General features: G+C 37.4%; 1 protein-coding gene across 1 annotated transcript; it reads right to left on the bottom strand.

Moving 5' to 3' along the window:
• Positions 1 to 24,913: 24,913 nt before the first annotated feature.
• Positions 24,914 to 28,096, bottom strand: LOC308611296 (E3 ubiquitin-protein ligase RLIM-like; the record flags this gene model as incomplete). Its single annotated transcript, XM_081260136.1, has 3 exons — positions 24,914 to 25,152; positions 25,759 to 26,520; positions 27,853 to 28,096. The coding sequence occupies 3 exons, from the start codon at positions 28,094 to 28,096 to the stop codon at positions 24,914 to 24,916; spliced, it is 1,245 nt and encodes a 414-aa protein (XP_081116262.1).
• Between the last annotated feature and the right edge of the window lie 43,993 nt (positions 28,097 to 72,089).

Genomic DNA, 72,089 nt, shown 5'->3' on the forward strand with positions numbered 1-72,089 from the left:
ATGAAAAAAAATCATAAAATGGGGCTTTCCTGGTGGCACAGTGTTTAAGAATCTGCCTGCCAGTGCAGGGGACATGGGTTCAAACCCTGGTCCAGGAAGATCCCACATGCCGCAGAGCAACTAAGCCCACGTGCCCCAACTACTGAGCCTGTATTCTAGAGCCCATGAGCCACAACTACTAAAGCCCACGAGCCACAACTACTGAAGCCCATGCACCTAGAGCCCATGCTCTACAATAAGAGAAGCCACTGCAATGAGAAGCCCACGCACCACAACGAAGAGTAGCTGCCATTCGCTGCAACTAGAGAAAGCCCACACACAGCAACAAAGACCCAATGCAGCCAAAAATAAATAAACTAAATAAATTTATTTTTAAAATCATAAAATATTATAACCATCTTCTTCAGTTTACTTAGTCCCATGGAATTAATTCTTGTTTTGTTTGATCTTTTGTTAGAAGTTTTATGAAACCGTCAATTTCTCCATTAGGGTTTTGTAAATTCTTACTCAGTTCAGTGTAATGATTTGAAATTCATCAGAAACTTGTGTTCTAGAATACTTGTTAGATCCTTTTCCATGAATTTCTCTGAACATGAAACACATTTTCAGGAAGCTTTTGTAAAAGCATCTGAGTAAAACGATTGTCTAAGTAATAAAAGACAAATAGCCATTACTAAAAATTGGATTCATTCTAATGGAATTGACAAGAAAATTTATCTCTGTGACACAAAACATTTAAGATAATAACTAGAATTATGACTGATAACATTATACTAGGACATATCCAATTTTAGGAATTTCATATACTTTCGAGAACATTTATATTAATAACATTCACCCTTATGATATAACCTAGAGTTGATGATCATTTATTTAGCAATGCTTCCCATATAGGTAACATACCAAATAAGCCTAATGAGTTTCATAGCTCTCTTTTCTAATAAGATGAAACAAGTCTTTGAGGGTGTTCCAAGGGGCCTCTGGAAAACCTGAACCTTATTTCCAGGTCCATAAGACTTCATTTAGAATTTGACTTGGGGGAAAATCTACTTTTTCAAAAATAAAAATGTTTTAAAACACTTTGTCAAATATGATCATATGTCACTGTGAATTAATATTTAGTTATCAATTTAATCAAAGTGACAAAGATTCACATGTAAATACAGATAGTTAAATAGTGTAAAAAGACTTAGCTCTTTTAATATTGAAAGCACTCAGTTTTTCTTCAAAATTATCAAAGACTCATCAAGACAAAATGTACAATATTTGTTTTGCTAGACAGATTACATTAAATGTAAAAAAATGTCTTTGTTTACAATTTCTCATTAAGAGCAGACCAATAATTAAGAAAATTTTGCAAAAAGAGAGAAAAAAAAATTTTAATTTTCTACCAGCTTACTTTGGATATTAAAACTCAATCACTTTATTAAATTCATTCCAATCTTAGACGTGACTACACATAAAATTCCTTTCTAAAGATTCCTTTTTAACAAACCTCTCACAACTTTCTCTGCCCATTTTGATTTGTCCCTTGTTCTCTTTCCCATTTAGAAGTTACCAGCTTTAGGACAAAAATCACTTAACAAAGTTTTTACATGAACAAAAACATCTCCATAGCTTACACTTTTTCTTACCCCCAAACATATTCTAATTTCCTTATAATTCCTAGTAGCTTTAACCACATATATTATTTACAATTCTTAATCCTTTGAAGCTTTAATTTTTTTGTAAAGATAAAGTTAAAAATTATTAACTGTGTAAGTATTTTGTGGCTTGGCAGACTTATAAATACATTTCATAATTTCTAGAAACATATTCTACTTCATAGTACAAGCTTTTAATGAAGCACAAGACATGTTTACTAATAGAACCAAACATATTTAGTGTGTAATAAGAGGTCAAAGGTAGGTAAACTTAGACTCGTGCAGCAATTAATATTTCAGTATTTTGTCTTAGTTGGAAATGATCTAGACATTCAATTCATTTAATTTAACTTAGCAAAACTCTAAGGGTACAATTTATCAAAGACATTTAGAAAACTATTTAAGTTGACATAGCAAAAACAATTATTGCTAAAAAAAGTTTACCTAAAAGAATTCTTATCTTAGGTCTATTTAATTAATTTGTTCTTAACAATCACTCAGATTACTCATGACATATTCATAAGATGTTAAAGTAGTGTTAGCCATCATCTTAAATTATTATTATTATTACTGTTTTCTGAGAAATTTTGTAAAAGAGATAACATGAGCTTATTTGACTTTTAGTAAAACTACATAGCATAAAGCTATTATACTTAATGCTGATAACTCTTAAGATATGTCTGTATTAATTAAACCATTAAACCTGAACTAGATTTTACTTACCAAAAATTATCCAAGATCATGTGAATTTGAAAAATATTTATATTCGTTTTTGTTATATTTTTGAGAATTTTTAGATTGCTTGTTGGAATAAATTAAGTTTACTCACTCAGATAGCTACAGTCTTTTATTAGTTATGGAGAAGACTTTTAAGTCTTCTTGCCCTTTAAGTGTACTTGCCCTTGATAAACAATTTTAAGGAGACTGTGATTTAGAGTTTGAGCAAGAGAGGGTTTTTTTTGGTGGTTTTTGTTTAAAAAAAACACCTCTTTCCTTTTTTTTCTTTAAATTTTAGTTTCAGGTTCTAACAATTGAGATAATCTGGGCTCAGTCTCAGGCAATGTGGCTGTGTTTACATTTCAAAAACATGGTAAGATTTATAACTTTAAGGGACAGAGAAAAAAATGTAAATTTTCTTCTGTGAGTTTTGGAGTGTATTTTTCTATTATCATAAGTCTCAGGGTAATTATTATTTTAAAAACTTTTTCTTCTTAAGTACAGGACAATTTTGCTCCAATTATCCTCAACTTTTATAATATCTACAAGAATTTGAGAGGAATAGGTTTCAGGATTGGTGAAGGTAAATGGGCCTTGACTTGTTCCTAAGTTGCATTTCTGGTTTTGTAGAGATTTGGAAGACAAAGATAATTGTTTCTATTAGCTCTTGAATATTGGCTTCCAACTGATCTTTTCCTAAGTATTTGTAGGAGGGCCTAAGGAATTGCTGAGGAGATGGGGCAATTTTTAAAATTTTTCTTAAAAAGGGGAATTCACGTTGGATCTTTATTTTAAGTCTAATTTCTCTTATTTCATCTTAATAACGATTCCCTGAGGCTAGCTGTTATACATTATTTTTCGTTTCAATTTGATCCTTCCATAAATACCAATATGACAGCTGTTTATGATGAGAGCTCTCAATCTTTTAATCTTTAATCTTTTAAATACAGCAAATTTAAAGGAGCCATCATCTGGCCATTGAGGAGTAAGACCTTTCATTAATTTCAAATAGTGACTCAAATCAGTAAGGCTTTTTATGGAACGACCCAGAGGTAACTTTTCAGGCTTAGAATAAATCGTTACCATGGATGAAATAAGCATACTTTCAGATGGAGAAGGCACGGATGGTATAGCCCCTATAATGTGAAAATTCATTTCCAAGGATAATCTAAGAAAGCAAAGGCCTTCATTGCACAGGCAGTAAGGGTGGTACAATGCAAACTGTGTCCCTGGTCTCTCCTGGGAATTTGAGGCACCTCTGATCCCAAACCTACTAATCTGTGACACCAGGCATATGCTGCTGGAATGGGACTTTTCCAACACTTACAAGGTAATGAAGGTTGAAACAACAAAGGCCCCTTATGGACTGGGTCCCCTTAGGACAAACTCCTCTGACAGCTGGCACAACAAGACTAGAGTGTGCTGCTTATGACTTTGCGTCTCAGAACCCCAGTCAATTCAACTGGTTACCAGATGCACCCCAGTAAATACACCATCCAGATGGTGGAGACCAGAGAGAATATTCTCACTGGACAAAAAGCCAAACTCTCAGGACATCGAAAAATGCAGAAGGAAAAATCTCATCCAGTTTTTATATAGAGGACTGACAGCAAAGTTTGTCTTAATAGGCACTGGACTGGAGAGAACTGTTAACTCACCAGTCTGTGAGGCTGTCTCCAACAGCAGGCTTATAGGGCCTATGCCTGTACTCTGCCCTATGGTTCTTTCTTCTTATGAAACATGACTCAGGAGACAGAGACAAAGAAAAACAGTGACTCTCTCTGGGAGGAAAGGATTAAGAAAAACTGAGACAAGATTACTCATTTCCAAAAACCAGATTTTCTATGTCACAAGGATCTTGCTCCATAAGTATTTTCTTCTGCTAATCTAAATTTAGAGAGAGAGAAAAGGAGACTCTTAAGCACTTTCCCGCCCACCAGACCTTACAGGCCTGGGAAGTTGAGGAGCTAAGAAATTTTACCTTCTGCTGGCCTTTGTCATGTGTCCTAGGATCTCTCAGCTGCAGCAGTCTTGTGGTGGGAAGCAGGGTTTAGCCAGCCTCCTGGTTGTCTTGTCAGCTGTTGAGGAGGAAGAAATGTCCCTGCCAACCTTCTTGAGTTAAAGAAGTAGCAAGGTTTATACAGCCATCTTGACCCTGCATTCCCTATCTCTGGTGCTAATGATGTCTTTCTACCTCCTGGTAGAGGGAGGGCACCAGTCACATGAGATATTAATTTCCTGCTTTCATGGAGACAGATAGGAAGGTCAGTGTGTCTCTCTTGCATCAGTCATTTCTTCAGTAACTTTAATTCAAAGTAATATTCCACTGAGGCATATTTTGGAGCATCCTGCCCTGGGCACCAACAAAGTCAAATGGTTTAGAGAGAAAGCAAGTCCCTTTGTCAGCAGTGACCTGTGCTCATGGTGATTGTTATTCCATCTCCACAATACCGTTGGGCTGGGTGCTCAAGAAACAGAGCTGTGAAAACATGGCTCCTGTCTCTTATAATTTATAGTACCAATGTTTCAAAGAAAAACTTTTATTTAGTGCCTCCTTTGTGTTAGACAATAATGCTGGTATATTTTCAAGATATACAAATAATAGAAAGAGACATGTATGGTACTTGAATTGTAGTGAGACATTAAAAATTTTCCCCCCAAAGAATCTTTTTCTTTATACTTATAAGGAAAAAAAATGTAGATTCATTTTGGATAAGATAAAGAAAATTTATGAAGGGATAAATCTAACCTGAGAAAGTAGAAAAGAACACAGTACACAGGCTCTGAGCATTCTACTCACAGAAAATATTGTCCTGTTCTTTTGCAATATGGACTTGTTCCCCTGTCCCTATGGCTGTCTCTTCCCCCTCTCTGTTTCTGCCACTCTTCTCTCTCTCCCTCACACATACACACATTCACTCCCCTACAAAAAAACCCATTGACTAAATGCTAATTGGCAGGCACTGTGCTCAAACTGAGGCTACAATGGTGAGTTAAAAACAGAGATCATTTTTCCATCCTCATCAAACGTATATTCCAAGATGGAGAAAGTGAATACTAACCAAAGAGTCACACAACCATAATATTGCAACCACAACTAACAAGCATAACCACGGAGTTAAGCTAGGCAAGCCACTATTGTCAGCTTTCTCTCAACCCTCAGTAGAGTGTGTTCCACTTAAAGGCCTTGAGTAAGTCAATATTCTGTTGAGAAAATCCAGGAAATTTCTCAGTCTTCCACATCTGAAATTATGCAGTTTCGAATGTTAGGAACAAGAGTGAGGGGAAAGGTCATTCAGAACTGCAACTAACCAGTTTCTCTCTTTCTGACTGCTGCAATAACCTCCTAGTCTATCCTGTGTTTACTCCCATTCCTCTGGCCTGTTCACAGAGCTGCCAAAGTGGTCCCTTAAAATTTAAGCCTGATTGTGCCACTCTAGACTCAAAATCATCCAGTGAATTCAATTTAATTACAATAAATCCAAAGTTCTCACCAAGGCCTCAAAGTCCTTTTTGATCTCTTCTCCCCTTCTCCCATGTCTCTCTTGGCCTCATTCCTACCACTCTCCCCCTTGTTTTCTGTAATCCAGCCAAACTGGCTTCTTCTCCAGCTTTTACTAAAACACTACTTAGTAGACAAACAATTTAATTTAAATTGGGCCAAAAATTTAATAAGACACTTAACCAAAGAAGACACATGAATGGTAAATAAGCAACATTTTAAAATGTTCAGCATTATTAGTCATCAAAGAAAAATTAAAACCACAATGCAAATAACTTCACATCTGCTAGAATGACTAAAATTAAAAAGATTGGTAGCATCAAATGTTAGTAAGGATGGAGAACAACCAGAAGTCTCATACATTCCTGAAGAAAATGTGAAATGATGTACTACTTTGGAAAACAGTTAGGCATTAATACAACCCCCTAATTTCACCCCCTAGGAATTTAAATGAGAAAAATATGTCCACACAAAATTTGTACATGAACGTTCATAGAAACAACTTTATTCATGATTGTGAAACTGAGTAGGATCCTGTGGGGCCTTCCCAGTGACAGACTCCCAGTGTTCCCTGCTTCTTGTTTGTAGAACAAAGCTTTAGTCTCCTAGGCCTCCCTTGATTTCCAAAGAGCAGTTAATGATTATAGAACTGACCAAATTCAGAAACAAAGGAAAAGCAGTCAAGCAAGAAAAGTAACAAGAGATTGAAAAACAGTGTTGTCTCTATCCCTTTCTCCTCAAGGGATATAGATAACAGTCTGACACATATCCTTGATGTGGTGCTCCAAGGACAATGGTGCTTCAAGGACAAAGGACAACCCTCTCTGAAAAAGTGTCAGCGTTACACCCCTTATCAGACCCTTAATTGCCCTCCCCACCATGTTGTGATGGTTATGAAATTCCTGAGCCCAGCTGGGCGATGAGACCTGTCCCAAATAAGAAAAGGCACCTTCCCTGTCCCACTGCCACCCTATAAAAGGAAAGTATATGTGCCTCGACCAATCAGTAAATGAAATTTTCAACTTGGAGCATTCCTTTGTTTTCTGGGTATAAAAACTGATCAATAGCACATGTTTGGGGTCGACTCCCCCAGACTACTAGGAAGTCAGCCTGCTGTTCTGGCAGAGACACTTTCCTCTAATAAATTTTATCTTCTTTACGTTCTGCCTTGTGTCTGGAAATTCTTTTCCAACCCACGTATGGACCACGACACTTGAGCGTTTTCTGTAGACGCTAAGGCTCTCCACCTGATGGAGGATTTGACTACATGCTGATCACAAGCATGTAGGTCCCAGACTGGCTGGAACAAGAAGGCTGATGAATAAGGTTCCCAAAACATCACCCTGTCACCTCTCCACCAACTAATCAAAAGAATGTCCATGAACTGATAATTCACCCTGAGACCCTCACTCCTAATGTTGTCTTTAGAAACACTTGCCCAAAAGTCTTCAGGGAGTTTGGGTCTTTTGAGCATTAGCTGCTTGTTATCCTTGCTTCGCATCCTGCAAATAAACACTGTACTTTCCTTCACCACAACTGGTATCAGTAGATTGGCTTTGCTCTGCATTGAGTGAGTGAATCTGTGTTTGGTTTGGCAATAATTTGGGCAACCATGAAAGGGCCACCATCCCTAGTGGGCATCTCAACCATAGCACACTGGCCCCTGACCAGTGGCAGCTCATGGATACGACTCAGCAGCTGCTTGAACACCTTTGTCTCAGAGATGGCCCTGAACACTTGCCACTGAGCAGGCATCATTGGCCCATGGCACTTTTGATTTCTGTGGTAAAGGGAAAAAGACACATGCTTTGCTGGTTGAGATTTCTCTAGTAAGTAGTGGAACTTGTGTGTGATAATACCAGGGTATTCATTCTCTTAGCCATTTGGGTCTGTCAGTGGCTAAACATTTGTTGGGATTTTCCCTTTTGGGCTTAGGAGTTTGAAACCCTGAGAGACTACATTTGTTTGTTTGTTTGAGATTTTAAGATTACCAGCCATAAACAACTGAGAAGGGGTAATCAGAGCTCTGTTTCATCTTATATTCCCTATGGTGTATTTTGCAGAATTGGGAAATTCTTGGCTCTTAGTTTCACGGGCTCATACCCATGAAAAGGAGAAGGTGATATTTTTCTAAAATCATGTGGTCACAGTATTCTTTAGGCTCTGGAGAATAATGCCCCAGATGGGGCACTTTTTGACATTCTAAAACTTGTTTTTGCATATGAAAAAGCTGGCTTGTTAAAAGTATCTCTTCACTATTCTGACCAGAAGGAAACAAATCTTACTAGGAGGAACTTACATTTTTCTCCCTGTGACTTTGAAATGTAAATGTTCTACCCTGGGCTCTAATGTACTCTCACTCACTCTTGTCTATACCATCGCCAATTCCTGAGACTGAGGGGGGAAAAAAAGGGAGAAGAGTCCTTTTTAAACTCAGGCAGGAAAACTGTGAGATCTCGTTTGTCTGGAATGTATGTATGTCCATGTGTACATTATAAATATATCTCTTTTCCCTTGGATGGTATTATCAAAGTTAGTTTGTAAATGAGCTCTATTTAATTGACTTAAAGGAAATTAAGCACTTACAGAAATGCTCAGAAATATAAAAGAAACTAAGTTGAATGAATTTCAGATTCATGTGATCTGAAAAATATTCAATATTAAATTTGGGATAATGGCTGACTTGGTCTAATGTCTCATAAAGTTTTCTTGGGTAATCTAAACATAATTTTTGAGAACAAGTGAATAAAATAGAGGTAAATGAGACAAGAGTTTTTAGGTGAACTCTGGGAATAATTATGTTTTAGGAATGTCTACTTAAAAATAGCTTTTCTGGAAGTTTTAGTAACTTGAAATTTTAGAGTTTAACTAAATTAAGCTAACTGATGAGAATTCATTGAATATCGAGGTCTTTTCCAAATAAAATAATATACTGAAATATTAATTACTAAACATTGGCTTCCTTTTACAGAGAAAGTAAAGATATTTAAGACTATTAATAAATATGTTTGGTGTCACACTGAGACATTTTCCATAAGAAAGTACATATTTTTAGAAATTATAAATAGCATTTATTTATAAATTTGCCAATCTACAGAATGCTAATGTAAAGAACAGCTCATAATTGCTTACTTCTTAATTTTCACTAGGAATTTAGGTTTTTAAGACTTGAGAATTCTAATTAAATATGTAATTAAAGCCACTAGAAATAATGAGAACATTTTCGTATACAGGGTAATAGGAGGTGTGTTTTCATTAAAAGAAGGTATGAAGAATAGGAATTTATTTTGTTAAAGAAAAAGGAAGTAATTTTGTCTGAAAGCTGGTTATTTCTAAAGAGGAAATAAAATAAAGGGCAAGTTAATATGAATATAGAAAGTTGTAGATTTCTGGGGAAAAAGTAATCTTTAGAAAGAAATTCTATGTGTTGTCAGGACTCACTAAGATTAGAATGAATTTAATTGAGTAAATGAATTTTAAGATTAAAAGTAAAGTGGTACAAAAACTTAAAATTTTTTTCTCTCTCTGTTAAGAGAAAAAAGTTTTCTTGGAATATTGATTTGCTTTTGATTAAGATTGTAAATTTTCTTTACCTTTTAAATAATCTGTTATAACTTTCTGTACTTGCTTTTAAAATCTTTCATTGTAACTTTGCTTAAATGCATAAGCATTGTTTCACAGTGATCTGTAATCCTATTTGACCAAGTGTCTTGAAACTTTTTAACATTTTGGATAAACTTCTCAAGGATAGAATCCTAATGAAAGATATTTTGACCTCTAGATACCTTTGGGATGTTTCAGAGGACCCCTAAGTCATCTCAAAGAGAGATATTAAACTAATTAGGATGATTTGGTATGTTATGGGAGGCACTGTCAATTGATTAGAGATAAATGTATCTACAACCTTCTTAGGTTATCCATTTAGATTATACTAAATATCATTAATATAGATATTCTTATGTTATATGAAATTAAATAAAATTTCTAAAATTTGAATATGTCAAATTTGTATGTTACAGAAGTAAACAAATTTTTTTTGTCAATTGCATTTTAACCAGCTCTTTAACTGTGTCTTTTTAAGTCTTTTTATCATTCATAGATGCTTTTGCAAAAATGCTTCATCTTCAGGAAGATTCATACTAAAGACTTTCTGACAAGTGCAGGTTTCTGATAACTTTCAAATCATACTGTTGAATTGGGTAAGAAATTAAAGAATTCTAATGGAAATCCCGATGGTTTCATAAAGGTTAAGGCTGCAAACTGTAAACAGCTCAAATGTTCATCATCAAGTGAATGAGTAATTCACATCAGCAATAAAGGGGAATGAAATCTTAATATACACAACATGGATGAATCTCAAAACATGCTGAGTGAAAGAAAACAGGAACCAAAGACACACTGTTAGATTCTATTTATGGAAATTTGAGAATGGGAAAACTATAGTCACTGAAAGCAAATCATCATATCACTTTTTTAGGAAGGTGAGGATTGACCACAAAGGAGCCTAAGGAAACTTTCTGGGTAATGGAAATTTTCTGTATCATGATTGTGGTAGTGATTACACAACTGTACATATTTGTCAAAATTTATCTAACTGTGCTATACACTTAACATGAGTGCTATTAGTTGTATGTAAATTGTACCCCAATAGGGGTGATTAAAAGGAAATATATATTATGTATGACATATAAATATATCTTTACATATATTACCCATATATCATGACAATAGAATAAAATATGTTCTTAGTGATGAAATTGCCATTTAGCCAACATCCAGAATGCCAAACATCCTTATTTTTTTCTTGTTTTTCCTTTCTCTAACCTTTCAAAAAGCATCATTTTTAAGAGTCACATCAACATTGCTGATTAGATTTGCAGTAATTTGAAAACACAGAAGACATTCCTTTTAAAAATATAAACAAAAGCTTCTTTCATCTGCTCTCTAGATCTTTTTATTCTTATGCCACATTCTTTACACCAGTTGACCAATTGAGTTAGGCACTCATTTCCTTTTTCACAAATCTTTGTTGTGTTTCTGCTAGCTCTGCATTAGGGACTATTAAGGAGGAAAACCACTGACACAAAATGGTTTCATTTGTGCTGAAGCCCACGATACCACGCATATATTTAATACCTAACCTACTTGCAATTTCGACCTTCACCAGAAATGTTATCTTAATTCTGAAATCTGGAATTTTCTGGTTGGCACCAATATGGTAATCTATCACAGGGGCCCTCTCCATCTCCCCCAAACCAAGAAGAAGAGGCAATCTGCATGATAAACTCAAGGCTTCCCTTCCCTACAAAGAGAAGATAGTACTGGTCCCAAATAACCTTTTTTTTTCTTTTGCTAATGACTTTCTTGCCCACCCTCCTTTCTATAAAAACCTTCCACTCTGTAAAACTTCTCAAAGTGCCCTTCTATTTACTAGATGAGATGCTGCCCAATTCATAAAGCATCAAATAAGGCCAATCAGATTTTCAAATTTACTCAGTTGAACTTTGTTTTTTAACAAGACATGATCTTAAACAAGATAAACATTGCCCCTGTTTTCATCTCAGGTGGCCTCAGCCTGCAGCTGCTTGAAGCAGGAGTTTGGTTCCTGGCCAGAGATTGAAGTCAGGCCGGGGCAGTGAAAGCACTAAATCCTAGCCACTAGACCACCAGGGACTAGTGGCCAGTGACAAGTTCCTGGCCTGTGTGCTGTGTAGAAATGAATTTCCACAGAGATGGAAAGTAGTGAAACAAGTAAAGTGTTTATTAGGAGGACAAAGAATACATGGGGCTAGACACATGGGCGGGCTCAGAGAGAGTTGCGCTCACTTGGTAGTTTGAATCACTTTTATGGGGAATTTCTTCCAGGTTTCCTTTGACCAATCATCTTGCTTTGCCTGGTTCTGAGTCCATATTTGGTATACCTCAGGGTCCTCCCGTGTTCATGTACATCTCTTAGCCAAGATGGATGTGTGGTAGTGGTGATATGGGTTTGTATCCTCATTACAGGCATAATGAAGTATTTAGAGGTGAAGTATAATATCCTCAGGCTAATATCAGATTGTTTGATAAAAGAGACATAGGTGTGTGTGAGTGTGTGTGTGTGTGTGTGTCTGTGTTTGGAGAGTGAGAGAGAGAGAGAAAACTGGCATTGTGGTACATTAATAGTTGATATATTTATTCATTATACTGGTCTTTCAACTTTTCTTTGAGTTTGATACTTTTCTCACAAAAATGCAAAAAATAAAATATGAATTAAAAGTTTGGTTTAACTGCTTATAGACATTATCAACTGTATGTGTATTTATGCGATTTTATAGATTTTAATATTTCATCTTTTTTCCATAAATAATTGCATACCAAAAATCTATGGAACGTCAATTTGAAGGAAACACTCTAAGTATGAATACCAAAAGTGTTGCGTGTAGTGAGTATCAGCTCATGTTTTTTTGTTATGTATATAGATGATTGTCAATGAATCTATCTGTGGACTCAAGGGACATTCTGATATCAGCATTCAGTTCTCTCCTTGAGTCCATAGAATAAATGTACAAAAATCATAGTTGACTATGAAAGAGAGTTTGACTTAGAATAGATTTTCAAGAAAGGTTCACAGTATTTTTAAAGAACAGTAGTAAAATTAATGCTAGAGTAGATTAACGTCTGTGAATTTGGATTTTTTTTCAAGTCTTGAGATATTTCTCTCCAATTAATTTCACGGAATTATTGTATAATGTGTCACCCAAGTAGAACTAACTGTAACATATGGATGTTCATACATTATTTCAATTCTGTTTTGTTCTTTTTATACTATGCAATCTCATTATGAGGACACTGCATAATGATAGGTTTTACTCAATCTCACGGTAAGCTTAATATTCTCTTTTCATATTGTGTGAAATATTGCGGTTTGGGGGGGAATACATATTACTTTTAGAAATCATAACCAAATCGGGTGTATAGAATGGATTGAAATGGGAATTAAATGATCGGGTTAAAAGTATTCTAGCAAGACCTAGTAACTGGAAAGAAAATATTTTTAATAAAAACGATTATTTTGTAGTTTCATTTTCATTGCTAAAGCATATATTTCACATTTTTATGTTCAAAAAGCTAAAATTTCCATTGTTCTTTCTTTCACCTTCCACACTTGAGAAACCTATTTTTCTGTACCTGCGAGTGTCCTACTTTATAATAGTAACGCAAGTGCAATTCTGATAGCATTTATGCTCTCATAAAAATTGGCCTTCTGGGCTTCCCTGGTGGCGCAGTGGTCGAGAATCTGCCTGCCAATGCAGGGGACACGGGTTCGAGCCCTGGTCTGGGAGGATCCCACATGCCGCGGAGCGGCTAAGCCCGCGAGCCACAACTACTGAGCCTGTGCGTCTGGAGCCTGTGCTCCACAACAGGAGAGGTCGCAGCAGTGAGAGGCCCACGCACCGCGATGAAGAGTGGCCCCCGCTTGCCACAACTAGAGAAAGCCCTCGCACAGAAACGAAGACCCAACACAGCCAAAAATAAATAAATAAATAAATTTATAAAAAAAAATTGGCCTTCTACTCTCACCTCTCTTAAAAATTATACTCTTAGATTAATAGATTACCTTCGCATGCTAGATATTTAATAGTCTCCCACCAAAGTTATATATAATTGTGCACCAGTAATTGTGCTCTTTAGTCATAAAAGCTTTGGTTCCACCAGTGTTATATGATGTCACTTTCTCTACAGAAACTTTTATTTGCAAAAATAGGTCTACAGGATTCACGTCAGAATCATATTTAGAAAATTCCTCAGTCTACAATTTTCTGTAGTCTAGCAGTTTTCTGGAAAGACATCTAACAAAGCAATTTTTACCTAATATACTGATGCTGGTTAATTGTTTCTTTGGTTTTTAATGCTCTTTAAGATAGCTTTCTAATTATGGTACATATTTTCACATTTACTAATGTTGAGGCACTCTGTAGCACATAACAGAGTTTATTATAGTGGTTCACTTCTTGGAAGACAATTGTGCTATTTTGTGAGGAGTTTATGTTTATGATAATGGCTTTAGTTTGCAAAGCTCATTCATGTGAATTATTCATGTCAACACATGTTTAATGTGTACTTACTATGTTCCATTTACAAGGTTATGTACTAGAGATAAAAGGAAAAGGAGGAAGAGAGAAGGACTGGTCCAAGGAGGAGGAGAAAGCATGATCTAAGACTCAGGACTTAGTAAAGGACATTGATCCATTACAGTTTTTTTTTAACTTTTACTGTTTATAACTATTTAAACTTAATAAAACAGCACAGAATCACTAGTATATCCAAAACTCAGAGTCAAGATGTGATTTTTCCCTATTTGATTGGTACCTAGTTTTAGAATAAAATATTAGTGATACACATGAGAGCTCTCAAAGTCCATGGCATTTTCCTTGCTGCTTAGTTACACACTGTCTAAAGTTTGACTATACTCTAGCATCCATATTTTTGTAAATCAAGAATTTGTTTATAGTTAGAAATCCTATTCTACTCTTTTATAATTTGAACTTGCATAAATAATATATTTCCTTTTGTAACTTGCATTTTTCATTCAATGTTATGTTTTTCCCCTCAACAGATTTGGAGTTTATCTATTCTAATTCTAGATTTTTTAATAATTAAAGGTCTAACATTCCTACTTGAGTGATCACAGTCTTATATTTAATAGCTCTAACCCTTACAGAAAGCAAAATTGATGAGTTTCAAAGCATTGGTTCTGATTGTATTTTATATCATCTCCATGTAATGATCATCTCTATTTTAATTGTACTTATTTATTATTATTATTATTTTAGTTTCTAATTTCTTTTTTTTTAACATTTATATTGGAGTATAATTGCTTTACAATGGTGAGTTAATTTCTGCTTTATAACAAAGTGAATCAGTTATACATATACATATGTTCCCATATCTCTTCCCTCTTGCGTCTCCCTCCCTCCCACCCTCCCTATCCCACCCCTCTAGGTGGTCACAAACCACCTAGCTGATCTCCCTGTGCTATGCGGCTACTTCCCACTAGCTATCTATGTTACGTTTGGTAGTGTATATATGTCCATGCCACTCTCTCACTTTGTCACAGCTTACCCTTCCCCCTCCCCATATCCTCAAGTCCATGCTCTAGTAGGTCTGTGTCTTTATTCCCATCTTACCACTAGGTTCTTCATGACCTTTCTTTTTTTCTTAGATTCCATATATATGTGTTAGCATATGGTATTTGTTTTTCTCTTTCTGACTTACTTCACTCTGTATGACAGACTCTAGGTCCATCCACCTCACTACAAATAACTCAATTTCGTTTCTTTTTAAGGCTGAGTAATATTCCATTGAATTGCACTTTATTTTTGACTTGGCCCCCAAATTAGTCACACAATTACACAGTGTTTAACAGTTAAACTTCTTGGATTTATCTACATGTATATCACTTTCTTTGCTCAGTTTGTTCTTTAATCCCACTTCTTCACGGTGAGTTTAATTCCCTTCAGTAAGAAACCTATTCCTTGGAAGTTTTAGTATTGAAGATCTATAGGTAGAAATTTCTCTCTTTGTCTGAAAATGTCATCTCTTTCATTTTTTAATATGGTTAGTTAAATGTTCTATTCTAGGTTAAGAGTGATTTTTCCATTAGTACTTTAAGGATAGTGCTTTCAGTTATCTTCTGGCATCTATTGTTACTGATGAGAAGATTGCTACTAGTCTCATTGCTCTTTTTATTTGATATTCTTTCTTTCTTCCAAGTTGCTTTGTAGACTTTCCTCTTTGCCATTATGTGATGTGGTTTACCAGCTGTTTTTTAGCCTTGGTTCCCCAGAAAGCAGAGCCTCAGGCCAAGAGTTTATGTGCTATTATTTAATTAGAGAATACAATGCAAGTGAACCGGATTGCAGGGCAAAAGCAGTGAAGCAGGGAAGGCTGGCGATTCAATATGAGAATGCACGATCAAGCTGGGATTTGACCTCTGGAAGTTCTGTAAACTGGATCTCAAAATTATGGGGAGGGAATGTGAAGAAAGGAGAAAGAATTCATCCATGGGTTTAGCCTGTGGGAGAACTGAAAGGGTTGCTTTAGGAATATTCTCACCTGCTGGAGTAAGGAGAGAGGTGGAGGATAGATTTGTTGGAATCATGAACACAGTGAGACACTGTCAGATTGTATATATAAGTAGTCTGCCAGTGTTGCACATTCTTTTAATGTGGAACAAAGGAAGGATCAGGCTGAGGTGAGGTATACGATACAGGATATAGTCATATATTTGTTTTCATTTCTTTTACTGGTGACTCCATGCACTTCTTTTATCGGAGGATTTATTTCTAACTTAATCTCTGAGAAGTACTATTTCTTCAAATACTTGTTAAATTCACTCTAATCTCACCTTCTAAAAATATTATTAGATGAATGTGGGTCTTCCATTTTATCCTTTATTCCTTTATCATTCACATTTTCATTTAATCTCATCATTTTTTCGGGCTTATTTTCAACTTATAAAATTCAAATTCAGTTTTATCAAATATGTTATTTAAACTTTCTATGGAGTTTTGAACTCCAATGAACATATTTTTTCTGCCTTTTCTGCATCAGTTGAGATGATCATCTGGTTTTTCTGTCCTCCATTCTGTTAATGTGGTGTATCACATTGATTGATTATCGTATGTTGAACCATCCTTGCATTTTACAAATAAATCCCACTTGGCCATGATGTATAATCCTTTTAATATGGTGTTCAGTTCATTTTTCTAGTTGGATTATAGCTTATCTTTGAAGGTTCCAGCTTATCCTTGATCTTCTAACTTCAGATCATCTCTCATTCCTGACATCCAGCCCTACTGACTTCAGGACTGGCACCAAGAGGCAGGGACAGTGGATTTACATAGACTGCTTAACAAAGCCCCACTATCATGTAAGGTTTAATCTCTATAATAAAGTCCTTCTAGTGGTTCTACTTGTCCCACCAAACCTTAATATAGAGTTTATCGAATGTCATTTGATATTCTGATCAAGGAAAAAGGGAGAAAGCCAAGGTATAAAGTATAGGAACAGAAAGAAAAATAACACAAAGGGAAATATATTAAATTTAGGATGATGCACGGAACATAAATATGCTGTAAAAATCTAAAAACTGGATGAAATTGATTATTTCCTAGTAAAATATATACCACCAGAATTGATTCCAGAAGAGTGTGAAAAACAAAAGAGAACCCTTACAAGACCTTCATTGCTACTTTTGGTGAATTTGTCCACATTTCCATCTGGTTTGGCTTGGAGATCCCACCTCCATATTCTCGTGCTGGGCATGTGACCAAGACCTGGCCAGTTAGAATTCCCTGAACTTGAGGTTTTAACAGAAATCCCAAGCTGAGTCAGTCTTTTGTATAAAGGCTGTCTCTTTGCCTGGGTTCAGTAAATTGGTAATATACAAAAATAGAGTTGCGTTTGGTCATTTTTCTTGCCACGCCTTGGAGAAAGGTTTCCCCAAAATAATACAAAACAAAACAAAACAAAACAAACAAAACAAACTGCAGAGGGAAGAATATCCAAGTCAGAGAAACATTTTCTATTTATATCCTTTGGGCCCCCACACTTACCTGTGTCTGAAAGTATCGGCACTTTCAAACTTTGGTGTATTGTGAGTCAATAAATTCCTTTCTAGCCTTTAAACTAATTTGTAAGTGTTCTCTAAAATTACAACTTAAAATTAATACAATGACCATGGCAGCAATTGCATAAGGTTTCAAGAAGCTAATTTTCTTGCAAAAATGAAGTTATGGGTATATACTCTTTCAAGTCCAAATACTCTGAAACCCTTTCCCTCTTGCTGAATTTTTAAATTCCTTTATATTGGATTTCAAAATACAAAAGAAAATGGGCTCTGCTTCAAGATGTTTGTGAATGTAAGCATACGTAGCCATTACCTTTGCCTCTCAAAAACCTATCATAATAACGGTGAAATCTGAAAGAAAGGGAAGCCCACTACTATAATATGCAAGGAGAGGGCTTCAGCTTCTGAGATATATATGTGCCCAGCAGAACTCCTGAGTAACTCAGGATGGCAAGAGGGAGACGTAGACTGAAAGTCTATGTGGGGCAGTTACTTCACCTACACCTTTTTCTCCAAACAAAAAGCCTGACAGAAAGGCATTTAACCACCCTCTTACCAATTCTTTCTTTTAAAAAGGAGCCTTTTAAAAAAGATATGTAAAGACTGTTTCCAGGTGATCTATAATGGCCAGTGTGTTTGTTACAGTTCCTGCCAAAGACTTATTCTTTCAACATTTGTATGTGTTTAGAATAGTGGCAGGTCTCCATCTGCTCATGGTAAAACTAAGCCTTTCAGGTTCTTTCCTAGTCCATGAATTATTCCTATTTCTCCCAGGACTTATTTTGCTATTTTTAATATTTATCTTATTCTCTCTTATGTCATGCCTATCTCAAATATCTCAACAAATATTTATGGAACATCGACTTTGGGCAAGGCCGTGTTTTGGGTGCTATGACTATTGTAGTGAAAATTACAAAACCCTTGCTTTCCTAGGAGTTTGCATTCTTCTTAACATCTAGAGATATTTTGTTTTCTCTTCATATTTAAGAATGAAGACCATGAGCTCTGTGTTTATGATTATCTTTACACCTCTCATTTTTCTGCCTTGATTATCTTTGCTAGCTTCTTTATGTCTGTCTACTTTATAATTGCTCCTGTTCCAAAGGATTCCATCCATCTCCCTCCACTACTACCATGGAACACACTTCCACAGGCAATACCTCATACTTCTTTGACTTCAGTCTGGCATCTTTATCCTAATTTTAGAAGCATACTTGATATTCCGTGATAGCTAGATGAACATTGCCACTAAAATATCACTCTGACATCTCAAATCTCAGAGATTCCAGCTGAATTGTCATCTATTCCTCTACTATGACAAACAAGTTATATTACATTTCTTATATCAGTGGAACTTCTCACCATCTACTCAGTCACCTAAACCAGAAACTTAAGGTCATCTTTAAATTATCCAAGCAGCCACCAAATTTTATTGTGTTTCTTTAATACTACTTGAATCTATATGCATCCATATCTCAACTGTCTCACCATTATATCAGGACTTTATACTTTTTTCTTCCAGTTAATGCCGTAACTCCGTAAGTGGGACAATCTAAATTTTGACAATCTGTTCATATCCCTGCTAGTATGACCATTCTAAAAATTGAAAAATTTTATTCCTATTAGAAAAATTGTCTTGATTGTGCATTGCTTAGAAGATCTAGTTCAACTCTTCAGCCTGATACACAATACCACTTGTTGCCTCTTTGGCCTCATCTCTTCATTTCTTGCTAATGTACTTACATCTCTTCCTATTCTACCCCAGAGCATGATGACTCATACTTACTGTTTACTGAGCCCTAAATTTTCAATGCATCTTTACTGTTGCATGAAGTGTTTATTTTGCTTAGAATAAAATTAATGACTTCATTTCATTGGCTAATTGCTACTAGTCCTGTAAGATACAACTCAGATATAACCCAACTTTAAGGACGTTTGAATTATTAGTGTAGATTTCTCCTCCTAGATCATTCCATTTTATCCTGTATCTGAATCTGTGTCAGGGCATCCCTGACATAGAGTGTTCCTGTATGTTTATTCAGCTGCCTTCTTTAAAATGTAATACATTTCTTCATGATAAGTGCTGTACTTTGTAACTATAACCCTAGCACCCAGCATTGGGCATGGCACATTCTTGGTCAGCATTGAATGCCTGGAATAGTGATTTAGAAAAGGGTTGGCAGATATTATAACTTAATAGGCAAGAAACCCTATACAAATATGTTAAGTAAGTGAGAGAGATCTAGGTTGAAATACATCAAATCCAGGATGGTAGGTAACAGTATTAAAATAGGTTTTCTTTGGAGAATAAAGGGTGAAAAATAAGTCTGGGATGCTCACAGTGGCCAAAAATTCTGAAGCAGTGTGTGTGTGTGAGTGTGTGTGTGTGTATATGCCAGTAACTGTTCTAGTTTTTAGAAATGTAGTAGTAATTTAAAAAAAAAAGAAAGATCTTTTGGAGCTTCTATTTTGGGATAGGAATGGGGAAGAAAACAAGCACAAGATAAATAAAAAATGTTTTAGATAGTCACAAGTCATACTAAAGAAAAAAAAAATACACTTCCAGAATAGAAGATGACAAGGCCAGGGGTGGTAGATAACTGTGTTGTGACTAGTGATGTGAGAATGGAGAACCCAGAGCCCAGAGTTGGCTTATAATTAGTGTCTGTCCTCTACGAATGGTGGATGAGAGAAAAAGGATTTTCCCCAACATGCTTTTCCAAATCTCCACATTTTTGCAGTGATGTTAAAGATGCTGGCTTGATGCTTAAAAATGGAGAATTTTGAATATCACACAAAGGAGAGCCTCTTATTTCATAGGGAGAAAGCCTGAGTTAGGATGGTAAAGAATTTTCAAATCTTAAATGAAGTCACAGAAAAGAAATGCAGTTCAGTTTCCATTCGAAATTCTCATACCAGGAACTTCTCATTGAAGGGAGTATACATTCACCTCTCAAATAATGAAAAGACATGAAATGTTTGGTTAATTGTAGTAAAGAAGATACTGAAGATCTCAAAGTATTGCATATGGATAACAAGTAATATGACTTAACAGAAACGTCACATTTCTTTGTGAACTTTCCAGTACATGCAGTGTTTTGATGTTCATGTTGTTCGATGCTCAGGCTTGTTTGCATTTACAAAAGAATCTTTATACTTAATTCTTCATGGAATATTGAGAGCACAACTTATTTTCAGGGTTAGCCAAAAAAGATAGACTTTATATTGCTATCAAAAACTTATCCACAGGCTATAACTACTTTCAAAAAGAATTTGTTATTCAGATAAGGGGTTTTTTTTGGAATTAGGCCAAAATAAACAAATGATTTAAAAACTACCAAGAAAATACAGAGAAAATTCTTAAGATGGAAATATTTATGCTCACAACCACAGTGATGCTGTGTATTTAAACTGATATACTGTAATGTAAAAAACGTATCAGGTTGAGCTCAGAAGATTCAGGTACAAATCTTCTCCATTTCTGATTTGTCAGGGCAGACAGAGAGGAATATGATTTGGAAGAGCAATATAATACTCAGCAATCGCTTTGAGAGAAAAATAAGTGGCTCTATAGTTTCAAAGTCAGAGTGTTAAATTGGGTTTATGATATAAGCAGCATACACTGGTAGAATGAGATAGGGTGATGTGAAGTAAAGTTAGAGCGATACGATATTGGTGGTTGTTCAAACAGGAAGGATACTGTCTTCTAGCAGCTTCAGTAGCAGGAATTAGGGATTCCATTTTTGGGAAAAATGGTAGAATATAATGTTATAGTGGGCCTAGAACCAAGACATTAAGCCATTTACTTGTCTAGGACTCATTCTAATCATTTTCTAGGTACAGGATGGATCCTAGATGAGAAGTTGTATTAGTTGTCTGTTGCTGCATAAGAAATTAGTACAAATGTAATGGCTTAAAACAGCATCCCTTTATTAGCTCACAGTCCTATAGGTGGGGATACTGGCATGGAGTGACTAGGTTCTGTGTTCGAGGTCTTAAAGGTCTGAAATCAGCATTTTTAAACCCTTGTCAGATAATTCTAACATCTAATTCATCTCTGTTGGCATCATCTGTCCCATCTTATTCAAGCTGTCATGTATCTGGTTATTGGTATAAGTTGTGATATTTTATTGTCTTTTGGACATTTTGGCTATTATGTTAGGATACTTTGGTCCCTATTTAAAGTGTTTTGTTTTTTTTAATTTTTAGCAGGCATTCACTCTTTATAGGTTTGGCACACATTTCCTGTACTTTTATGGACGGTGGTTCCATGATAACCTAATTTTCTGACCCTTTGTGGTACTCTTTTGGTCTGTTTCTCTTGTGCAGGTGGGGTTACCTCTGGTCCCTTCTCATGCTGCTTATGGGGTCTGAAGTAGCTTCCCCAGGATACGGCACTTGGTGCTTCTGGTGAGGGAAGGGAATCTCTGGAACACGTGGTGATGAGTCCTTCCTGGGCCAGGCACTTGTGACAGGGTCTCCCTGGACTGTAAGGAGTGGAGGGTGCTTACCAGGTTGAGAGCTTTCTGTGGAGGGATCTCCGTTGCCGGTACCAGCAAGTTGCCTGATGTTTCTGGGGAGGGGAGAGGAGTCTCAGGCCCATCTGAGGAGAGCATTGTCCAGGCGGGAGCTTTTTGTGGTAGGAGCACTTTTGCTGGGACCCTTAGCCACTGACGTGTCTGGGTGGTGAAGGGGGATCTCAGGCCCAGTGGTGAAGGAAAGCACTTTCCCTGGTCACTTAGTGTCATCAGGGCTTCCAATTGTTCGTCCTTGCAGGTTCTGCAAGGCTCGCCTGGTGTTTGGGGGATTTCCATTTGATGTGATGGAGGAAGAGCCTCTTTGAGCCACTTCCTGTTACTAAGTTGGGAGTTAGGAAATGCTGGGCCTGGATCACATTTTTTTGTTGGTAGAGGGTCATAAGGTGCCCTGCCATGAGGCTGTTCATCCATTCTGAGGGTCCCTAGACAATTCACCTTCTCTAGACCTTTCAGAGATCTCCTTTGGTTGTCTCATATTATTTCTAGGATATATAGTTGTGCGTATAAAGGGGGAGTAGGGAGAGGGGAGTATAAACCATCTTATCTGGATTAGAAGTCCTCTCTGTGCCTTCTAAGTGCTCCCCTGATTAGGTCAGGCTCACTCTGGATAATCTCCCAATCAACTGTGCTATATATCATAATCTAATAATGGGAATGATATTCCATCACATTCACAGGTCTCATACTCAAGGGGAGGGGCTCCTACAAAGATCATTAGGCATCATCTTAGAATTCTGTCGACCACAGAATGTGCATGTGAATGTACTGAAGCATTAATTAAGCAATTATCATCCTTTGGAAGGTTTTAATCTGTTAGGATAGTATGAAAGCCAAGTACTGTTATAATTATTCTACTCACTTTAAGTGAAGTATATCTGATATCAAAAATACTTCCTAAAAATCAGACTATTCAAACAACTTTCAGAAGTTAATGTAAATTTCAGAGGTTTGAGCCAAGCCTTCATTTCTGGCCATGCAGATATCTTCTGTGTGAAAAATATGCTACCTCAAAGATGTTTTCAAAAACTTCACCACCACTCCCCATTTATACGTTGTAGTTATGTGCAAATACTGTGGCTGCCAGCAATTCACAGAGAAAAGAAAGGTCAGTGATGTTGCTGACTTTAACTTTTTAGAGAAGGTGTATACTTAACACTGCCTACATTTGTATAGGTTGCACATTGCACAAAATTTCTGATTACTGCTTTAGGTTATAATACAATGTACTCTCACCTATACCAGGATTGAAAAATTTAAGCAAAATTTTCTGGACTGGCCAATACAACCCCCCAAAAACAGCCTTCAGGCTGAATTAGGAGAAAAATCCTTCACTATGTTTAGGTTGGAAGGAAGCATGACCTAAATTTTGATTTCAAATACTCGGGGTTTTGGGTGATGGGTTTTACTGGGGACAATTAGAATTGAACTATGTAGACATGTTTCTTGAAGCCAAGTTTTACCTTTAAGGCTTTCATATTGCAGCTTGTGAGGCTCCAAGCAGCAATTGGCTACTTTGGGTCATTCACACAAGGATTCAGAGTCATATATAAACCATAAAACCCTTTATAAGAAATCAGAATCTGTTTTAAAAACTAATTATATGAACTAAACATATATAGAAAGAAATTGAAGCTTGAATATATTGAAGCAGCAAAAATTAAAGACATACCTATAACTGCCCTTTATCCTTAGTTGTTTACAATCACAGCAAATCAAAGTGTGACATGTTTAAGAGAAAGGTAATTAAGTTCTAAGGCTTTGTCATCTTATCACTTTTAAAAATACAAGATCTGAGTAAATGAAAGGAAAATAGAGAGGGTTGTTAAAGAGCTGAGTCATAGAGTGGAATAGAGAACAAGTGGAAGCGGAAGAGGCAAGAAAGCGTACACAGGCTGGGTTTGAAGAGAGTTGGGAATGCTGGTTGTGGTAGATGGTCTCTGATTTGCTTACCGGATCTACTCGCCATCCTTCTTAACCCTGCTTCGTGATTCCAGGAGGCTGATCTTTATCAGCTTCATGGACCAGTCTCTCTGTGTCTTCAGGTTGGGTTGGGTTAATATGACCTACTGATAAGTGATTAGAAGTCAGGAGGAAAGAAGGCAAGGGTATTTATTTCCATGATCTGCCCCCTTCCAAACTTTAGGTTGGCAGTGGATGCCATTTTCTAAGGTTACATCTCTTGTTGGGTGGGCTTCTCCTATAACTCGAAGACATTCTGGGTTGCAGGAACTGCTATCTCTCTATGCCCCTTCAAACCTAGTGGTTATAATACTGGTTTCTCACAGCTGCTAGCCTCAGGGCACTTCATCATCTCTTGGTTTCCCTTCATTCCTTACACACTTTAGTCTCTTCATTAAATGCTATTCCATCACTCTTTTAAAGTGTGCCATCAGTTTTTAGCTAGAACTGACTGATACATTGGTAGTGGGGAATAGGCGAAACGTTAAGGTAGTGTTAGGGAGGTGGGATAAACTGCTGTGGAGAGAGATAGGAAGAGAAGGGTTTCAAAGCTTTTTATGGCATTCTAGGAATGTAACATGACTTCTTTATGTGAATGACTCTAATGTAGTCTTAAATGGCTTCTTAATTATTGATATTTGGTTGGGTTTCTGTTTCTCTGCATGCACAACCAGGATTGAACAGGGCTAAGAGATGTCTGGGATTTACATGACGAGATAATACTACTAGGATCTATCTAGATTCATTATATCATATTAAGACATTTCTCCCATGGAATCAGGAACATCCCAACCCAGTGCACATGCTAAGTTTTTATTGAAATTCAGTGAACTGCTATGGTGTGAAATTAATTTTTATTGTCAGTCCCCTGCGTCGGCAGGCCGACTCTCAAGCCCTGCGCCACCAGGGAAGCCCTATAACACTTTATATAGCTGAGAACTCATCGATCAGGATTTTCACTCTCATTGGAATCCACTACTTGCCTACGACAAATCGGACACGTAGAGTTCTCAGACAGCCAGCGATCAATGCAGTGAATGTGATATTCATGGGAGCAAGGTAGTATGCGAAGCTTGCTGTTTTCTGTGTACTCTGTAAGGCAAATGCTACAGGCTTTTAGTGCATCATTTTCACCAAAAGATCTTACAGCCAAGCTGTCAATCTGTGCTTTGGTGAGTCCTGTAGTTTGCAGATCATGGGAGGACCCAGAGTCACTTTCATCATATATTATTAGGCTAATTTGTCTACCCACTTGCCTGGTCTCTGATGATAAGTCTGCTGCTAAGTTTGTTTCTTCACTGCCTTCAAACATCAGTGATCTAATTCCTGAATTTTCATCACTTGAGCTGGAACCAGAAATAGGACTAGAACTGGAACTAGACGTACAATTGGGGCTTGAATGACAACTCAGTGTGGAACTTGAATGGGTATCATAGCTAGCATTTGAATCAGAACCAAATGTACCACTACTACTACCATTAGGTGACTCTAGCCATTCCATGTTTGGACTTGGAGGTGAGACACTATGCTCTAAATTACTGTCACTGTCCATAAGGTTATTTGAGTTACTAAATTCTGTCACTGTCTGCCTTAACGTGCTCTGAATTGGAACAGATGTTGTATCATTTAAGCTAGTATTGAACATTCTGCAAACGGGATTTCTAATGGTATTGACATAAGCTCTCACACCTGCCCGCTCAGAATGTGAATACATATGCCTCAGTCCTCGTTCACTTTCAGAAGTGACAGTGTTGTTTGGTGTCTCAGATGTTAACTGAGTTCTACTAGCTCTGCTGTCTCTCTGAGAATATGCTCCAGAATGAACTAGTCCTACTTCAAGATTGAAGGGTATGGTTGGATATATTTCCCTCATTCCCCAAGATTCACCACTGCTGGTTGTATCTGGAGAATTTTCTCCATGAACGGCATTCCTTGTTCTAGAAGTTTCAATAAGACCGCTCTTTTGCAACTCAAATCCAGTCATTTGCTGTGTCAATATTTCTCGGTGCTCAGTTCTAGAAAATCTCGCATTCTCACTTAGCAGAGGCTGCTCAAAATTCTGAGAGGGTATACTATGACTCAGTCTTCTTACAATTTCCCTAAGTGAACGTGGAGGCGACCAACTTTCAATTCTTGCTCTGGTTCTCTGATACTCTGGGCTCCTACTTCTTGCTCTTCTCTGACTTGTGGTAGGTGGGAATTCCATTAATGTTTCAGTTGTATCTTGTTCAGACATAGATGGTCTTGTAAATATTGATTCAGATTGTGGACTTTCCACTTGCCTTTGGCTGTCTTCCATATTTTCTCTTCTGGGAAGTCTTGCAGACGCTACATATTCATTCTCTGGATTTGGACTCCCATGATCAAGGTTAGCATTTATTTCTAAACTGAATATGAACTGATCACTTTTAGGATTAATTTGGCTCTCTTCTCTCCAAGATTGGTTTTCTCTTTGTCCACTTGTCATATTTTCAGTTTGTCCAGAACAGTTAAGCCAGTCTATTAGAGAGTCACCACTAGACACGTCATCTGAAGAGTCTCCTCTGTCTGTTAACAAAAAGAAATGGGGAGGGTGCATAAAAGAACTACCAAAATTAGAACCATCATAAAATAGCACTCTGAAACTTTGTTTCAAAAACAAACAAAAAATGAGAACTTAAATACTCAGGTGTTTTCAACTGATTTCACATTTATAGAGTTAATATTTTATAAACTGCACTGTGTAGATTTATAAGTAAAGGTAGAAAAGTTTCGATTCCATCCAAAAAGAGTGAGCTAATCCTAGATAAACTTAGAGAATTTTTTAAAAAGGGAATCCGGAGGAAGCCTATGTTTCAGTATTTCATCATATACACAGCCCTGTGTACCACTGTCAGAGGAATGTCAAGAGACTTTTTTTTCAGTCCACTGTCAAAACACTAATGCAATTAAACAAGGTAAACACCAGTTAAGGTACAATGCTAGTAGTTTAGTTCAATTTACATTATTGTCTAATTTTCATTAGTCTCCAACATGACTACTTCTAGGCTTTTCACTTATGTGCTTTTGATAATAGATAAGCTGTTTTAAAATATAAGGTTATTGCCCAAACATAAACAAGTTTTATAGGTTTAAAAGTGTTTGCATTTTGAATACTTCTTAATGTTACCAAGATTTTTAATTGACATTAAATTGAAGGTCAGATCAAATGAATAGACTGAACCTAGCATGGTACCTATAAGACCATGTTCAAGAGCCAAAGTATTATAGTATCCTCTTCATTAGACAGCAAAATCCTCTGCTTCACACTGGAAGGGAAGGCACCAGACCTGAGGTCCGAGCAGGGTTTCTCAGCCTTAGCACTATTGACATTTTGGTGCTGGACAATTCTTTGTTTTGGGGAGCTATCCTGTGCATTGTGGGATATTTGGCAGCATCCCTGGCCTCTGCCCACTAGATGCTAGTAACACCCATGCCTCCCCTGTGACAACCAAAAATATCTCTAGCCATTGTCAAATGTCCCCAGGTGTTGAAGAGAGCACAATTGTCCCCAGTGGAGACTATTTCTGTTTGCTTTTTTTACATGTCTATGTAGAAAAAATAATTCAGGAAGTAGGAGGGACTTTCAGTTGAGGTAGAAAACCAAGAAAAATACAAATAGGCTACTTTGCACTGTTTCCCAATTAAAACAACCCAAATGTGAATCAGGAAAACAAACAAACAGACCTTGACATGCTCACCAAAAATCAAGTAAATGCCAGTTCTTTTTATGAGAAGTTACTTACCAAATGAATGTAAGTCACTTCTGTATAATTTACTATTTCCTATTATGAAGTTACTATTTCCTATTATGAAGTTCCTTATTCATCCCATGCTATTCCCTCCAAAAGCAGAATATACCTGTATTTTCATCTGAGTCTTGTGGTGCGTTTTCTTTAATTAGCTGAAGTCTTCTCAGCAACTCTTCTTCCGTACTTTCACCTGGAATGCCTAGAAGATTGTTGTCTCTCATAAGTTCGTAATCTTCTTCACTCAGATTATTTACGAACCTGGAGAAATCTTCTTCCCGAACCAATCGGTCCGTTTGACTTATGTGTTGGGCCGGAACTCCATCTCCTTCATCGTTGGAATCCGAGTTTTCCATCTTAATAAACAAGTGGAAAATTATCTGAAATTCACGACGTGCTGTTGAAATTCACCAATGGTCGTTTCGTTTTCTTCGCTTTCTACTTCCTGCCAGAGTGTCCGGTTCCGACTCAGTCGGATGACCCTCCGCACAGATTCCTCCCTTCTCCCTTCCCGACTCAGTTCTGTGGCCCCTGGTGACGCAACAGTTGGGAGCCGCCTCGAGCCCAGAACTTGCTAGACGTTGCCTAGGCACCCATTATCTTCCCCGCTGTTACCGAGTAGGGACTGGATTCAGGTTAGGTTTCATTTCATTCAAAACCAGCCAATGTTACTGAGGCTTTATAGTGTACCAAGCACCGTGCTTCACCTCGTTTCACCCACATGAGCCTATTCTCAGGTTTTCAGGCTCTGATATGCTCTATTTATTCGTTACATTCCATAGGACTGCCTTCTTCAAAATGCCATGCCAAAGTCAGCCTAGTTCAATGCAGCAATTCTCATTTTCAGGTGCCCAGGGACCTCCGCCTTTTCTCCTCATGAATTTCTCAAATCCTAGACTCTCACTAAGAAAGCCCACAATTTTGGATAATTTACCAGGGCCCTGGCTGAGTCTCTTTAGTGTGTCCTCTCCCTTTTAACTGTTAATGGCTTCATCTTGCATTATATGGTCCTTCAGTCTTGTTTCAAACAAACAAGAAACACCAAAACTTTGGCAGGCTTTTCTGCTCAGCCAGGGAATTCCTTCTCCACAAAAGCATCACGTTCATTTTTGTCCTCCTTTCTCATAAATATTATAAATAGTCCTTAAGCAAAACTAGCCAGAACATCACAGGAACTTTTAGGACAGATACATAATAGTTACTTTGTCTGCCACAGTGAGTACTGACCCTGCTGATTTTGTCGCATGTATCACCTGAAAGGCTTGGTGAAAATAAAATAACGCTCATTTGCAATGCTATCTGGAGGAGACCTCTAATTCACTCTCAGTACACAGCTTAGAAGTTTAAGGAGCTGTGTAAATTCACGGTTGTTGTTTTGTTCACGGTCCACAGCAGGCTTTCTTGTTTGTTCTCAAGGAGATGGAAGGATGGTAACTTTACTGGTGTGACAGTGAAGAATCTAAGTCTATGTCCTGCTTTTGACATTTGTTCGATGCCTCGTTTAACTTAAGCTAGAAAAATCAATCTTTCCCCTCTGAATCAAATCTCAGCAAGTCTTTGGATGAGAACAGAATCCCCTAGACCACCCTGCCTCCTTTATGGACTTCTGAGTGTATTTGTTATCTTTTACTGAAGTTATTCTTTTCACAGGGGAAATCCGTTGTAAACTTGTTTGCTGTGCCTCAATCAAAACTAGCAGTATTATGAAAATTCAGCGTGATTTGTACTCTTGATGCAGGAAACCCTAACAATCGTTAGTGTTCTTGAGAGTGATTGATTCAGTTTAATTCAATTCAATCAATTCAAGTGTCAAGTATGTTCAGCGTTTGTTAAATGTCAGTCATATTATCGGATATTAAGATACAAAGAAGAGTATATTTAAGAATCTGTTGTCATTAGAGTATAACAAACAATTGAGCTACACAGAGGTAAAATTACAGTTTTGAGGAGAAAGTGGTTTGAGTGAGAGAGAAAATCGGTTTCACTGCATTTGGGTTTGAAAGGATGAATAGGAGTTTTCTAAGTGAATGAAAGCGGGAAATATTTTCAAAAGTGAGAACAGCCACTGCTGACACTCGTAAAACAACAAGGATAGTAGATTTTAATTACTAAAAAAAGACATTAGTTAAATTGGCAGAGCAAGGCCAAAAAATGGAGACCTTTATGACATGTTTAGAAGTTGGACTTTATCATTAGTGCAATGGAAAGATGTTGAAGTCTTTAGACAGTTGATGGTCAAATTTGCAATGTAGAAATAATATTGATAGTAGTGTTGAGGATGAATATGAAGGGCAACAGTTCAGGTGGGAGGGTCAGAAATAGATAGAGGGCAGCCTAGGCTAGTGATGACAAGGATCTGAATCAGGGCAAAGGAATATGATTAAAATGAAGGACTTTAACACATCTCTAGGCAGCAGAACTGTTTAAACCTAGTAATATATGGGAAAGATGGAAAACTGGGGAGGGGGAATATATGAGGGAAAGGCAGGGGTCAGGATTACTTCTGTATTTCTGTCTTTGCTTAGTGGACAGTGGTACCAATAAGAAGTAACACCTGATTCTGAAGTTGTATGGTTTAGCTTAAGAGGGAGCATGATTGCTTATGATTAGAATAGTATGCAAGTTACCTGAAGATTCAGAAAGTCTTACAGTCTTTCCAAATTTAGGTACAGAAGCACATGAACTAATAGCCCCGGATGTTTGGTGTTCCCTGTAGTTGGCTCTCAGTGTCAATGACTCTAGCTTCCTGAACTATTTGTTCCTGGTTATGTCCCAATTCTGGTGCAAGTAACAGGGTATAGGGATCATCATCCCAGAGACCTACTTATTGACCTTGATTATTTAAATAGAAGCCACCAATATAGCTGTGCTTTACACTTAGTTCTCTCATGTCTTGACTTTCCTTCTGAGTATTGCAGTGTAGGTTCAGTAGTTTTTCCTCTGGATGGCAATATTGCTGCTTTGGCCTTTGTTCTATCCCTTGTCTTGATATCAGAAGTCTTCTGAAGATGTTTTTTCTTCACTTCTCATTTCAGAGATGGGAGGTGCATCAGGAAGTCCGGAGGTTGACTAGAGCATCACTCTAAGTTGAGTTGGAGGGGAAGAGGTTGAAGATGGAAAGCTGCTTACTTTCAATCAGAGTCAAAGCACTTAAAAATTTGGCCAATCCATTGTTTATAATGTGGTGAAAAAACGGGGTGTGTGTGAGCAGATTTGGCTGTTCTTTTATCCTGGTTGTAATAATGGAGTTTTGTAATCAAGAGTTTTCTTTTACTGACTTTGTCCAAGGAAGCTTCTGAACAGATTCTATGACTCAAAGGGAGACTGAAAATAAGCAAGAGATAGCATTCTCCCTGAATATGGGTAAAAGGAGTTCTGTGGCTTTAGAACTGTAAGAAATGATCAAGACATATATTCCACATACCTATTGCAGTATAACAAACCGGTCCAAAACGCAGTGGTAGATACAATAGAAACCATGTTGTTATAGTCAGGACTTTGTGAGCTAAGAATAAAGATAAAGAATACTGGGGATGGCTCATCTCTGCTCCATCATGACTGGGCCTCAGCTGTGGTGGTTTGAATGATTGGAGATAGATTAGACAACTTGACTGGTGTCATATGTCTGGGGCCTTGGTTCTGGCTAAGTTTTCTTTGAGTCACATCTTTTGGTGCTGAAATGTCCAACCAAGATGGCATCTTCATTCACAAATCTGGGACTTGAGTTGGGCTGCACAGGCTGAAAAATCTGGGGCTGGTTTTCTCTCTGTCTCTGTCTTTCTCCATGAAATTTCTCGGTGTAGTTTTGGAGTCTTAGCAACCTGGATATCTCAAAGTAGTTGAACTCTTACATAGTGAGTGGCTTCACCCAAAATAAACATCTCATGAGACTTGGCTGGAATCTGTAAGGCTTCCTATGACTTAACCTCACAAGTGCAAGCACACCTTTTCTCTTGCATTCTGTTGATTGAATAAGCCACTGGATCAGCCCATATTCAAGAAGAGGGACACCCCATTCTACCTTTCAATAGAGAGGTAAAAAAGATTTTATGGTTATATTTAATGTACTATAGCACAAGATGAAAAAACTCTTTTTTTAAAAAAAAATTTTTTTATTTTTTTAATTAGTTTCTGCTTTATAACAAAGTGAATCAGTCATACATATACATCTGTTCCCACATCCCTTCCCTCATGCATCTCCCTCCCTCCCACCCTCCCCATCCCACCCCTCCAGGCGGTCACAAAGCACCGAGCTGATCTCCCTGTGCTCTGCGGCTGCTTCCCACTATCTATCTACCTTACATTTGGTAGTGTATATATGTCCATGCCTCTCTTTCGCTTTGTCACAGCTTACCCTTCCCCCTCCCCATATCCTCAAGTCCATTCTCAAGTAGGTCTGTGTCTTTATTCCCGTTTTGCCCCTAGGTCCTTCATGACATTTTTTTTTTTTAAATTCCGTATATATGTGTTAGCATACGGTATTTGTCTTTCTCTTTCTGACTTACTTCACTCTGTGTGACAGACTCTAGGTCTATCCACCTCATTACAAATAGCTCAGTTTCGTTTCTTTTTATGGCTGAGTAATATTCCATTGTATATATGTGCCACATCTTCTTTATCCATTCATCCGATGATGGACACTTAGGTTGTTTCCAGCTCCGGGCTATTGTGAATAGAGCTGCAATGAACATTTTGGTACATGTCTCTTTTGGAACTATGGTTTTCTCAGGGTATATGCCTAGTAGTGGGATTGCTGGGTCATATGGTAGTTCTATTTGTAGTTTTTTAAGGAACCTCCATACTGTTCTCCATAGTGGCTGTACCAATTCATATTCCCACCAGCAGTGCAAGAGTGTTCCCTTTTCTCCACACCCTCTCCAGCATTTATTGTTTCTAGATCTCTTGATGATGGCCATTCTGACTGGTGTGAGATGACATCTCATTGTCCTTTTGATTTGCATTTCTCTAATGATTAATGATGTTGAGCATTCTTTCATGTGTTTGTTGGCAGTCTGTATATCTTCTTTGGAGCAATGCCTATTTAAGTCTTCTGCCCATTTTTGGATTGGGTTGTTTGTTTTTTTGCTATTGAGCTGCATGAGCTGCTTATAAATTTTGGAGATTAATCCTTTGTCAGTTGCTTCATTTGCAAATATTTTCTCCCATTCTGAGGGTTGTCTTTTGGTCTTGTTTATGGTTTCCTTTGCTGTGCAAAAGCTTTGAAGTTTCATTAGGTCCCATTTGTTTATCTTTGTTTTTATTTCCATTTCTCTAGGAGGTGGGTCCAAAAGGATCTTGCTGTGATTTATGTCATAGAGTGTTCTACCTGTGTTTTCCTCTAAGAGTTTGATAGTTTCTGGCCTTACCTTTAAGTCTTTAATCCATTTTGAGCTTATTTTTGTGTATGGTGTTAGGGAATGATCTAATCTCAAACTTTTACATGTCCCTGTCCAGTTTTCCCAGCACCACTTATTGAAGAGGCTGTCCTTTCTCCACTGTACATTCCTGCCTCCTTTATCAAAGATAAGTTGGCCATATGTGCGTGGGTTTATCTCTGGGCTTTCTATCCTGATCCACTGATCTATCTTTCTGTTTTTATGCCAGTACCACACTGTCTTGATTACTGTAGCTTTGTAGTATAGTCTGAAGTCAGGGAGCCTGATTCCTCCAGCTCCGTTTTTCATTCTCAAAATTGCTTTGGCTATTCGGGGTCTTTTGTTTTTCCAAACAAATTTTGAAATTTTTTGTTCTAGTTCTGTGAAAAATGCCAGTGGTAGTTTGATAGGGATTGCATTGAATCTGTAGATTGCTTTGGGTAGTAGAGTCATTTTCACAATATTGATTCTTCCAATCAAGGAGCATGGTATATCTCTCCATCTATTTGTATCATCTTTAATTTCTTTCATCAGTGTCTTATAATTTTCTGCATACAGGTCTTTTGTCTCCTTAGGTAGGTTTATTCCTAGATATTTTATTCTTTTTGTTGCAATGGTAACTGGGAGTGTTTTCTTGATTTCATTTTCAGATCTTTCATCATTAGTGTACAGGAATGCCAGAGATTTCTGTACATTAATTTTGTATCCTGCTACTTTACCAAATTCATTGATTAGTTCTAGTAGTTTTTCGGTAGCATCTTTAGGATTCTCTATGTATAGTATCATGTCATCTGCAAACAGTGACAGCTTTACTTCTTCTTTTCCAATTTGGATTCCTTTTATTTCCTTTTCTTCTCTGATTGCTGTGGCTAAAACTTCCAAAACTAGGTTGAATAAGAGTGGTGAGAGTGGACAGCCTTGTCTTGTTCCTGATCTTAGTGGAAATGGTTTCAGTTTTTCACCATTGAGGACAATGTTGGCTGTGGGTTTGTCCTATATGGCCTTTATTATGTTGAGGAAAGTTCCCTCTATGCCTACTTTCTGCAGGGTTTTTATCATAAATGGGTGTTGAATTTTGTCTAAAGCTTTCTCTGCATCTATTGAGATGATCATATGGTTTTTCTCCTTCAACTTGTTAATATGGTGTATCACATTGATTGATTTGCGTATATTGAAGAATCCTTGCATTCCTGGAATAAACCCCACTTGATCATGGTGTATGATCCTTTGAATGTGCTGTTGGATTCTGTTTGCTAGTATTTTGTTGAGGATTTTTGCATCTATGTTCATCAGTGATATTGGCCTGTAGTTTTCTTTCTTTGTGACATCCTTGCCTGGTTTTGGTATCAAGGTGATGGTGGCCTCGTAGAATGAGTTTGGGAGTGTTCCTTCCTCTGAAATTGTTTGGAAGAGTTTGAGAAGGATGGGTGTTAGCTCTTCTCTAAATGCTTGATAGAATTCGCCTGTGAAGCCATCTGGTCCTGGGCTTTTGTTTGTTGGAAGATTTTTTATCACTGTTTCAATTTCAGTGCTTGTGATTGGTCTGTTCATATTTTCTATTTCTTCCTGATTCACTCTTGGCAGGTTGTGCATTTCTAAGAATTTGTCCATCTCTTCCAGGTTGTCCATTTTATGGGCATAGAGTTGCTTATAGTCATCTCTCATGATCTTTTGTATTTCTGCAGTGTCAGTTGTTACTTCTCCTTTTTCATTTCTAATTCTATTGATTTGAGTCTTCTCCCTTCTTTTCTTGATGAGTCTGGCTAATGGTTTATTAATTTTGTTTATCTTCTCAAAGAACCAGCTTTTAGTTTTATTGATCTTTGCTATCATTTCCTTCATTTCTTTTTCATTTATTTCTGATCTGATTTTTATGATTTCTTTCCTTCTGCTAACTTTGGGGTGTTTTTGTTCTTCTTTCTCTAATTGCTTTAGGTGCAAGGTTACGTTGTTTATTCGAGATGTTTCCTGTTTCTTAAGGTGGGATTGTATTGCTATAAAGTTCCCTCTTAGAACTGCTTTTGCTGCATCCCATAGGTTTTGGGTCGTTGTGTCTCCATTGTCATTTGTTTCTAGGTATTTTTTAATTTCCTCTTTGATTTCTTCAGTGATCACTTCGTTATTAAGTAGTGTATTGTTTAGCCTCCATGTGTTTGTATTTTTTACAGCTCTTTTCCTGTAATTGATATCTAGTCTCATAGCATTGTGGTCAGAAAAGATACTTGATACAATTTCAATTTTCTTAAATTTACCAAGGCTTGATTTGTGACCCAAGATATGATCTATCCTGGAGAATGTTCCATGAGCACTTGAGAAAAATGTGTATTCTGTTGTTTTTGGATGGAATGTCCTATAAATATCAATTAAGTCCATCTTGTTTAATGTATCATTTAAAGCTTGTGTTTCCTTATTTATTTTCATTTTGGAAGATCTGTCCATTGGTGAAAGTGGGGTGTTAAAGTCCCCTACTATGATTGTGTTACTGTCGATTTCTCCTTTTATGGCTGTTAGTATTTGCCTTATGTATTGAGGTGCTCCTATGTTTGGTGCATAAATATTTACAATTGTTACATCTTCTTCTTGGATCGATCCCTTGATCATTATGTAGTGTCCTTCTTTGTCTCTTCTAGTAGTCTTTATTTTAAAGTCTATTTTGTCTGATATGAGAATTGCTACTCCAGCTTTCTTTTGGTTTCCATTTGCATGGAATATCTTTTTCCATCCCCTTACTTTCAGTCTGTATGTGTCTCTAGGTCTGAAGTGGGTCTCTTGTAGACAGCATATATATGGGACTTGTTTTTGTATCCATTCAGCCAATCTGTATCTTTTGGTGGGAGCATTTAGTCCATTTACATTTAAGGTAATTATCGATATGTATGTTCCTGTTCCCATTTTCTTAATTGTTTTGGGTTCGTTATTGTAGGTCTTTTCCTTCTGTTGTGTTTCTTGCCTAGAGAAGTTCCTTTAGCATTTGTTGTAAAGCTGGTTTGGTGGTGCTGAACTCTCTCAGCTTTTGCTTGTCTGTAAACGTTTTAATTTCTCCATCAAATCTGAATGAGATCCTTGCTGGGTAGAGTAATCTTGGTTGCAGGTTTTTCTCCTTCATCACTTTAATTATGTCCTGCCACTCCCTTCTGGCTTGTAGAGTTTCTGCAGAGAGATCAGCTGTTATCCTGATGGGGATTCCCTTGTGTGTTACTTGTTGTTTTTGCCTTGCTGCTTTTAATATGATTTCTTTGTGTTTAATTTTTGACAGCTTGATTAATATGTGTCTTGGCGTATTTCTCCTTGGATTTATTCTGTATGGGACTCTCTGTGCCTCCTGGACTTGATTAACTATTTCCTTTCCCATATTAGGGAAGTTTTCAACTATAATCTCTTCAAATATTTTCTCAGTCCCTTTCTTTTTCTCTTCTTCTTCTGGAACCCCTATAATTCGAATATTGGTGCGTTTAATGTTGTCCCAGAGGTCTCTGAGACTCTCCTCTGTTCTTTTCAGTCTTTTTTCTTTATTTTGCTCTGCAGCAGTTATTTCCACTATTTTATCTTCCACCTCACTTATCCGTTCTTCTGCCTCAGTTATTCTGCTATTGATCCCATCTAGAGTATTTTTTATTTCATGTATTGTGTTTTTAATCGATGCTTGATTCATCTTTAGTTCTTCTAGGTCCTTGTTAACTGTTTCTTGCATTTTGTCTATTCTATTTCCAAGATTTTGGATCTGGGAAATAGAATCTTGGATCATCTTTACCATCATTATTCTGAATTCTTTTTCAGGTAGACTGCCTATTACCTCTTCATTTGTTAGATCTGGTGGGTTTTTATCTTGCTCCTTCTCCTGCTGTGTGTTTTTCTGTCTTCTCATTTTGCTTATGTTACTGTGTTTGGGGTCTCCTTTTTGCAGGCTGCAGGTTCGTAGTTCCCGTTGTTTTTGGTGTCTGTCCCCAGTGGCTAAGGTTGGTTTAGTGGGTTGTGTAGGCTTCCTGGTGGAGGGGACTAGTGCCTGTGTTCTGGTGGATGAGGCTGGATCTTGTCTTTCTGGTGGGCAGGTCCACGTCTGGTGGTGTGTTTTGGGGTGTCTGCGGACTTTTTATGATTTTAGGCCACCTCTCTGCTAATGGGTGGCGTTGTGTTCCTGTCTTGCTAGTTGTTTGGCTTAGGGTGTCCAGCACTGTAGCTTGCTGGTCGTTGAGTGAAGCTGGGTGCTGGTGCTGAGATGGAGATCTCTGGAAGATTTTTGCCGTTTGATATTATGTGGAGCTGGGAGGTCTCTTGTGGACCAGTGTCCTGAAGTTGGCTCTCCCACCTCAGAGGCACAGCACTGACTCCGGGATCCTCAATTTGGGATGATGTGTTGTCTATTCATGTATTCCACAGATGCAGGGTACATCAAGTTGATTGTGGAGCTTTAATCCGCTGCTTCTGAGGCTGCTGGGAGAGGTTTCCCTTTCTCTTCTTTGTTCTCACAGCTCCTGGGTCTCAGCTTTGGATTTGGCCCCGCCTCTGCGTGTAGGTCGCCGGAGGGCGTCTGTTCTTCGCTCAGACAGGACAGGGTTAAAGGAGCAGCCTCTTCGGGGACTCTGGCTCACTCAGCCCGGGCGTGAGGGAGGGGCACGGAGTGCGGGGCGAGCCTGCAGCGGCAGAAGTCGGCGTGACGTTGCACCAGCCCGAGGCGCGCCGTGCGTTCTCCCAGGGAAGCTGCCCCTGGATCCCGGGACCCCGGCAGTGGCGGGCTGCACAGGCTCCCGGAAGGGCGGTGTGGGCAGTGACCTGCGCTCGCACACAGGCTTCTTGGCGGCGGCAGCAGCAGCCCCAGCGTCCCACGCCCGTCACTGGGCTCCGCGCTTTCAGTCGCGACTCGCGCCCTTCTGTGGAGCCCCTTCAAGCAGCGCTCTTAATCCCCTCTCCTCGCGCACCAGGAAACCAAGAGGGAAGAAAAAGTCTCTTGCCTCTTCGGCAGCTCCAGAGTTCTCCCGGACTCCCTCCCGGCTAGCTGTGGCACATTAGCCCCCTTCAGGCTGAGTTCTCGCCGCCAGCCCCAGTCCTCTCCCCGCGCTCTGACTGAAGCCCGAGCCTCAGCTTCCAGCGCTGCGCGCCCCGGCGGGCGAGCAGACAAGCCTCTCGGGCCTGCGAGCGCCGCTCGGCACCGATCCTCTGTGTGGGGATCTCTCCACTTTGCCCTACCCAGGTATGTGGGGAGTTTCTTGCCTTTTGGGAGGTCTGGGGTCTTCTGCCAGCGTTCAGTAGGTGTTCTGTAGGAGTTCGGTGAGTTTGGTTTTGCTTTTCTTTTTTGCTTTACTCTTCTTTATTATTTTTCCCAATTTGGAAGATTTTAGAATGTTTCAAAAAGATAGTGGAAAAGATCCAGATTAGAGAAGGTATTGAACAAAATAAGGATCCTTAGAGAGTGCAAGGTGATGCAATCCAAATCAGGAGTAAGGGAATTGGGTTTAGTAGGAATAGAGCTTCTGTTCTGTTAAATTACCAAAGGAGATAAAGATGGCCGCAGATGTAGTAACTCTATTATGTTAATGAACAGGAAAGTTCTCCTAATGTTTTTTCTTTTCTTTTCTGTGAATTAAAAGAGATTATCTCCTGATATTATAGCAAATGGTGGGGACATGCCATTTAAGAAGAGTGCACTAGCTGAATCACTTTGTTATACAGCAGAAACTAACACAACATTGTAAAGCAATTATACTCCAATAAAGATTTTTTTAAAAAAACAAAGAATAGTGCAGAAAGAGAGAACAAACTGTAAAGAGTGGGAAATGATGGGTCCAGATTAATGTAGCAGAATTAAAGGGCAATATTAAAGGACCTTTGAGGTTAGTGATCATGAATTTATAAAGGAAACCATCTAAACTATTATACACTTTACTTGGGAAGACTTTGAAAGCTGGAGATCAAGAAAAGAGAAAGCAATGGTTTGGGTTGATCCAGCATAACTAAAAGACACTGGAACAGGGCTAGGGACAAACACACTATTAGATAATGGACACTGGAATGTAAGAGAGTAAGGAGAGATACAAAGGCAGTATCAGGAGAAAGCAAGGGAGTAAACAGACTTGCGTCAAAGTACTATCATAGTGGTGGGGTATTTGAACAAGTGAACTGGAATGTGAGAAGTTATTGTAAAGGGATGGCATATTTGTGTTAATAATTTTTAAAGACTATTTCTCTTTTTCCAGCTCTGATTTTTATTTTAGAGGACTGACTCCTGAAAACTCGGTTTCCCAGGATTCACTGGCAACTAGCTTCCAATTAATTTTGAGTAAAGGAAGGACTGGTGAGAGTTTGGAAGAAGGGGATAGGGGAGAACCCAGAATGCCCTCTTTCTTTGAGTTGTACATACAACTGAGGCTTCGTCTCCCTCATGCGTCGAATTCCTGCTCAAGGGCTTCTCCCTCCATGTCCCCAGCACCCACCAGCAGTCTCTACATTCATTACCGTTCTGCTTAGGGGATTCAGTCTTTCCAAACTCTAGGTTGCCTTCCTATTTCATTTGACTCCAGCTTTTATAACTTTTGAAACAAGCTCCTTTTATTAAAATCTACTGTCTAAACTTCCTGAAGCAGATTTCCTGTCCTGCATGAGTAATCCCAGGAAAAAGATGCTCAAGATGGGACTCTGGAATAAGGTTTTGCACTTGAATGTAGTAGTGACTCCATTGCCAATGCAAAGACAAGTGCTTCTTCTGAGTAGTGGAAGCAATAAATAAATTACCAGCAATATTTGCTTTGAACATATTGCCAGTTGAAGACAATACTTTTACATCTCAAGCGGCAGCTGATTTTGTCTATTACAGCAGTAATAACTACAAGCACCACGGGGACCATTAGCTGCTTCTTATAGCACCAGAGAGCTTACAAAATGAAAATGTTTACACTTAATGTTAAAAGGTGTTAGGTGTTTAAACTCTCAGATCGAGGCATGGGAAGACACAGAGAGCCACACTGAGGGCCTTAAAATTTTCTCATGCCTTATAGCCACACAGCAGACATGGCTGAGGATCAAGTTTCAAATCTAAAAGTGTGGGTTGCAGAATTAAAATGCAAGTTCAAGGTCCATCTGTGCTAAGTCTCACAGATGAATATCAGGACATTGATCAGGAAGAGCTGGGTATTAAGATAAGGATATATTGAGTATTTAGGATAAGTGCAGGTAGGCAGACTCAGATTAATATGAAAACTTTTAACCCAAATCTTCTTTTGGTTTCCTCGCCAAAGGAAGCCATCCTTCTTCCTCCCCATTTGAGGAAACTAACCTTCCCTTACTTAACATATCTCTAAAGACCTCATCTAAATAGGTTAGTTTTCAAGGAAATTTCTACTTTTCTCAAGACCCACCCACATCAGCACTTACTGCATCCTAATAACTACAGTCAGATTCCACCAGGCCCCAGGAGGCAAGTATAATGTCCACCCTGGTAGGAGTTAGCATATACATCAAAAGAAATGCTATATCCTGCCAATGTGTATCAGCAGAAACCTGTAGAATGTGTGTGTGGCATATGTTTTTTTTGGGTTTTTTTGTTTGTTTTTTGGCGGTACGCGGGCCTCTCACTGTTGTGGCCTCTCCCGTTGCGGAGCACAGGCTCCGGACACGCAGGCTCAGCGGCCATGGCTCACGGGCCCAGCCGCTCCGTGGCATGTGGGATCCTCCTGGACCGGGGCACAAACCCGTGTCCCCTGTATCAGCAGGTGGACTCTCAACCACTGCACCACCAGGGAAGCCCTGGCATATGTTTTATAAGTGCTAGACTGAGAAAGATGGAATATAAAGTTGGAAGGGGTTGAATTTATTATAAAGAACATACCTGAGATTCAAAGTATTAGCTCTAGCTGATGGAATTGGCTTTAATCGTTGGCTTGATTGGCTGACCGAAACATAGATTTAATAGTCAGAAACATTCAAAGAGGGCAAGATGCCATAATTTATCTGACAGAATGTAGACAAAGGAATCCATGTACTTAAAATGAGAATGTTGGAGTGGATTAATTAGGTAAAACCCACTCAACTATCCCACAGTTATGCCCCCACAGAGGTCATCGATAACATTCTTCTTCAAGACATTAAGACATTCTTTGATGAGAGAAATACAAGCATCCTTGAAAACCTCTGTGGCATCTGTCTTCTGGGGGCTAAAGATGACAATGCGGGATAGCACCAATGAAATGGCCCCCGTGCTTTTAACAGGAATATGGGGTTACAGAGTAGCAGAGGTTAAGTGGTAGCATTTAATATGAGAAACAAGGTGAGTGCAATTATCACAAAGGTCAGCAGGGCAGAGTGGCACTATTTTCACCCAAAATGACTTCCAGCAGTAACAGATTAATCACATTTACACTGGGAATTACATTGATGAGCAGGCTTGACTGTATAAATGAAAATAAAATTCAAGCACAATGAGCAGAAACCTGCATTGATTTTCCAGGAATGAAAATTACAGCCTCGCCCAGACCTAAACCAGAGATCAGGTGGCTACAACAGCTTCAGAAACTTTGCTGCAACACTGTCAAAAGTATAGAGTGTGATTTTTTTTTCTCCAGGTCTACCTCAAAGGGGTTTACAATTTTCCGGGGGGAATGTTTAGAAAGAAAAGTGGAAAACTCAGAATTTTTCAGAGATTATTAAGATAAATTTACACACCTGAGGTTCCAAAACATCACTGTTGTCTTCAGGTCATAATAGGGCTTATGGAAGCCATGTGATAATTGAAATTTTGACACAAGTTCACCTCCCTAGAAATCCTGTGCAGTGACCTACACTATATTTCCCCATATCTGAATGTATTTTTGGAGTACACATACTTGGAAAATGACAGAACTCTCAAACAACGTAAGTGCTATTAAGAACGGCTACTGCCTGACACCCATTAGGATAGCTATTATTAAAAACAATAATAAATAACAAGTATTGGCATGGATGTGTAGAAATCTGAACCCTTCTCCATTGCAGTTCCTCAAAAAATTAAACAGAATTACCATACGATCTAGCTATTCTACTTCAGAGTATATATCCAAAGGAATTAAAAGCAGGAACTTGAACAGATGTTTGTAATTTCATGTTCTTAGCAGCACTATTCACAATAGCCAAAAGATGGAAACAACCTAAATGTCCATCAACAGAGGAATGGATAGACAAAATGTAGTCTATACATACAATGGAATATTAATGACCCTTAAAAGGTAAAAAATTCTGACACACACTACGATACGGATGAACTTTGAAGACATTATGCTAAATGAAATAAGCCAGAACCAAAAACACAAATACTGTGATTCCAGTCCTATGAGGTACTAGAGTAGTCAAATTTATATAGACAGATAATAGAATGGTGATTGCCAGGGTCTGGGTGCAGTGATGAATGGAGAGGTGTTGTTTAATGGGTAGAGAGTTTCAGTTTGGGAAGATGAACAAAGTCCTGGAGATGAATGGTAATGATGGTTGCACAACAACGTGAATGTACTTGAGGCCACTAAATGGTACACCTAAACATGGTTAAGATGGTAACTTTTATGTCATGCATATTTTGCCACAACTGGAAAAAAATACATAGGAAGGGCCAAGTGGAAGCTCCTGGAACTGTCCCTACATGCAAACAATACCAAAAAAATAGCAATAGCACATATCTGGGGAATTTGCAGAGACTAAAATAACCATGCAGATGGTAATCTCCATCACTTGCCCCATTTAAATAATCTGTTTGGCCTGGAAAAAAGGCAAATAAGTCATGGACAATGATTGTTGATTATCATAAGATAATGAGGTACTAATTCTAATCAAAGCTGCTGGATTTTATGGGCCTTTTTTTCCTGGAACAAATCAAAACATCTCTAACTCCTGATATACAGCTATTGATCTGGCGAATAGTTGTCTCCACATCAAACAGCAAAGATAATGGAGCAGTTTACTTCTATCTGACAGAGACAGAAGTACACTCAAACTCTGTCTTACTTGAGTGCTATGCCAAGTCTCCCGATGTCTATAATATTATAGCCCATAGGGAGATTAGTCATCTGGATATCACAAAAGCATTATGATAGTCCCTTGTATTGATGAGTTTATGGTGATTGGACATGAGAAAAAGTAGGAAGTACTCAAGTTGTGTCAGTAAGATACACAGATGTCAAAGAGTGGGAAATAAACTCCATGAAAATTTAGGATGTCAAATATATCACAGCCTAGGTATGATAATGCACACAAACAGAAACCAACCTCCAGAAAGCACTGAACATCGTGTTGATTTGTTTTAAAGATGGAGGCAGCACACAGCTAGGATTCTGAACGATTTGTTACACACTCCCTTTCCTAAATCCCATTCCTGATAGTGACTGCTCTTTCCTTTTACCCCTTCTCTCCTGTCCTCACCCTTCCTTTATTGTTCCCTATCCTTCTTCCCCTCTGCCCTCTTTCATTCTTCCTCATAGAGAATAACCTGGGCTATTATTTGTATTCTTTACATTCTTTATATCTCTCTCCCGTCCACCCCCCACCTCAACAAAGGCCTTGTACCAACTAAGAAAGGAAACATTTCAAGTCCTCAGAGTATTGAGAGGAAAAAGTTATGGGGAAATAGCAAATCCTGACAATTTAAATATTCTCTATGTATCACAGAAGTATATTTATCGTAAATAAATTCATACATGCAATAATAGCACAAATAGAAAATATTCACAAGCTACCAGACTGCCAAATTCTGCGTGAGATACAAAATCACATACCCATACTATCTGCTTTCCAATTTATAATTAAAACCATGTTACTGCAGAATTTTAAAAATAGCATTTTGATAATTATAAAAGAAAAAATTATAACTACATCAAAATTGTAAATTTCTGCACTTTTAAAGACACCATTAGAAAATGAAAGGGAAAGCCAAAGATTGGAGAAAATATTCATGAGATATAGATATAGATATAGATATAGATATAGATATATACATAACATAGACTGGCATCCAGGATATGTAAGATGATCTTACAACTCAATAGTGAAGTAGTATTTGGGGGAAATACGACTTCAGAATTATAAGAAACAAATATTTGTGTTTAAGCCACCCAGCCTATAGTATTTTTTCTTGAGATATAGTTGAAATATAACATTATGTAAGTGCAAGGTGTACACTTGTTGGTTTGATACATTTGTATATTGCAGTATGATTACCACCAGTAGCATTAGCTAACACCTCTATCATGTCCCGCAATTATCATTTTTTTGTGGTGAGAATAATTATGATCTAGTCTCTTAGCAACTTTGAAGTTTATAGTACAGTACTGTTGACTGTAATCACCATGCTGTGCATTAAATCTCCAGGGCTTATTTACCTATCAATACCAGTTGCAAGTTTATATCATTTGACCAACATTTTTCCAATTTCCCCACCCCCAGTCCTGGAAACCACCATTCTACTCTTTGCTTTTATGACTTTGGCTTTTTTAGATTCCATATATAAGTGATATAAGACAGAAAAAGACAGTCTATGGTATTTTTGTCATAGCAGACCAAACAAAGGAGTATTTGGGAGATGCCATATCATGTAAGCTTTTTAGTCAATGGTGAGAAATATTGATTTTATTCAATTACAATAGGATAGTGCAATGCAGAGTTGGGTTTGGAGGCTTAAACATGGGAGAAAAATGACCTAATTTATTTTTTTAAGATTATCTGCGGTGGGGGCTTCCCTGGTGGCAGAGTGGTAGAGAGTCCGCCTGCCGATGCAGGGTTCACAGGTTCGTGCCCCGGTCCGGGAAGATCCCACATGCTGCGGAGCGGCTGGGCCCGCGAGCCATGGCTGCTGAGCCTGCGGGTCTGGAGCCTGTGCTCAGCAATGGGAGAGGCCACAGCAGTGAGAGGCCCGCGTACCACAAAAAAAAAAAAAAAAAAAAAAAAAAAAGATTATCTATGTGGAGTTTCCTATAGACAAATAAACAAGGATTCAAGAAGAAACTTTAGAAGGCCCTTTATAAGAGTCCAGGTAAAGGATAGCAGATTAAGGTGGTAAAAAGAGAAAAACATTAACTAGCAATTAACTGAGAAATAGATTTTCAGGAACTAACCCCACACATTTAGATAATTCATCTGAAATACGCTATTTGAAAATATAGTTTCTTAGGATGCATCATATCTCTGAAGGAAATGCTAAAATACCAATGGTTTGATAGTCCAAGCAATGAAGATTTACTGAGTGGTGTGTGTGTGTGTGTGTGTGTGTGTGTGTGGTCCTCAACTGTCCTAGGTTCAAGGAAAGGCAAATAGAAATAAAACCTTCATGTTGGAATACTGTCCCACAGTGAGTAAAAGTATCATGTACTTTTAAAATTATATTTATTTAAACAAAGCCTAATATAATGGGAAAAATAAACTAGACCTGGAATCAAAAGACCTGAGTTTGAATCGTAGCTTGTTTAATTACCAGAATATTAAGTTCGGGCAAGTTGTCCACATTTGATCAATTTCAGGTTCCTTATTTACAAAATGGTAGGCTGGATGGAGTGATCTCTAGGCTCCCTTCTTGCATGAGATTTTGTTATTCTACAACACCATATTGGTATTCTCATTAAAGTGAATTTCAAGTGTTTGGTCAAGAAGAGGCTCATTTATTTACTTCTTTTATTTCAAATTTAATAATAATGTAAGCCCTCATCCCATCAGGCAAAGAAGAAACTCTACCAGTTTGTCATCATTCAAGAATCCATTTCTTTCATTAGGTCACATGAACATTCTAGAGGCTTAAAATAACCCTAGAAAGTGTGGTAGAGGCTCTGTATTTGGGCCTTAAACAAAAGATACATCTTGTTGAACTTTCATGGTGGCTTTAAATCTGCTGACTCTACTGCTTCACTGATAAACTGGAATAACAGGAAAGTTGGTGCCTGAACCCATATTACTTGCATGAAGTGCATAACCACTGTTTCTGAAATCTTTCTGTATCTCTGGAGACATGCCCTATTTTCACATTGTCATAGTGAATGTTTAAGTTTTCTGCTACATGAAGATATGTCCCTCTCTCCAGCCTCAGGGACATCTATCCCTCTTCCTTTGGAGTCTCAATGGCTCTCCTCTGTTTCCTCTCTCTCTCTCTCACCTAACATTATTCTTTCAAAGTATTTGTGCTTTTCAAAGAACAAAGGAAAATCTGTCAATTCCAGGAAACACCAGTTTTTCACCCTAACACAAATCTCCCCTGAAGTAATTAACAGCAAATGTTAACTACCATCTTGAAGCAGTGGTAATACAGTTATTGGGGAAAACAAACACAAATTAAAGCTTCAGTAAATTATACTGCCATAACTACAAATAATTAGCTCTTCAAGAAAACAGATTTATATATCGACAAAATCCTTGTTTTGGAGCCTCCTCACCAAATAACCTTAGTCTTTAAGGGAACAATCAATGATCTGAAATCTATCCCTCACCAAGCATACTTTGAAAAGTTCATTCTACTATACAGCTCATTAGATCGAACTTGCAATAAATCTTAACAGACTCAGAGAAGAAAATGTTTATTTAAAGTGGTAAATTTTTCAAAACTTCACGTGGAGCCTGACCGTGTTTCCAAAGATCTGATTCCTGCATTTCGCTTCAGATCATCCCCAATCATTAGAGAGATCTCTAACCAAAAGGTATGTAAATCTTCTATGTTCATGTTGCTATATCTGACTACATATATATTCTTATTTAACACACACAAAAACTCATGCACACACTGTCTCTCGCTCTCTCTCTCACATACATACACAAACACATACACACCCATCCCTTCAGTTCATATATTTGTAAACCTACATACTCTTTTTGTAACTGCAATTTATTTTCTAAATCCACATTATGTTATTATGATCCACCCATGTTAATACACACAAAAACATTTCATTCAATTTACCTATTGTATAATATTACTTTTGAAAACAAACCATAATTTATTTATCAATTACCTTTAAGAAGGCAATTTAGGTAACATCCACCTTATTATAAACAGCACTACATTAAGATTCCAATGCACCTAGCTTCTAATGTAGATAAATAAGAACTTCCTTAATGATAGAGAGGCTGACCTTTCTATTATAATTTTCGTGGCCACCCAGATTTATTCTTTTGTGTTTTTATTTGTCCATTTGTCTATACTGCTGTGGAAATGTTTCAATATTAATGTCATATAATCTGTTCAGCTTTTCTTCATACTTTGTGATTGTTTAAATGTTGTGTTTAAGACACCTTTCCCTAACCTGATTTCATAAAGCTATATCCATATTTTGCTTTTAAAGTATTAATGTTTTTTCTTTCATATTTAATGTTTGATTTGAACTGGAATTTATTTTCTCATTTCTTTAAGATAGGGGTCTAACCCTTTGTCCATATGAATTTCCAATAATTTCAACACCATTTATTAAAAGGTTCATCCTTTCTCCACAAATCTGTAATGTTACCACATTAGTCTTTTTTTTAATCTATCTATGTTCCTGGGCCCTATATTCTGTTCAATTTTGTTTGTCTTATACCTTTGCTGTGCCAGTACCACACTGTTTTAATTAATATGACTTTAAGTGTTTATATCAGGTAGCATAGGTTGCCCTTTCTTCATGTTTCTTAATGTTTTCATAACGTCTTCAAAAATTTTTGGCTACTTTCAACTCCCTACTTATACGTAATGGTCACCTTGGCTAAGACACGGTAACCAGACATTTGGTCAAACATTATTCATGATATTTGTGTGAAGAAATTTTTTAGATGAGATTAACATTTAACCCAATCAGTTGAAAGTCTTAATAGAAAAAAGACTGACGGCCCCTCAAAAAGAGGGAATTCTGCCAGCAGACTGCCTTTGGACTCACACCGCAATATCAGCTCTTCCCTGGGTCTCCAGCCTGTTGCCCTGCCCTGCAGATTTTTTGCACATACACATCTCCTATTGGCTCTGCTTCTGTTTCTCTGGAGAACTCTGCCTAATACACTTCTCTCCCATATAAACTTTAGATTTAGCTTGTCATGGCTTATGAAAATATCTATTGCAATTTTCATTGTAATAGCAATGCATACACAAGTTATTGCCATGGTCAATTATAAGATATTGATTCATGTTTTCAAAGAATATTACAAAGTGTTCCATTTAATTTTTTACATCCTTTAAGAAAGCTTCATTTTTTCTATGAATATTTGACTCACATTATATTTATTCTCAAATACCTGATATTTATTGTTTTATTGTGAATGATATTTTTACTTAATAGTAAAAGTATTAATGGAATAGTATTTACTAATAGTAGTACTTTTTCTTACTGGTTGTTGCTAATATTTTAAATTCTTATTGGTTTTTGTACATCAGTCTTGTATCCAGCAAGTTCAGAGAGTACAGATTTTCTTGTATTTTGTATGCAGACATTTTCCACCTCTTTTTTTGTTTTCACATATATTTTCACCTGGCTTTTGCTTCGGTATATATAAATTAATCTTGTGTTAATATTTTATTTGGAATAGTTTTATTGATTTCTATAAATGGATGTGTTGTATATTTTATTTATTTATTTGTTTTGGTTTGGCTATTGTATATTGAAAAAGTGAGTATACCCTCTTGTTTCACTCTCTGAAAAATTTTATATAAGATAAAGGTTAATTTGATCCCTGAAGGATTTGCAAAGTCACTTTTAAAATGTCTGGTCCTGGTGTTTTTGTTTGCTGATTTGTAGACATTTGACCAGACTATCCTATTCATGTAAAAGTTGTTAGTATACTATATTTCTCTATTTCCTCTTAAGACAATTGTGCTAATTTTATTTTTTAATTCAATTTTTTATAAATTTTCATATTAATGGCATAATACACTTTACTTTATTCCTATAATTAGTAAAACTCCAAATATATGTAAATAAAACCCCTTTTCTTTCATAGTTTATTTATTTATTTATTTATTTTTTTCGGGGGGGTACGCGGGCCTCTCACCGCTGTGGCCTCTCCCGCTGCGGAGCACAGGCTCTGGACGCACAGGCCCAGCAGCCATGGCCCACGGGCCCAGCCGCCCCGCGGCACGTGGGATCCTCCCGGACTGCGGCACGAACCCGCGTCCCCTGCATCGGCAGGCGGACTCCCAACCACTGCGCCACCAGGGAATCCCTTCTTTCATAGTTTTGTTTGTGCCTTCCTCTACTATGAACATAAAAAAATACCATTCTTTATATTTTAAAAGAAACAAAATTGAAGTTTACTGATCTTCTCTATTGTCTATTTAGATCCCATTTTTTACTGACATATAATTCACATACCATAGAATTCACCTATTTATAGATTTCAGTGATTTTGAGTATATTCTCATATAAGTGCAACCATCATTACAGTCAATTTTGAACATTTTTATCACTTCAAAAAACAAATCTAATATTCTTTAGGCAACACCTCCCTATATTCCCACCCTACTTCCCACAGGCTCTAAGCAACCACTAATCTATCTTCTGTCTCTGTAGATTTCACTATTCTGGACATTTCATAGAAAGAGAATCATACAATATAAGGTCTTTTGTGACTGACTTTTTTACTTAGCATAATATTTTGAAGGTTCATCTAGGTGATAGCATGCATCAGTATTTCATTCCTTTTTATAACCAAGTAATATTTCATTGTATGGACATACCAATTCTGTTCATCCATTTATCAGCTGATGGACATTTTGGCTGTTTCCACTTGTTTGCTACTATGAAAAATGTTGCTATAAACATTCTTCTTCAATTGGTGTGAACATATGTTTTCATTTCTCTTGGGTATACATCTAGGAGTAGAATTGCTGGGTCATATGGTAATTTCATGTTTAATTGTTGGAGGAAATGCTTAGACGGTTTTCAATTGACTGACGCCATTTTACTGTCCTACCACTATTTTTTAAATAGTGTGAAGTGTGAGTCCTCCTACAAGTTGGAGATTATTGATACCCTCTAAAGTTTGTTTTCTGTTTGTCCTACTTGTTTTATTAATTATCTCTTCTTCCATGGCACAATCTATTTAATTCTTATGTTGCAAACGTAGCTAATTAATTTCTAATAAGTTTCCTTTCAAATATGTGTGTGTGTGTGTGTGTGTCTGTGACACAGATTACAAGTATTGATTTACAGGTTCCCAGCAAGGGTTTTTTTTTTCAGTTCTAAATATTTAGTAAATTCTGACAGAAATTGTCATTAAATAATAAAATAGAGCTTACAGTTTCAAATTGAATAGAGTAAAAGTAGACTGTTATAAATATTTCATGATTCCAGAAGAAAAAGAAAAATATGAAAGAATTTAGACAAGTAGGAAAAAAAGGAAGATTTAAACAAAATTAGTAACTACATTTAATGCAAATGGATTGGCTGCTTCAAATGAAAAGAAAATAAGTGTCAGATTGTATAAAATTACATGTAACTATGTGCTATCTTCAAGAGACATACCCAAAGAAAGTGGAAGAAGTAAATAATAAATGCAAGAGCAGAAATTAATGACATAGAAAATAAACAACACAAATTCAATAGCTAACACTTGGCTCTTTGAAAATACTAATAAAAATGGCTATCTACTTGAGAGTCTTCTCAAGACCAAAAAAGAATAAAAAAAGATAGAAAGCACAAGAAACCAATATCAGAAAGGTAAAAGGGTCATATATCACATACATGTTACAGACTTTACAAAGAAAAAATGAACAAAGTGTTTTCAAATAAATTTTAAATTTTATAAAAGTCACAGTCCCCTAGAAAAATATAACATCAAAATAGATTCAAACAGAAATAGAAATTTATACATACATTTATACATTACAGACATTGAATCAGCACTCACTACTCTCACCATGAAGAAAGCTGAAATCCAAGATTTTTCACTAGTGTGTTCTAAAGAAAGGAAGAATTCCAGTAGTACACAAGCTCTTTGAGAATAGAAAGAGGGAACACTATTCAACTACTTTTTAATATTTTCTTCATTTCAAGACAGGAAAGGGTAGTATAAGAAAGCATAATTAGAGGTGACCTTACCCAGGAAAACAGATGATAAATATAATATAAGCAAACTGAGTCCAATATAAAAAGCTAATTTCATGACAGACAACCAAAATTATTTTACACAACAAAATTAATAAAATTAAACATACAAAAAAATTAAATCAAAAGTTTCTTATAATTTCAGCAGTCATGTATGATTTTACAAAAACCTGCAGCTAATCTTATCAAAGTAGAAACAAACTTTCTTAAATGAAAATTAGCAATCTACCATAGAGTAACATTACAGATACAGGTGAGATGATTGAAGATTTAAAGATCAGGAAGAAGACAAGGATGCCCCCTGTCACCACTTTATTCAGTATTGTACTTGAGAGTTTAGCCAGTGGACAAAGTCAAGAAAAAGAACTAAAATGTCTAAGGATTAGAAAAGAAAACACACAACTTGTTCTATTTATATATGATATGGTTGTGTACAGAGAAAATACAAAATAATATACAGGAAATTGCTAGGATTTGTAAGAGAGCTTCTTAAGATTTCTAGATAAAAATCAATAAAAATAAATTGTGTTTTTATATAATAGCATCAAACAGAAAGTGATAGTAAAAAGAAAGAAATCCTTTTAGAGAGCACCAAAAAGCTGAAGTAGCAATAAATCCAATAAGATATACAAAGCCTTTACAGACAACATTATAATACTTTTTCAAAGACCTTGAAGATTTCAGAAATGAATAGAGATATATTTTGTGTTTATAAGTTGGATATCTTAATAGTGAAAAGATGTTAAGTCTCTAAAGATTAAGTTATAGAGTAAGAAAAATCTAAGTGAAAATGCCAAAGATTTTGTTTTGGACCTGAAAAACTTCTTTAAAAATTTATACAGATTACAAAAGTCCACCACACACTTGAAGAATAATATACATGTGGGAAAAGTTGTTCTACTGAATATTTAGTGTTCTTATAAAGCTATAGTAACAAAGAGGGTGCAGTTTTGATATAGAGACAAACAAATGAACCAAAAGAAGACTTAATAGAGACACAGAAAAACAAACCAAAACATATATTATTAAAACAAAATCATATGTATATATATGTACACACACACACACACACACATACATATGGCACCTCTGTATAACAGAGGTATCACAGCACTTCAACAAAGACATAACAAACTTTTCGATTAAAAAATGCTGAGCACTAGGGTATCCATAAAGAAAAAAATAATTAAAATTGTATCATATTGTAAACAAAATTATTTCCAGATGGATTAATGACCTATATGTGAAATGGTACCAAATATATTTTAAAAGACAATATAGGAGGCTATCTTTAAGCCACCATGTAGAAAGATGGAAACAAGTAGGAGCTTTAAAGGATTGATGTATTTACCCACATTAAATTAAGAAATATTTTCCAACAAAAGAAAACACAAAGATAGTTAAAAGAGAGGTCATGCCACAGAGTTTGAAAAGATCATTGCAACATATAAAACCAATAGAGAGACTACTATTCAAAATTTGAAAAGAAGTTAAAAAGAATAAAGCTGGAGGTATCTCACGCCCTAACTTTAGACTATAGTACAGACCTACAGTAAACAAAACAGTATGGTACTGACACCAAAACAGACATATGGAACAGAATAGAGAGACCAGAAATAAACCTATATACACTTATAGTCAATTAATCTAAGACAAACGAGGCAAGAATGTTCAATAGGAAAAAGGTCTCTTCAATAAGTGGTGCTGGGAAAACTGGACAGCTACTTGTGAAACAATTAAATTAGAACACTTTCTCACATCATATACAAAAATAAATTCAAAATGGATTAAAGACCCAAATACAAGATCAGAAAACATAAAACTCCTTGAAGAAAACATAGGTAAAACACTCTGACATAAATAATAGCAATATTATTTTGGATCTGTCTCCTAAGACAAAGGAAACCAAAGCAAAAATAAACAAATGGTACCTAAATAAACTTAAAAGCTTTTGCACTGAAAAGGAAACCACTGACAAAATGAAAAGACAACCTACTAAATGGCAGAAAATATTTGCAAATGATATGACCTATAAGGGGTTAATATCTAAAATATATGAACATCTCATAAAACTCAATATTAAAAAAACAATTAAAAATGGGCAGAAGACCTGAATAGACATGTTTCCAAAGAATACATACAGGTGGCCAAGAGGCACATGAAAAGATGCACATCACTAATCAACAAAGAAATACAAATCAAAACCACCATGAGATATCACTTCATACCTGTCAGAATGGCTATCATCAAAAAGACTACAAATAACAAATGTTGACAAGGATGTGGAGAAAAGGGAACCCTAGTACACTGTTGGTAGGAATATGAATTGGTGCAGCCACTATGGAAAACAGTATGAAGGTTTCTCAAAAACTAAAATTAGAACTACCATAAGATCCAGCAATTCCACTCCTGGGTATATATACAAAGAAAACGAAAATACTAATCCAAAAAGATGAATGCACCCAATGTTCACAGCAGCATTATGTACATTATTTACAATAGCCAAGATATGGAAGAAACCTAAGTGCCTGCTAACAGCCAAATGAATAAATAACATGTGGTATGATACACACACACGCACACACACAGACACACACACACAGAAATATTACTCAGCCATGAAAAAGAAAGAAATCCTGCCATTTGCAACAACATGGATGGACATGGAGGGTATTATGATTAGTGAAATAAGTCAGACAGAGAAAGACAAATACTGTATGTTATCATTTCTATGTGGAATCTAAAAAATAAAATGAATGAATATAACAAAACTGAAATAGACTCACAGTTATAGAGAACAGACTAGTGGTTACCAGTGGGGAAAGAGACGGAGGAAGGAGCAAGGTAGGGGTAGGGGATAAAGAGGTATAAAATGTGTAAAATAAATCAGCTACAAAGATATATTTACAGTTCAGGAAATATGGCCAATATTTTATAATAACTTTAAATGGAGTATAATCTATAAAAATATTGAATCACTATGTTCTACATCTGAAAGTAATATAATATTGTAAATCAACTATACTTCAATTGAAAAATGAAATAAACTCTTAAAAGCAAGAATAAAAAGGCAAATAACCCAATAGAAAAGTAGGCCAAAATTTCAATAGACCCTTCAAAAAACAGCAAATCCCAAAAGCCAATAACTAGATTTAAAATTGTAAAATATTTATATTTTCACTAGTAATCATGAAAACTAAAATTCACACCATAATGAGGTACCACTCCACACAGATTAGATAGGAAATATTAAAATAAATGATAACAACTAATGTCAAGGAATTTAAATATCAGTCACCACCACTGTTGGAAGTGTAAGTTGATTTGACCACTTGTCATTATCTTGTGGTTTAAGGACATGTATTCTCTGTGACTCAGCATCTCATTCCTGAAACTTCCCTATAACCCAGTAGTTCACTCCCTAGAGAAATGTGTTCTCCTGTGTACTAGGATACATATATAAACATGTATCTTGTTCAGCATTGTTCATGACAGCCATAAATAGAAAACAACACAAATATCTATCAACAGTATTACAGGAATGTGCACATAAGTAATAAATCTACAAAGAAAAACAATGAATGGGTTAACATAAAAGTTAGGTAAGTGGTTATTGTTTGTGCTATGGGAGGGTTTTGTGATGATGCAAGGCATGGAGGGGATTCTTGGTTGTTGCCAATGTTCCATTTTTTGACCCGTGTGATTGTAACAATTGTTACTGCTTCATAATTTTCATTAAATGTACATAGAGTCTATAGATTTTCCATCTAAACTCACAAAGAAAAACAGCTATTGTGCTTACTACCTACGGAGTTAAGTACACAGGAATGATGCTACAGATGAATACTTATGTCTCCAGAGCGATGCTTGCTGGCCACAAAAGCTAAAGCACCAGGATAACTGCCTTTCCTTATTTTCAAATTCCAAGTCTCACATAAATGCACTGAGTTTGTGGAATTTCTTTTTTTTTTTTAGGTCACAGCTTTTTAATTTATTTTTTAATTTTTTTAATTTTCTATTTTTTTTTAGTTTCTGCTTTATAACAAAGTGAATCAGTCATACATATACATCTGTTCCCACATCCCTTCCCTTATGCATCTCCTTCCCTCCCACCCTCCCCTTCCCACCCCTCCAGGCGGTCACAAAGCACTGAGCTGATCTCCCTGTGCTCTGCGGCTGCTTCCCACTATCTATCTACCTTACGTTTGGTAGTGTATATATGTCCATGCCTCTCTTTCGCTTTGTCACAGCTTACCCTTCCCCCTCCCCATATCCTCAAGTCCATTCTCAAGTAGGTCTGTGTCTTTATTCCCGTTTTGCCCCTAGGTTCTTGACATTTTTTTTTTAATTCTGTATATATGTGTTAGCATACGGTATTTGTCTTTCTCTTTCTGACTTACTTCACTCTGTGTGACAGACTCTAGGTCTATCCACCTCATTACAAATAGCTCAGTTTCGTTTCTTTTTATGGCTGAGTAATATTCCATTGTATATATGTGCCACATCTTCTTTATCCATTCATCCGATGATGGACACTTAGGTTGTTTCCAGCTCCGGACTATTGTGAATAGAGCTGCAATGAACATTTTGGTACATGTCTCTTTTGGAATTATGGTTTTCTCAGGGTATATGCCTAGTAGTGGGATTGCTGGGTCATATGGTAGTTCTATTTGTAGTTTTTTAAGGAACCTCCATACTGTTCTCCATAGTGGCTGTACCAATTCACATTCCCACCAGCAGTGCAAGAGTGTTCCCTTTTCTCCACACCCTCTCCAGCATTTATTGTTTCTAGATTTCTTGATGATGGCCATTCTGACTGGTGTGAGATGATATCTCATTGTAGTTTTGATTTGCATTTCTCTAATGATTAATGATGTTGAGCATTCTTTCATGTGTTTGTTGGCAGTCTGTATATCTTCTTTGGAGCAATGCCTATTTAAGTCTTCTGCCCATTTTTGGATTGGGTTGTTTGTTTTTTTGCTATTGAGCTGCATGAGCTGCTTATAAATTTTGGAGATTAATCCTTTGTCAGTTGCTTCATTTGCAAATATTTTCTCCCATTCTGAGGGTTGTCTTTTGGTCTTGTTTATGGTTGCCTTTGCTGTGCAAAAGCTTTGAAGTTTCATGAGGTCCCATTTGTTTATTTTTGTCTTTATTTCCATTTCTCTAGGAGGTGTGTCCAAAAGGATCTTGCTGTGATTTATGTCATAGAGTGTTCTACCTATGTTTTCCTCTAAGAGTTTGATGGTTTCTGGCCTTACATTTAAGTCTTTAATCCATTTTGAGCTTATTTTTGTGTATGGTGTTAGGGAATGATCTAATCTCAAACTTTTACATGTCCCTGTCCAGTTTTCCCAGCACCACTTATTGAAGAGGCTGTCCTTTCTCCACTGTACTTTCCTGCCTCCTTTATCAAAGATAAGTTGGTCATATGTGCGTGGGTTTATCTCTGGGCTTTCTATCCTGATCCACTGATCTATCTTTCTGTTTTTATGCCAGTACCACACTGTCTTGATTACTGTAGCTTTGTAGTATAGTCTGAAGTCAGGGAGCCTGATTCCTCCAGCTCCGTTTTTCGTTCTCAAGATTGCTTTGGCTATTTGGGGTCTTTTGTTTTTCCAAACAAATTTTGAAATTTTTTGTTCTAGTTCTGTGAAAAATGCCAGTGGTAGTTTGATAGGGATTGCATTGAATCTGTAGATTGCTTTGGGTAGTAGAGTCATTTTCACAATGTGATTCTTCCAATCCAAGAACATGGTATATCTCTTCATCTATTTGTATCATCTTTAATTTCTTTCATCAGTGTCTTATAATTTTCTGCATACAGGTCTTTTGTTTCCTTAGGTAAGTTTATTCCTAGATATTTTATTCTTTTTGTTGCAATGGTAAATGGGAGTGCTTTCTTGATTTCATTTTCAGATTTTTCATCATTAGTGTACAGGAATGCCAGAGATTTCTGTACATTAATTTTGTATCCTGCTACTTTACCAAATTCATTGATTAGCTCTAGTAGTTTTTTGGTAGCATCTTTACTTCTTCTTTTCCAATTTGGATTCCTTTTATTTCCTTTTCTTGTCTGATTGCTGTGGCTAAAACTTCCAAAACTATGTTGAATAAAAGTGGTGAGAGTGGGCAGCCTTGTCTTCTTCCTGATCTTAGTGGAAATGGTTTCAGTTTTTCACCATTGAGGACGATGCTGGCTGTGGGTTTGTCCTATATGACCTTTATTATGTTGAGGAAAGTTCCCTCTACGCCTACTTTCTGCAGGGTTTTTATCATAAATGGGTGTTGAATTTTGTCTAAAGCTTTCTCTGCATTTATTGAGATGATCATATGGTTTTTCTCCTTCAACTTGTTAATATGGTGTATCACATTGATTGATTTGCGTATATTGAAGAATCCTTGCATTCCTGGAATAAACCCCACTTGAACATGGTGTATGATCCTTTTAATGTGCTGTTGGATTCTGTTTGCTAGTATTTTGTTGAGGATTTTTGCATCTAAGTTCATCAGTGATATTGGCCTGTAGTTTTCTTTCTTTGTGACATCCTTGCCTGGTTTTGGTATCAAGGTGATGGTGGCCTCGTAGAATGAGTTTGGGAGTGTTCCTTCCTCTGAAATTGTTTGGAAGAGTTTGAGAAGGATGGGAGTTAGCTCTTCTCTAAATATTTGATAGAATTCGCCTGTGAAGCCATCTGGTCCTGGGCTTTTGTTTGATGGAAGATTTTTAATCACAGTTTCAATTTCAGTGATTGTGATTGGTCTACTCATATTTTCTATTTCTTCCTGAGTCAGTCTTGGCAGGTTGTGCATTTCTAAGAATTTGTCCGTCTCTTCCAGGTTGTCCATTTTATTGGCATAGAGTTGCTTGTAGTCATCTCTCATGATCTTTTGTATTTCTGCATTGTCAGTTGTTACTTCTCCTTTTTCATTTCTAATTCTATTGATTTGAGTCTTCTCCCTTCTTTTCTTGATGAGTCTGGCTAATGGTTTGTCAATTTTCTTTATCTTCTCAAAGAACCAGCTTTTAGTTTGGTTGATCTTTGCTATCGTTTCCTTCATTTCTTTTTCATTTATTTCTGATCTGATCTTTATGATTTCTTTCCTTCTGCTAACTTTGGGGTGTTTTTGTTCTTCTTTCTCTAATTGCTTTAGGTGCAGGGTCAGGTTGTTTACTCAAGATGTTTCCTGTTTCTTAAGGTGGGATTGTATTACTATAATCTTCCCCCTTAGAACTGCTTTTGCTGCGTCCCATAGGTTTTAGGTCGTCGTGTCTCCATTGTCATTTGTTTCTAGGTATTTTTTAATTTCCTCTTTGATTTCTTCAGTGATCACTTCGTTATTGAGTAGTGTATTGTTTAGCCTCCATGTGTTTGTATTTTTTACAGATCTTTTCCTGTAGTTGATGTCTAGTCTCATAGCATTGTGGTCGGAAAAGATACTTGATACAATTTCAATTTTCTTAAATTTACCAAGGCTTGATTTGTGACCCAAGATATGATCTATCCTGGAGAATGTTCCATGAGCACTTGAGAAAAATGTGTATTCTGTTGTTTTTGGATGGAATGTCCTATAAATATCAAATAAGTCCATCTTGTTTAATGTATCATTTAAAGCTTGTGTTTCCTTATTTATTTTCATTTTGAATGATCTGTCCATTGGTGAAAGTGGGGTGTTAAAGTCTCCTACTATGATTGTGTTACTGTCGATTTCCCCTTTTATGGCTGTTAGTATTTGCCTTATGTATTGCGGTGCTCCTATGTTGGGTGCATAAATATTTACAATTGTTACATCTTCTTCTTGGATCGATCCCTTGATCATTATGTAGTGTCCTTCTTTGTCTCTTCTAGTAGTCTTTATTTTAAAGTCTATTTTGTCTGATATAAGAATTGCTACTCCAACTTTCTTTTGATTTCCATTTGCATGGAATATCTTTTTCCATCCCCTTACTTTCAATCTGTATGTGTCTCTAGGTCTGAAGTGTGTCTCTTATAGACAGCATATATATGGGCCTTGTTTTTGTATCCATTCAGCCACTCTGTGTCTTTTGGTGGGAGCATTTAGTCCATTTACATTTAAGGTAATTATTGATATGTATGTTCCTATTCCCATTTCCTTAATTGCTTTGGGTTCGTTATTGTAGGTATATTCCTTCTGTTGTGTTTCTTGCCTAGAGAAGTTCCTTTAGCATTTGTTGTAAAGCTGCTTTCGTGGTGCTGAACTCTCTCAGCTTTTGCTTGTCTGTAAAGGTTTTAATTTCTCCATCAAATCTGAATGAGATCCTTGCTGGGTAGAGTAATCTTGGTTGCAGGTTTCTCTCCTTCATCACTTTAATTATGTCCTGCCACTCCCTTCTGGCTTGGAGAGTTTCTGCTGAGATATCAGCTGTTAACCTGATGGGGATTCCCTTGTGTGTTATTTGTTGTTTTTCCCTTGCTGCTTTAATATGATTTCTTTGTGTTTGATTTTTGACAGTTTGATTAATATGTGTCTTGGCGTATTTCTCCTTGGATTTATTCTGTATGGGACTCTCTGTGCCTCCTGGACTTGATTAACTATTTCCTTTCTCATATTAGGGAAGTTTTCAACTACAATCTCTTCAAATATTTTCTCAGTCCCTTTCTTTTTCTCTTCTTCTGGAACCCCTATAATTCGAATGTTGGTGCATTTAATGTTGTCCTAGAGGTCTCTGAGACTGTCCTCTGTTCTTTTCATTCTTTTTCTTAATTTTGCTCTTCATCAGTTATTTGCACTATTTTATCTTACACCTGACTTATCCGTTCTTCTGCCTCAGTTATTCTGCTATTGATCCCATCTAGAGTATTTTTCATTTCATTTATTGTGTTTTTAATTGATGCTTGATTCATCTTTAGTTCTTCTAGGTCCTTGTTAACTGTTTCTTGCATTTTGTCTATTCTATTTCCAAGATTATGGATCTTGGAAATAGAATCTTGGATCAGCTTTACTATCATTATTCTGAATTCTTTTTCAGGTAGACTGCCTATTACCTCTTCATTTGTTAGGTCTGGTAGGTTTTTATCTTGCTCCTTCACCTGCTGTGTGTTTTTCTGTTTTCTCATTTTGCTTATGTTACTGTGTTTGGGGTCTCCTTTTTGCAGGCTGCAGATTCGTAGTTCCCGTTGTTTTTGGTGTCTGTCCCCAGTGGCTAAGGTTGTTTCAGTAGGTTGTGTAGGCTTCCTGGTGGGGGGGGACTAATGCCTGTGTTCTGGTGGTTGAGGCTCGATCTTGTCTTTCTGGTGGACGGGTCCACGTCTGGTGGTGTGTTTTGGGGTGCCTATGGCCTTATTATGTTTTTAGGTAGCCTCTCTGCTAATGGGTGGGGTTGTGTTCCTGCCTTGCTAGTTGCTTGGCATAGGGTTACCAGCAGTGTAGCCTGCTGGTCGTGGACTGAAGCTGGGTGCTGGTGTTGAGATGGAGATCTCTGGGAGATTTTCGCTGCTTGATATTATGTGGAGCTGGGAGGTCTCTTGTGGACCCGTGTCCTGAAGTTGGCTCTCCCACTTCAGAGCCACAGTACTGACTCCTGGCTGCAGCACCAAGAGCCTTTCATCCACCCGGCTCAGAATAACAGGGAGAAAAAGCAGAAAGAAAGAATTAGTAGAAGAAAGAAAGGAAGAAGGGAAGGAAGGAAGGAATAAAGGAAGGAAGGAAGGAAGAAAGAAAGAAAGGAAGGAAGGAGGGAGGAAGGATGGAAAGAAAGAAAGAAAGAAAGAAAGAAAGAAAGAAAGAAAGAAAGAAAGAAAGAAAGGAGGGAGGGAGGGAGGGGTGAAAGCAAAAGGAAGAGTGAATGGAAGAAGGGAGGGAGGGAGGGAGGAAGGAAAGAAAGAAAGAAAGACAGGAGGGAGGGAGGGAGGAAGGAAAGAAAAAGAAAGTGGAAAGAAGAAGGGTGGGAGGCAGGGAGGGAGGAAAGAAAAAGAAAGAAGGAAAGGAGGAGCGGAGGGAGGGAGGGAGGAAGGGAAGGTAGGAAAAAAAGAAAGATCAGGTAAAGTAAAATAGAATAAAGTATGAAATATAGTAGCGTTATTAAAATTAAAAAGTAACTATTGAAAAAAAAACGGACAGATAGAACCCTGGGACATATGGTGGAAGCAAAGCTATACAGAGAGAATCTTAGACAGAAGATTACACATACACATTCACAAAAAGAGAGCAGGGGGAAAAATCAAAAATCTTGCTCTCCAAGTCCACCTCCTCAATTTGGGATAATTCGTTGTAAAAAGAGGAAAAGGGCGAGAAGTCTGAAATCTTGCTCTCTAAGTCCACCTCCTTAATTTGGGATAATTCGTTGTAAAACGAGGGAAAAGGGGGAAAGTCTTAAATCTTGTCCTCAAAGTCCACTTCCTCAATTTGGGATGATTCGCTGTCCATTTATGCACTCCACAGACGCAGGGCACATCAAGTGGACCGTGGAGCTTTAATCCGCTGCCTCCGAGGCTGCACAGAGAGATTTCCCTGTCTCTTCTCTGCTCTCACAGCTCCCGGGTCTCAGCCTTGGACCTGGCCCCGCCTCTGCGCGTAGGTCGCCGGAGGGCGTCCGTTCTTCGCTCAGACAGGACGGGTTTAAAGGAGCCGCTGATTCGGGGGCTCTGGCTCACTCAGGCAGAGGGGAGGGAGGGGCGCGCAGAGTGGGGCGGGCCTGCGGCGGCAGAGGCCGGCGTGACGTTGCAGCAGCCCGTGGCCCTCCGTGCGCTTTCCCGGGAAAGCCGTCCCCGGGTCCCGGGACCCCGGCAGTGGCGGGGTGCACAGGCCCCCCGGAAGGCGGGGCGGGCAGTGACCCGCGCTCGCACACAGGCCCCGCGGCGGCGGCGGCAGCGGTGGCGGCAGTCCCAGCGTCCCACGCCCGTCTCCGAGGTCCGCGCCTTACCCGCGGCTCGCGTCTGTCTACGGCGCTTCCCCAAGCAGCTCTCTTAATGCCCTCTCCTCGCGCACCAGGAAACAAAAGGGAAAAAAGTCTCTTGCCTCTTCGGCAGCTCCAGACCCTTTCCCCCGACTCCCTCCGGGCTAGCCGTGGTGCACTAACCCCTTCAGGCTCTCTTCCTGCCGCCAGCCCCAGTCCTCTCCCTGCGCTCCGACTGAAAGCCGATACCCGAGCCTCAGCTCCCAGCCCCGCCCGCCCCGGCGGCCGAGCAGCCTGAGGGCACCGGTCCTCGGTGCCGGAATCTCTCCGCTTTGCCCTCCGCACCCCTGTTGCTGTGCTCTCCTCCGCTACTCCGAAGCTTTCCCCCTCCGCCACCTGCAGTCTCCGCCCGCGAAGGGGCTTGTAGTGTGTGGAAACCTTTCCTCCTTCACGGCTCCCTCCCACTGGTGCAGGTCCCGTCCCTATCCTATTGTCTCTGTTTCTTTTTTTCTTTTGCCCTACCCAGGTATGTGGGGAGTTTCTTGCCTTTTGGGGGGGGGGTCTGAGGTCTTCTGTCAGCGTTCAGTAGGTGTGCTGTAGGAGTTGTTCCACGTGTAGATGAATTTCTGATGTATCTGTGGGGAGGAAGGTGATCTCCGCGTCTTACTCTTCCGCCATCTTCCTCCGGGCCCCTGGAATTTCTTTTATATAAAGATCCCAAGCTGAAAGAGGGTTTGGGATTTTTTTTTTCTTAACTTCTATCCTCTGCCTTACGAAGGTATACTAGAAAATGCAGTAGCCCCCTTATCCTCAGGGTATACATTCCAAGACCCCAGTGGTTGCATGAAACAGCAGATAGCACCGAATCCTATATATACTGTGTTTTTTTCCTATACTTACATACCTATGATAAAATTTATAAGATAGGCACAGTAAGAGGTTAACAATAACTAATAATAAAATGTAAAAATTATAGCAATATACTATAATAAAAGTTATGTGAATGTGGTCCCTTCCTCTCTCAAAATATCTTATTGTACAAATTTAATGCCTTTTCCATCTTAACTAAGCACTTATCATGCACTGTGGCCATAACTTTTGCAATTTGAGGTGTGACCGCAAAACTAGCATGAATTTATTTTTCCTTCTTCACAATTTCACATACAGAAGATTCATTCTTACCATAGATCTTAGCAACCTCAGCAAATGATTTTTTCTTTCCTTATTAAACCAAGAACTTTCACCTTTTCACCTAAAGAAAGTACTTTACAGCTTCTCTTTGGCATATCCAAATTGCCAGCATCACTCCTCTTTTGCTTTGGGGCCATTATTAAGTAAGATAAGGGTGACTTGGACACAAGCACTGTGATACTGAGACAGTCAGTTCTATAAGGAAGAGGGCTACTAAGTGACTAAGGGGTGAGATACGCCAGACAAAGGGATGGTCCATACCCCGGTGGGTGGATGGATGATACAAGATTTCATCACATTACTCAGAAATTTATGAATTGTTTATTTCTGGGAGTTTCTATTTAATACTTTTGGACTTCGATTGACCGTGGGTAACTGAAACAGCAGAAAATGAAACCTCGAGTAAAGGGAAATGACTATAGATCAAATAGATGCTGAATGCCAATCCACTTATTTCACTCTAGGAGTAATCTTGGATGAATCAATTATAATACCATCTGAACTCTCCAAATATCTTTAGTTCTTTCAGATTGGTAAGAAGTGGTCTTGTTAATGACATAAGTAATTCTTTTTCCCCTTGTCAATAAACAACATGGTGCACATATTCACTGAAGTGTGTCAAAACTCACACCTGTTAAATGACATTTTCAAATTAACTTCCTTAAGGTGATCTTGCCCTTAGAGAAGTAACTTTTCTTACTTTTTCAGAGTCCTTAACTGCAAGAATCAAGTTTATTATTTAACTATACCTACACTTCCAAATACTCTCACCAATAGCCACTGTCCCCAAAGAGTTTAGACTCTAGTGTTACCCTGAAGCATTTTTTCAAAGGAAAAAAAATCTCCCTAGAAAAAAGTATTTATATTCTCTTTAGGTTTAGTCTTCCTATGGGTATCAAATAATATTCACTCCTTCCTTAAATCTAACACAGACAAAAAAATTCCTGAATCTATACCATGCCAACTTCTGAATTCTGAATTTGGGATATAGTAAATTAATGATTACTAGTTTCTTCTTCAACTTCCTTTAGTACAAACACACACACATCCTAATTTTCTTAGTCTTTTAAAATACCATCACAATTGAATACGATTACTAACTTCGGTACTATGATATCATAATATAGGATTTCCTACTATGGTACCATAAAACATTGATCTCTGATGGCTCAATCACACTGAAAAGCTCTACAAACTCTAGGGTTCTACAGCTGTAGTCCTCCTTTTGCACTGCTTATTGAGAGGAAAAATTTGTATTCATACCTTATAACTTCTCTTTAAACTTGCCTTCCATTCTTAGGTTACTTAAGATTTTGTATATTCAAATCTGTCCATAAATTGGAGTCAAATATTACTCTGATATTTGATTAGGCGCTAAAATCAGTGGAAAATATTGTTTAAGGGACTAAAGTCAAAATTACCCTTGAAAATCTCTTAAATCAATCATAATATACACTGTCCACTAAATAATTTATATCAGTTCCTCTAAAGCTTATTTAATCAATTTCCCTTACCCATCCTCTCAATTAATTATTCAATGAATTATTTGAGAATGGCAGAGAATCATGAATTCCTAAATAATGCATTCTTCTTGTCACGTTCTTACTGGCTGTCTTCTCACTAGTTTCAAGCCCTGTTTCAAATGTAGCTGGAGCCAAATACTGTATCAACTGCATTGCCCCCATCAATATTGCCATATCATTCAGGGACTTTTCCTCCGTCTTCATAAACGATCTAATTTCCCTTCTATCATCCATTTTGGATGATGCAGATACACAAATGACCTTCCCCAGACTTCTTCCCTCTCTTCATAGCCTGATAACAGCTTGTGAATTTTTCCAATGGGAAACTAATAAACTCACTAGAAAGTATTAACCTAGGCATTCATGTTAAACCATGCATTCTCAAACTTGACACTCGGCCATTGCTTCCCGGCCAAGAATACTACTTTTCTCAAGTTACTCCCCTGCTGAATGAGTATTCATTACATCAGTTTACAAAAGCTGTGAGCACTCCCCTTCCTCAGCAACAATCTGGTAGTTTAGATAAACGGTGGAGTATTTCTTGGCTAATTTCTATGGTAGTCTTAGATGGAGGCACAGCCATATGTTATGTCACAGTACAGTAATCTCAGACAAGACCACAAGTATATAAATCCTCATTTATGTAGACTTGAATATCTGGAAGAGCATGAAAGTGGGTCTGTTACTAGAAGAAAAGCCTACTTTACAATACAAAACACATAGAGAACAGTGGAGAGCATGGATAGTGTTTTCCTCTTTTCCATTTAAAGTCTATACAGGTTTCAGCTTAAAGCTGCATCTCTGTAGGTTCTCCGTAACTTTTCTCCTCTTCACCATGACTTTGGCTTTTTTTAGCTTTCTTCTTACTCTGCAAGACTTGATTAGCAGTCAATAGGCTCCTTTCATCTTCTCAGCAAGATAGGCTGTGGGAGAGGTCAGGTACCTTGAAGGTCCTACGGAAATATGTTTTAATCTTTCAGTTAAACATCTACAATCAAAATTTCTCTTGCAAATGTTGATAGCCTTTATTTGGTGTTATGATAATAGAAACTTTCTTTTCTCATCTAAGCTAAGGCTCTCTTCTAGGAGGGGGAAATGACCAAAAAAAGGGAGGGGGGACTTGAAGGAAACAGATCTTGTCTTACTGCGTAACACTGAAGACAGAGAACAGAATTATATGGCACTTTTTCTTGAGGAGATGATGACATTGCACTGTGGTATTCTTTTTTCTTCTTTAATTAATTAATTTTTATTTATTTTGGCTGCGTTGGGTCTTCATTGCTGCACATGGGCTTTCTCTAGTTGCGGCGAGTGGGGGTTACTCTTCAGTGCAGTGTGTGGGTTTCTCATTGCGGTGTCTTCGCTTGCTGCGGAGCACGGGCTCTAGGCACGTGGGCTTCAGTAGTTGTGCCATGCAGGCTCAGTAGTTATGGCACACGGGCTTAGTTGCTCTGGGCATGTGGGATATTCCTGGACCAGGGCTCGAACCCATGTCCCCTGCCTTGGCAGGCGGATTCTTAACCACTGCGCCACCACAGAAGTTCTGCACTGTGGTATTCTAATGAGAGAAGTGGAATTTTTTTTAATTGTTTTGCATAGAGGGAATTTACCACCATAGTGGTGATATCTGACTTCTCTTGTGTCTTAACCTCTGGGACCTAAAGCCATTCAGCAGTGTTTTCTTGGTAGCTCTTGAAATACCAGACTGTAGAAGAAGAAATTACAGACCTTTGTCCAATGTCTAAAGCCAGTTTATTAACCAGAAGCACAATTTAAGGACTCTGTACTTCAAATAAATCAAATCCTTATAGTCTCTAATTTATACATAATCTTTCAGTTCCATTATTTTTCATTTCCAAAGATAATTCTTTTTAAATCCACTAGGCTATATTTTCTACCTAAACTATATGTTCCATTAAAATAAAAGTATGGGGGTTGCTAAATGGGCCAAGATCCTCTCATGTTCTATCATGTATGTCATTAAAAATAATTTAGAAAACAATGCCATGTTTATTATCAGATTATGTGTCTGTTATAAAAGATATATTGGAAAACCAGGTTAATCATATGTGGTTTGATTGAGAAATTCATTCTTGATGAAGTAAAAAAATTTAAATGTTTAATTTTTTTCAGTAACCGCTACAAGGGAAATTTAATGCTTTTGCAGTCTAGAGCAAAAATTACATCTAATTTTAAAGAATTCGTTTAAGTAAATATATGGACATTTCATGTACCACTATTATTATGTTATTATTTTTATTGGGGGGATATTTGTTCAAAGCAACAACTCCAAATAGCCAAAAAGCTTCCCACATGCTCTTCTCTAAATTCCTGTTTTGTTTAATTATAACCCTGAGTTTAGAATTAAAAAGAAAAAGGGGGAAAGAGGGAGACCCTCCTCTGACTACAAGCACAATTAGCTGCCCATTAGCAGTTATGATCCTGGTCTTCTGCCTCTGATATCAGTGGCCTCTAATAACATGGGATGGGTTCACTCTGTGGCTTCAGCATGGGAATAGTTTATGGTTCATCCTCATTCTTGCCTCTTTTACAACGGAAGAACCCCACCAAAGTGGAAGCCATGTCATACTTTTGTCACTTCCAGCAATAACCCCCTCCAACTTATTCTCTGGGCTACTGTTCGACCACACTGAGTTCTCTTTTAAGCTCTCTGAGAGTGACAGTGAACTAACCGGAGGACTGGTATTTTCATCATCTCTTACCCAGAAACACTGTTTCTTCTACCAGGTCTGACTGGTAGAACAAATGAAACAAATTTTCAAACAACAAAGTTTCAAACACACAAAACCTATCAAATGATTTGTTTGTTGCTTTGTTTTAATTTCAATAACTGTAGCTTTCATCTCTAGAAGTTAAATTTGGTTCTTTTATATATCTTCTATATTTCGACATAACTTTTTTTAACATGTGTGGTACAATTATAAGAGCTATTTTGACTTCCTTATCTTCTCATTCTAACATCTGTGCCAGTTTTGGGTCACTCTCAAGTGATTATTCTTATTCTAGTTCATCTTTTCCTGTCCCTTTGTATGCCTGGTAATCTTTGGTTGGATGCCATACTTATTCATTTTGCCTTGTAGTAGTGATGAATATTTTTGTATTTCTATAAATATTATTGAGTTTTGCTCTGGAACATAGTCAAGTTACTTGGAAAGGTTTTCACCTTTTTGTGTCTTGCCTTTAAGATTTGTTCTGCTCTCAAAAACTTCATTAGTTCAATGTTTTAGATCTATTGTTTAGATGATGAAAATGAAATTCCTAGAGAAAATGTAAAAGCCATGTACCTGGCTGTGGTAGGATCTCAAAAATTATCATTGAATAATTTGAATTCATATCCCTCGGATTCTAAAAACACCATGGTGCCACTCTTCACAACGTTCCTCTGTTTTAAGTTAACTCACTTATTAGCTAGATGAAAAGTCCTTCAAAAGTTTCTTAAATATCAAATTTAAATACTGTGCTAAAAAAACAATATAATTATTTTCTTACCACTGGCTGTAACAATTTCCTCATCTAATTCAGGCTTTTCACTTAATAGTAATTATATATGGTTATAATATGTGAGAACATGCAACGAGAACTTATGTTGGGAAAATATCTGTTCTTACATTTCATATTATAAAAATGTTTTCACTGTACAGGAAAAGCCAGACATATTCTAAAATATTTATTTGCAGTAAAGTCTTGGATATATATTTTCCTTTAATAAGTAATAAAACTAAGAACTGACAATAGCATTGATTGAGTAGGAGTATAATTTTGAGGTTCCTGCCTCAGAGATGATGTTAATCTTCATGTTCACATTTCATGTAGTTTAGTTCAGAAAAAAGTTTTCATTTTCCTCTTTGTAACTAAAAGTATCCCCATTCTGCATTCAGAACAGTAACAGTAAAAAACAAAGGCCTACTTTATAAAAAGTCAGAATTTATAAAGACACACACACCCATATATACATATATGGATGTGTGTGTGTGTGTGTGTGTGTATAAAACTTCCTTATTCTTGTTTCCAAAATATTATTGTAAAGAAAATTATGACTTCTGTGGCATTTATTCATGAATAAACTCTAATGGAGAGTTCTGCTCCTCGTTTTGGTCCAGTGTGTGAACCCATATATAAGTTATGGAAATCCCCATCTTATGAGGAAGAATCTGTCTCTCGTTATACAGACTGAAAATGCCACCTACTTAATCTCTGAGTATCCTTTAAAGCCATAGGCTAGCTTTTGACCTTAGCTCTGACAGTCAGTTATGTCCATTCTGGAGACTGGACTAGAAGCTACTGACAAGAAGAAAAGACTGCTTAGAATATATTCTGGAAGTGGAAAGCACACACTGTTTTCAGTATCCAGAACAAATGTATCAGTGATTCATATTACTGTGTTTAGCATCCCCTATCATTGATATTTGTAGTTCTAGCTGAAGTGTCTCTGCCCAGTGACTCTTGCACTAGGTTGTTCCCTGGACCAATTCTACAGCATGATTCCTAGACATAAGTTTAAACTTCCAAACACCAATCCTGGTTGTTGAATCTTTTATTTAGAGATTCCATAAACTGTCCAATATCTTTTTAATAGTTTATTTTCTACGTAATTAACCCAGAGTAAGTCACCGATTGCTCTAACATAAAAATTGATACCAGGAGAGATCACAGACAACAGATCATTGAGGATATAGGGGAAATTGCCATCTGTTATCTAGCTTGGTTGGCACTGGAGACAGTAAATCTCTAGTTGGCAATAAGAAACAAATTGAGAAAAAATTATCCTTCGAGTCTCCTGCAACTTAAAGCCTACTAGTGACCTGACTAGGGAAAATCAAGTAGTAACTCACATGTTAAAGTATGAAGGTCCTGGGACTTCCCTGGTGGTGCAGTGGTTAGGAATCCACCTGACAGTGCAAGGGACACAGGTTCGAGCCCTGGTCCGGGAAGCAACTAAGCCCACGAGCCACAACCACTGAGCCCGTGTGCCACAACTACTGAAGCCTATGAGCCTAGAGCCTGTGCTCCGCAACAAGAGAAGCCACGGCAATGAGAAGCCCACACACTGCAATGAAGAGTAGCCCTCACTCGCCACAACTAGAGAAAGCCCGTGCACAGCAATGAAGACCCAATGGAGCCAAAACTAAATAAATAAATTTATCTTTTAAAAAAGTATGAAGGCCCTGGGTATTCGAAATCTGTAGGGTGTCATGGTTACTTCTAAGGGCACTGGGAGAGCATCCTTTCCCAATTGTATTCTTAGCTCCCTTGTCAATGATCAGTTGGCTGTATATGCATATGTTTATTTCTAGTCTCTTTATTCTGTTCCATTAGTCTGTCTTTTTGCCAGTACCATGCTGTTTTGAGTACTGTAGGTTTGTAATATATTTTTTGAAATCAGAAACTCTTATGCCTCCAACTTTGCTCTTTCTCAGAACTGACAAATGGTGTTGGTGAAATTGGATATCCACATGCAAAAGAATGAAACTGGACTCTTGTATCATACACAAAAATCAACTCTAAATGGATTAAAGACTTAAACATAAGATCTGAAACTGTAAAACTCCTAGAAGAAAACATAGGGGAAAAGATCCTTGACACTAATTTTGGCAATGATGTCCTATTTATATGACACCAAAAGCACAGGCAACAAAGCAAAAATGGGCAAGTAGAACTACATCCAACTAAAAACCTTCTGAACAGCAAAGGAAACAATCAACAAAATGAAAAGGCAGCCTATGGAATAGAAGAAAATATTTGCAAACCCTGTATCAGATAAGGGGTTCATATTCAAAATTTATAAGAAACTCCTATGACTTAATAGCAAAAAAAAAACCCCAAATAACCCAATTTAAAAATGGTCAATGGGCTTGAACAGACACTTTTCCAAAGAAGAAATATAAATGGTCAACAGATATATGAAAAGGTGCTCGACATCACTAATCATCAGAAAAATGTAAATCAAAACCACAATGAGGGAATTCCCTGGTGGTCCAGTGGTTAAGACTCTGTGCTTTCACTGCTGAGGATGCAGGTTCAATCCCTGGTCAAGGAACTAAGATCCCACATGCCACACAGTTCATACCAAAAAATCCCCCAAAAAACAAACAAACAAAAACCACACAATGAGATATCATCCTGAACCTGTTAGGATGGATATTATAAAAATAAAAAAATAGAGTATTGGTAAGGATGTGGAGAAATTGGAACTACAGTGTACTGTTGGTAAGAACGTAAAATGGTACAGTTGCTACGGAAAATAGTATGGAGGGTCTTCAAAACCTTAAAAATAGAATTATCACATGAACCAGCAATGCCACTTCTGTGTAGATAGCCTAAAGATTTGAAACCAAGATCTAGAAGATATTTCTGCCCTACCATGCTCACTGCAGCATTATTCATGATAGCCAAGATATGGACAAAACCTAAATTTCCATTGATGGATGAATACATTTTTAAAATGTAATATATACATACAATAGAATATTGTCCAGCCTTAAAAAAGAAGGAAAATCTGCCATGTGCAGTAATGTAGATATATCTGAAGACGTTACGCTAAGTGAAATATGCCAGTCACAGAAGAACAAATACTGCACGATTCCACTTACATGAGATATCTAAAATAGTCAAACTCGTAGAAACAAAGAATAGAATGAGAGGTGCCAGAGGCTGTATTATACACTTAAAAATGTGAGAGTAGATTGCATATTGTTTTCTTACCACAATAAAATTTCTTTTCATAAACTAATAAAATAAATTAAAAATAAAGACAACAGGATACACCAATGTAATAAGAATGTAATATTCCAGTCTTAAATTCCCAGCTCAAGGTAATGCCAAATATCATTAACTTTCTGTGAATGTGGTAAAAGTCTTACTTCTTGCATCCACAGGTTGAGATAGAATAACTCTAAACATTTAATTCTGATGACTGCTTTATTATGAGAGTTTAATTGGCATCTTGGAATGGGGCATTGACTGAAAAAGAACTGGACTTCTTTGTAGTGGGATGAGGATATAATGGTAGATTCCAATAAAGAAAGGACTCTCCAACCCTCACTTGCCATCGTTCTAAGGAGAAGTCAATTTTACAATATATAGTAACATTTTTTTCGCCATGACTGGAGACATGTAATGACTTAGCCAAGAAGAGTTACCTAGAAAATGGAAGTCAATTTTTCCCATCCCAACCTCTTTAGCCTTTACTGTATTGATTCTTGGTACTTGCAATACCACTATTCTCCACTAGTCAGGGTGGAGACATGAAGATGAAATGATAAATGGCAGTTAGACTTAAGTCTGCCTCCCAGTAGGACTAGTAGGATGCCCCAAATGTCCATAAATATTTCATTAGTTTCTTAGTATATCATTAAAGTAGTACACTCAGCCACAAGCAGAATCAC

This window comes from Mesoplodon bidens, assembly GCF_964165515.1.
Source record: "Mesoplodon bidens genome assembly, contig: HAP1_SCAFFOLD_179, whole genome shotgun sequence".
Lineage (NCBI taxonomy): Eukaryota > Metazoa > Chordata > Mammalia > Artiodactyla > Ziphiidae > Mesoplodon > Mesoplodon bidens.